The sequence below is a fragment of the Dendropsophus ebraccatus genome, chromosome 6 (genome assembly GCF_027789765.1).
Source record: "Dendropsophus ebraccatus isolate aDenEbr1 chromosome 6, aDenEbr1.pat, whole genome shotgun sequence".
Lineage (NCBI taxonomy): Eukaryota > Metazoa > Chordata > Amphibia > Anura > Hylidae > Dendropsophus > Dendropsophus ebraccatus.
The window spans coordinates 16053201-16104430 of record NC_091459.1 but is presented as its reverse complement, the minus strand read 5'-3'; the positions used below and the strand labels follow the sequence as shown (position 1 = coordinate 16104430).

Here is a 51230-nt window from a genome sequence, read left to right as displayed (position 1 = left end):
AGATATCAGGATTATTTTATAATATAGATTTAAAAAAAAAAAAAAAATAGAAAATTTGAAAAAATTTCACCAAAAATTCTTAAAATATATGTGTAACATAAAAACATTATTTACACAAGTCATTTTCTGATGACACATTCCCTTTAAATAAAGGACATTCTATATATTACACGCTCATACTGGGCAAGATGTAGTTTTATTTATATGACCTAAAACCTTTTTGTAGTTTCAGGAGAAGAGGGCAATAAAAACACATAAAAATATATAGTAAATCATTTGTTAATCAAAATGACCCAGTGATTATCCAGTGACCCAGTGTCAGAAAAAGTATGTGAACCGTGAGACAACAGGAGGCAGTGAGATACCATTATACCATTATGGTGTATGTTCCCACTATATGAGCGGAAATTTCAAAGAAAACAAACAAAACAAAGAAAAACACTAGTGTGAACAGTTCACTAATTGGAGACTAGTTGCTGTGGTGACACTGAAAGCTATCTATGCTTATTAGCAGTTGTTACGCAAGACTCCCCTCCTCCAGCTGTCCTGCTCTTTGGTGATTCTGTCTGTAAGATGGCCGATATGAAGGAGCATGTGACCATGCTCCGCCCCCCCAGTCTCCTCCATAGGCATATACAGGCTCAGTGGTGGACACAGAGGGCAGGGCATGGTAACATGCTCCTCCATGTCAGCCATCTTATGGACAGAATCACCACAGAGCAGGACAGCACAACCTGGAGGAGGGGAGTCTGAGTTTATCTCTATGGGGTACACAGGGAGCTGCTGTCAGCATATACAGTGCAGTTACTAATACTGTACACTGAGCAATTTTAACTATAAAGTGGCCCACCCCTTTAACTTTTTTAGGGGGCAATGTATCAATTGAGACTCTTGGCTGAGTACCCCATTGGATCTTTTTGCTGATCTCAGCGATTGTTGACTCTTGATTGAAGAAGCGAAATGTTGGGCGAAACAAAACAGAATTACAACCCACAAACCTCGACCAATCGTGAAACAAGGGATGGAGCTTTTTTTTTTTTTTTTTTTTATGCCAAGAGACCACTACATTTATGATGGGATTATGAATGCTTGACTAAACCAGGAGAATGTTTTTCCATCTGTCTATACAATGAAACACACAAAACAAAGAATAGTTGAAGCATAGTTGAAGACACAATGGATAGTACATAGCTAGTTCAACAAATATAACCTGCTGATAGCTCCCTAATGCGCAGCGAGGAGGACGGCATGTCTCTTACCTTCCTCCTCAGCGCCATTCCCCTGCAGTCAGTAGTTGAATCCACGGCCCGGAGAACCGTTAGGAGCACTGCACCGCCCCCAGAGTGACGAGCCGGCCTGCCCCTTCTAATCATAATCAATGGAACGAACAGGCTGGATTGGCACGATTGGGTGGGGCAGTGCTCCTAACGGTGCTCTGGGCTGTGGATTCAACAACTAACTGAATGGGAACGGCGCCGAGGAGGACGGTAAGAGATATACCTTCCTCCTCGGCTCCCCGTGCACATTAGGGAGCCATCATCAGGTTACTTTCATATCTCCCCTTTAAATAAATAAAGGCACACCACATGTACATGCTGCATAAATGTTGCCTCCAGGGCTCCCCCTATCTATGGTGTATTCCCACAAATCCTAGTTTCCAGTCATTCATATGAAATCTTTTCCGATCCTCCATCCAAGGAGCGACAAGTGGAACCATTCCGCCTACCTTGTGAAACATACGTGAATTTCTCGAAATCCTCTTCTTCATCATGGTACCAGTTTGGTTTTCCCAGTGAAACAAAGACACTAGATCTCAGTGGTGATCAGTTTATTTATTTATTCACCAAATACAAGTTGAAATGGTATTAATGTACAATGAGTCATTCTCAGAATGGCACAGCATTGCCTTATTCCAATCAAGAAAATGGTGTATAATAATTGAATCGTAAGTCCATTTAAAGTCCATGCACAGGATTTAGAAGCTTTTAATAAAAAATAAATAAACAAAAAAGAAGAAGAAAAAAAAAATGAAGAAAAAAGAAAAGTAGAAAATTAAAAACACAACTATTACGTCCCATAAAAGAGGCGGTTAACAGCTGTTACTTCACATTCAGAGACTGAGTGGATTCCTGAAACCACCCCTTGGTTGGAGATAGCAGTATAAAATTTCCAAGCCACGTCATTTCAGCCAGCCAGAAACCTTTGTTTCATAGGTCACCACCAGCAGTGATTGTAGACAGAGATGGTAGTGCCACCACCAGGATATGTGACGTATGCCTACCCTTACCATCAAGTGCTGCACACTGACAGGACTAACATGTCTCAGGTTCCCGATCCAAAATACAATATGGCTGATGCTCTAAAGAGAGAAAACTGTAGTGGAGTTTGTAAAAAATTTTAAAGCTTTATCCAGCGCTACAAAAACATGGCCGCTTTCTTCCAGAGACAGCCCTGCTCTTGTCTCCAGTTCAGGTGCGGTTCGCAATTAAGCTCCATTCACTTTAATGGAACTGAGTTACAAACTGGACCCAAACTGGAGACAAGAGTGGTGCTGTGGCCATGTTTTTGTAGCGCTGGATAACCCCTTTAAGTGTGGTACGTTAGGTTTTAAGGTGTCTCTAGAATTGTAGGCCCATTGCAAACACGTGTAATCTTATCTGATTACTCACATTATAGTTGTACAATAATACAACTATATTAGAGGTAGTGAGCCGAAGAGATTTAGGGGGAGATCTATCAAACATGGTGTAAAGTGAGACTGGCTCAGTTGCCCCCAGCAACCAATCAGATTCCTCCTTTCATTCCTCACAGACTATTTGGAAAATTAAAGGTGGAATCTGATTGGTTGCTAGGGGCAACTGAGCCAGTCTCACTTTACACCATGTTTGATAAATCTCCCCCTGTGTGTAATCTCTTTACCGCTCCTGGCTGGTCTGTATGAGCAAATACGTGCAATACCTGTGAAATAACAATTCTGGAACGTCTTGTCTTATAGGCCTGTGTTGTGTCATTACTCTATTATTCTTACTAGAAATGTATAAGTAAATAGCCAAATGGGTGTAACACCATTAGGGGGTGTGTCCCTACACCATCTGACATTATCCAATCAGAGCTGGGAGTACAGGTAACACCCAGTTAGTTATTGAGACACACGTTTCTAGTAAGAATAATAGTGCAATGGCTCATAACAGAACTATAAAATAAAAAAGTTCCAGAATTGTTAATTTATAGCCATTGCATACATGTGCTAAAATAGACAGACCAGAAGCGGTGACAGGCTATCTTTAAAGAGAGTCTGTCAGCAGGTTTAGGATCTTCTATCGCAAGGTAGCATAAACTAGTGACAGAGAAGCTGAACAGAATGATGTATCACTTATTTTGTTCTGTGCAGCTGATCCAGAGATCTCCTCCTGAATAACATGGACAATAAGTAGTCCTCTCCATTATGTGCATGAGCCCAGTAGTCCTGGATATTCATGAGAAGCAGAAAACTCCACCTACCAGCTGCTGATTGGCAGTTATCTATCTATGCTGTGTATAGGCAGCCAACTGTCAATCAGCAGCTGGGCTGGGGGGCGGGGTGTGACAAGAATCCTAGTCTCCTGCATATTAGGAGAACGGCTGAACAGAATGTTTTAGGTAATACAGCGATCTGTTTAGCATTTTTGTCACTAGTTTATGCTGCCCTCATTTAAGGCAGCATAAACCTAGTGATAGATTCGCTTTAATATAAAGTAGTTCAATCCTAAAAGGAAAACAGCTCATTTTCTAGTGCCACCTTAAGGGGGTACTCCCAATAAGTGACAGGAGAGAGCCAACTATTAAGATATTATGCATATCCTTTTTAACAAAATTCCTAGTGGAGCATGAATGTCTATAAGTCTCCACCTTATGGCGCTCTCTTCAAGTAGAAACATTACTCCTTGTGTATTGATGGGAAAGCCGTCAGTTTCTTACGCTGTAATGTTCTGTATTCAGGGCCAACAGAATTATACTGTGGCCAAAGTGGTGAAAATAGTCCTACTACTAAACCAGATTCTTCAGCTGCCCTTTCCTATAAACCAAAGCTATCTGGACATAGAGTGGCTTAAAGCGAATGTACCATCAGGTACATCTCTTTGTGTTTTTTACCTTAAAGGAGCAACAATGGCGCAGGGATGCCGGTGGCACAGTCTTTTCTTTTAACAGGAAAACCATCCTGGAGCACTGGGGGCAGGCCCGCTGGCCCCCAATGTGACAATCTCCCCTTTGTAACACGATATCAATGGAGCCGCGTAACAGAGGGGAGGGAGTTTCACCACACTGGGGACTGGCGGGCCTGCCTCCAGTACTACGGGGCGGGCCGATGCACCTGAAAAGACCGGGTGGTTCAAAAAAGGGACTGCGCCACCAGCATCCCCGCACTGGCGCCGCTCCATTAAGGTAAAAAAACCAAAGTGATGTACCTGATGGTACATTCCCTTCACCTAAGAATTGTTTATAATATATATATTTATAATATATATTTTTTTTTAGTAATGGCAATGTAGAAATATGTGCAAACATTTCAAATCTCCAAAAAACTCAAATAACACTGCATGTAAAATGACTACTTGCTACATATGCGATATGCAGGTATGTACAGAAGGAAAAACCGATCCAGTGTAAACATTTTTCATACATGAAATGTGCAGCATATTTCTACATATGCACTTCGGTAAAGCTGGCACGTATAGAATACATATCAAGTTTAGCGCCATATAAAGCATTATATACCTATCGAAACATATATTTGTATAATACATGTAGAAGGGACACATATCCGACATGGAACAACATGTCCTAGTAGCAAGCAGCATATTGATGTAAAAAGTTTTTATCAAACAATGGCAAAACATACCATCCGCAGGTTGGCTCAGTTTTTTTTTTACACATTCATGGTGGTGGCAGCAGTGCACATACTGTAAATGCCTGATAAAGATTCCCCCTCCTCACTTTACTGCCCTCCATTGCCATCCAGTTGGCCGCCAATCACTCTGCACCCAGAAGTTGGCTGCATCTCTGATGTGACATTGCACAGTCACCAGCAAGTATCAGATTTTTCATATTAATAACAAAGAGTAGTTTATAAAAATACAAATGTAAAGGGTTCCTGTTAAAAAGGAGCGTGCTGGGAAGGGGTGGGATCCAGGATGGATTTGGAAGCTCATGCAAGAGATGGAGCAAATTAAGTCTTATTCTTGCTTGGGTTTGGACAGCAAAAGGACGGCCTGTGCCTGCTCTGCGCCCTCCAGCTGCTCTGCTTCCGACCTGCTGGTTTCTCGAACATGAAGGGCAAAATGAAAGGGGAAATGGGGGCTTGTCCAGTCTCGTATTGTTCTGATGCTGGTTTACTGGTTGACTGGTGGGAAGGGGGGGGGGGGGGGGGGCATGGTATTAATAATCACGAATCATCCTATATTTATATATACCTATATATATACACATGACTAGGTATATTAATATATATATATAGATAGATATATAAACACAGCTGCGCAGATGGATTCCCTTTGGGTCCACAAATACGCACACAGCTAAAGATTATTACTTCACTAGAGACACATATTGTCAGAATAAAGTGCATTTTCTAATAACCTACAGCCCCCGGGATGTACATTGTGAGTCAGGAGGAGGAGGCAGCACCTGGCAAGATTTGGAGTCGATTGGCACAAACTCTAGGGTGCTCCAGTCTACAAGCCCCTTCTTGGCACACAGGCAGATGCTAAGGACAACAACACCCATTCTGCATTCTGAGGGGGGGGGGGGGGGGGGGTTGGCTTTTAACATGGTGGGTTTGAGAGACTCATCACTGCCCATAGAGCCCAGGGTGAGGGACAGTGACAAGGGGGGTTTATAGGAAGGTGCTGAAATGAACATCTCCACATTGGAGGTCATTGGCGTGGTCTGGAGTGGAGTGGGGAGCCAGATGGCACCATCAGGAGACCTGCAGAGGGTCTGGATCAAGGTGGAGGGTGGAGATTTGCCAGCAGCCTCAAAGCCTTTCCTTCTTCTCCATGTCCACAAACATGCACAGCCAAAAGTGCTTACAAATCAGGGTGGAGAGCAGCCACTTCCACACCTTATACTCCGGAGGGAGACTTGTCCGACACCCCCTTCAGCACCTCGTCTATTCTGTCATCTTCAATAACAACTGAAGAAAGGGAGAAACATGGGGTTGGGTATCAATAGGCTGGAGCAGAGTACCAAGAAAGGTGATGACATGGAGAGATGTGAAATGCAGAGAAATATGATGAAGAGGAGGAGGAGGAGGAGGTGGAGGTGGTGGTGAGGGCTCGAGAAGCAAGGAAAACAACATGTGCATTCACTCCTACTCTGCACTTGGCTGGAGTCTAGCAATGCACACACTTATGGACACAATGATGCATACATGTGTAAACAGAAACAATCGCATAGCTAGATACAAAAGATGCAAGTATGTACAGCCAGGAAATTGTGCACTCACCTCTTCAATACTAAGGCCTATACAGCGATATTAGTAGCCAAGACTAAAACTGCTTACATACCTGATCCGAGACGCTAAAAAAACAATAAAAGAGGCACGTCTCGGGTGCCTACATGAACATGATGGATTGCTAATGGATACATGTTCAACCGTTGCTGAGTGAAAGCTGCCATGATAATCTCCTCCAAATTGGATCATGCTTCACTACATACCATAGGACTTCAGTCCTCCATAACATTAGTCATAAGGCGCAGGTACTGAGTAAGGTGTCGTAGACATATGGCAGGGTTCAATAAGCAACTTCATCTTATAAGAGGTGGTCTAACATTGAACCATATAGAAGAAACATAGGGAGATTAGTGATCTCATCTGTGTTAGGTCGCTGATGGAGTTGTTCTTGTCTCTCTCATGAACGCCTGAAATGGGGCATTGTAGAAACGGGTTATATCTATTATAAAGGAGAGGAAGCATGCTGCACTAGCCCTATATAACATATGGAGGGCCAAGGGGGGGGGGGGGTATTTTTGTTGCTAAATCCTTACTGCAGGGGTAGGGAAACTTGGCTTTCTAGCTGTTGCAAAACTACAACTCCCATCACGCGTTGGCTGTCCAGGCATGATGGGAGTTGTAGTTTTGCATCCGCTAGAGAGCCAAGGTTCCCCTACTCCTGATTTACCAATATCAGGAAAAATAAATGGGAGAATACATAAAGGGGGGGGGGAGTCGGAATTAAAACAAGATCTATCTGGCTAATGCAGGTCCATGGTGCACAAACTAGTGGTCTGAATACATAATGCACCACCATGCTAAATGAGACTGTTTCTATAAGCTAATCCCATTCCCTTTTATTCACCACGCCGCTAGTGGCCCCAGAATTGCACCATTTGTTGTTGTTTTTTTTTCTCCATTTCAAGTAACCTGATAGAGTTGATGGTTATTCCGCCATATACTGGTAAAAAAAATAAGTAGCCCCCATCTACGCCAAGTTGCAGCATCTAAAATAGCACCATATCCCATAAGCCTATAGAACAATGCCAATCTGCATCTCGTAAGCTGCCCAGAAACCCCCTCCTAGGTGGCATAGACCAGAAGGAAGGGATCCCCCCCACCCACCCCCTGTATATGCACAGACAAGGACAGAGCAGAGGGTTAATGGTAAATGTTTGCATGGCGTTTGGTCACCCCCATCTAGAAGGTGAGGGCACAACTTCTTTACACTTCATCGGAAAAAACAAAAACAGCACCTCACAGACACTACTGGTAGCAGAAACCGACTGGTTCAAGAGCGCGACAACGTACACTGCGTATGTGTGCTTCTCTGTGTACAGATATACAGACCACACGTATGCACAGAGAATAGATATATATATATATATAGATATATAGGCACGCTCTGAGATCAGTACCTTGGACAGTGTCAGCTCCAAGAGAGAAGAATGCACAACAAAGAAGGCATTATAGGTATTAGCAGGTGTACTGGTACAATAGTAAGCTCAACATGTTCATCTACCTGTCTGCATCCAACACAGCTGTCTGTACTCAACATTGGGGATCGGCTGTTGCCAGATGTGCAAGTCCCCCCATTACGATAGGATGACAATTGTAAGAACATTTCATGCTCGGAATAAGAGGTTGTGTCTTCGACATGCTATAACAATACCCCCCAACCCCATTCATTTCATCCACATCCACATGCATTAGAGGCTATACCCATCCACCATGGAGTAGAGACATTGGATATAGGGTTGACTCCTTTTATCTCACATTATATAGATGGTCGGTAACAAAGAGAGGAGGGAGGCATGCACATTCCCAATGGAAAAATCACAGTAAACACATGGTATAACTAACGGTATACAGCTACAAGTGTCTGAGGGGGGTATATACACATATAGAGAGGGGCATTGTATACGTTACCTGTACATGTATGCCCAGCCCTACTCTGTAATCCGCATACACATAGGGGCTATATACTATACTGCAGCTGCTATCTATATACACATAGACATGATCTGATATTTATATGGTTGACAATAGACTAGGGATGTGAGCCAGGTCCCCAGTGTGTGACTATCCCTCCTCATCCTCCTCCTCATCATGGTGAGTGCAGCACTGGAGGCTGATGATGGATGCAGGCACCCTCCTCATCATCACTTACACCCCATGAGATGATGCACACAGCAGCACCTTCATCACATAGACCTATGGAGGGTCTGATGGGGACCAGACAGGGGTGGGGGGGATGACATACAGTATAGACATGGATGATATGGAGACAATGTCTGGGCTCTAATCCCCCTTCTATGTTGTTACATGATGGGTTCTAGGAGCCTTCTTACCTCTCTTGGCTCTTCCAATCTGCCCCAGTTTGGGGGGTCTCTTCTGCTGGTTGCCCCCATAGAAGGCGCTGGTGTCTTGGAGACGGCAGCTGAAGGAGATCTGCCCCACCTCGGGGTCAGAGCCATAGTGCCCCATCTTATCCTCGCTGTAGGGGAGAATCTCAGACATGGTGGCAGCACCAGAAGCCAAAGGATTGCGGAGGAACGGCTGGAGGAGGAGGAGGAGGGGGATGCAGCTGCACGGACGGACAATCCGCTACAAGAGGAGGAGATCCGGAGCGGAGGAGACTGCGGGATCCTGCGGCGGAGGGTGAAGGAGAAGAAGAGGGGAGGAAGAACGGGCGGGCTCAGCAGCAACGGAGGGGACCCGGGGGTGTGCAGAGCTCCTGAGGAAACGTCTGAGGAGAATCTCAGAGCTTCTACATCATAAAGGGGAGCAGTGTCCCGGTGACGTCATGTGAGGGGGTGTGTGACATCAGGAGGCGAGTGCGGAATAACAATGACACTGCAGCAAAACAAGGAATCAACTTCACAGAAACAAACCCGGGAGAAGAGGGGCGGGCGGGCGGAATCCTGGGGAGGAGGAGAAGAAGGAGGAGGAGGAAAGCTGCGAGCCGGGGGGATGCTGGACTATCCTGGGGGGAGAGAGGGGACCGGGGACACCCCGCCTGGGACATGAGACATGTGTGCGACATCTGTGTGCGGGACCTGACCGACGGCAAACACCGGACACCGAGCATAGATGGTGGATGGGAGACTGATCATATGGGAGACCGATCATAGATGGTGGATGGGAGACCGATCATAGATGGTGGATGGGAGACTGATCATTGATGGTGGATGGGAGACTGATCATATGGGACACTGATCATAGATGGTGGATGGGAGACTGATCATAGATGGTGGATAGGAGACTGATCATATGGGAGACCGATCATAGATGGTGGATGGGAGACTGATCATAGATGGTGGATGGGAGACCGATCATATGGGAGACCGATCATAGATGGTGGATTAGAGACTGATCATATGGGAGACCGATCATAGATGGTGGATGGGAGACTGATCATATGGGAGACCGATCATAGATGGCGGATGGGAGACTGATCATAGATGGTGGATGGGAGACCGATCATAGATGGTGGATGGGAGACTGATCATTGATGGTGGATGGGAGACCGATCATAGATGGTGGATGGGAGACCGATCATAGATGGTGGATGGGAGACTGATCATAGATGGTGGATGGGAGACTGATCATAGATGGTGGATGGGAGACTGATCATTGATGGTGGATGGGAGACCGATCATAGATGGTGGATGGGAGACCGATCATAGATGGTGGATGGGAGACTGATCAGAGATGGTGGATGGGAGACTGATCATAGATGGTGGATGGGAGACCGATCATAGATGGTGGATGGGAGACTGATCATATAGGAGACTAATCATACATGGTGGATGGGAGACTGATCATATGGGAGACCGAGCATACATGGTGGATGGGAGACCGATCATATGGGAGACTGATCATAGATGGTGGATGGGAAACTGATCATAGATGGTGGATAAGAGACGGATCATATGGGAGACCGATCATAGATGGTGGATGGGAGACTGATCATATGGGAGACTGATCATAGATGGTGGATAAGAGACCGAGCATAGATGGTGGATGGGAGATCGATCATATGGGAGACCGAGCATAGATGGTGGATGGGAGACTGATCATATGGGAGACTGAGCATACATGGTGGATGGGAGACCGATCGTATGGGAGACCGACCATATGGGAGACTGATCAAAGATGTTGGATGGGAAACTGATCATAGATGGTGGATAAGAGACGGATCATATGGGAGACCGATCATAGATGGTGGATGGGAGACTGATCATATGGGAGACTGATCATAGATGGTGGATAAGAGACCGAGCATAGATGGTGGATGGGAGATCGATCATATGGGAGACCGAGCATAGATGGTGGATGGGAGACTGATCATACATGGTGGATAGGAGACTGATCATATGGGAGACCGAGCATACATGGTGGATGGGAGACCGATTGTATGGGAGACCGACCATATGGGAGACTGATCATAGATGTTGGATGGGAAACTGATCATAGATGGTGGATAAGAGATGGATTATATGGGAGACCGATCATAGATGGTGGATGGGAGACTCATCATATGGGAGACTGATCATAGATGGTGGATAAGAGACCGAGCATAGATGGTGGATGGGAGACCGATCATATGGGAGACCGATTATAGATGGTGGATGGGAGACTCATCATATGGGAGACTGATCATAGATGGTGGATAAGAGACCGAGCATAGATGGTGGATGGGAGACCGATCATATGGGAGACCAAACATAGATGGTGGATGGGAGACTTATCATAGATCGATGGGAGACCGAGCATAGATGGTGGATGGGAGAGTGATCTTAGATGGTGGATGGGAGACTGGTCATAGATGGTGGATGGGAGACCAATCATAGATAGTGGATGAGAGACTGATCATAGATGGTAGATGGGAGACTGTTCATATGGGAGACTGTTCATAGATGGTGGATGGGAGACCAATCATAGATGGTGGATGGGAGACCGATCATAGATGGTGGATGGGAGACCGATCATAGATGGGACACTGATCATAGATGGTGGATGGGAGACCGATCATAGATGGGACACTGATCATAGATGGTGGATGGGAGACCGATCATAGATGGGAGACTGATCTGATCATAGATGGTGGATAGGAGACTGTTCATAGATAGTGGTTGGGAGACCAATCATAGATGGTGGATGGGAGACTGATCATAGATGGTGAATAGGAGACTAATCATAGATGGTGGATGGGAGACTGTTCATAGATGGTGGTTGGGAGACTGATCTTAGATGGTGGATGGGAGACTGATCATAGATGGTGGATGAGAGACTGATTATAGATGGTGGATGGGAGACTGATCATAGATGGTGGATGGGAGACTTATCATAGATGGTGGATTGGAGACCGATCATAGATAGTGGATGGGAGACTGATCATAGATTCTGGATGGGAGTATGATCATGATCAGGATCCAAAACTATACTGATGATCAGTAACAGTGCCCATGATCAGGATCTCATACCATAATGATGATCAGTAACAGTGTCAATCATCAGGATCTGATACTATAATGATGATCAGTAACAGTGCCAATGATTAGGATCTGATATTATAATGATGATCAGTAACAGTGCCCATGATCAGGATCTCATACCATAATGATCATCAGTAACATTGTGCCAACCATATTTCAGCACCCAAAGTGGCAAGAGCTGTATTAAAATTGAGCATCCTATATGTAGATAGCAGGTGCTGACTGACCCAGAGAACCCTTGAAGAAGCACAGTGAGTGTGGTAATATACTCCGTCTGGGACCCTATTGGGCCACTCTATGCAAGATGGTATACTGTGCTTATATATAGTCGACTATAGGTTTTATCTTGCACCCTTTCCCTGTTTTTTTCTCATTTTTATCCGCTCTGGATGTCTAAAATCCTTTACTCTGTGTCCACTCTGACCACACTCGGCTCCCTTTCCCTTTGTAGTTACAGGACATGTGATCTCCTCTCTAGGGGCCAGGTTAGCTGTCTATTGACTTGGTAACCCAACCCCCAGGAGACTTTCACAATCAGCAAGCGGTGATTTAAACCTACACTACACCCCCCAGTAAACAGATGCCCGTTAGGCAGCACATAGCTACACCATTAATGCGTCAGCTCTGCTACATCATCAGCTAGTATAGAATACATACTGGGGTGATGTGATGCAAGGTCAGTGAAAAAAAAACAGTCCTGTGTTTACTGTGCAAAAGTAATGACAACAGTGGACAGGAAAGAAAGCTAAGGGGGCGAGTATGCAAACCGACCAATCAGGGAAATGCATGATGGGAAATGTAGTTTCCTGGACGGCGCCATCTTGGATATAGATCGGCTTTTTTAGAAAAACTTGTAACTCAGGAATGGCAGCAGCTAGAAAGACAGGAGACGGCTCAAAATACTCAGGGGGATTTGGTGAGTAAGAACAGCTAGCATTCAATTTTTTCGCTCTTAGATGGATAACCCCTTTAAATAGACTGTGTTAGATGTTGGTTTAGAAGGAGAGTGGCACAAAGAGTTCTCACTGTACAGTCCACAATAGATGCAGGTAAATATAACTTTAGGCCGCATCAGTATTTTGTACCTTTAAGCCAAGAGTCGGCCCAAAGTATGGAAGAGATGCAAATCTTTCCATTCCCCCTTTTCTCTGGGGTTTTTTTTGTACAATTTTTTGTAATACACTGCTGTGTGGAAGTGGCTCAATGCCAGCCGTACTAATAAGCTCACAACCAGTACTAATAAGCTGACGTCTCAAGCGCTAAAGAACGGTGATAAATGTGAATTTATAACACCTGGTTGTGAGTCATTCCCTAAAGAACTATCCCTCTTCCCAAGATGGCCCACCGGCTGATGTTCTTCTCCGGTCTTTTGTGTTCTGTAGGCAGCTTCAAAAGGACAGAAATAACATCGCTCACTTATTCATCAGCGTTGGTTATGATCTGTAAGATGAGTCTGTTTAGTCTTCTATAGGCTTCTCGAATGTCTGCTGAGAAAACAGCTCCGTATAGAGGGCTGAACGCTGCATGGGATCCTCTTATTAACCCCTTATTTGCAGATAACAAGTTCTTCTTTCCAGGGACGTAGGATTCATTGGCCCTTATAAAAACTGTATGGGGCCCCCCTCCCCTATGCTCAACACAAAGCACTATATATATATATATATATATATATATATATAGTATATATATATATATATATATATATATATATATATACACTCAGTGTAAATAAATAAATAAAATCACTTGTGGCCAGAGGCAAAATCCTGCCGCAGCCACAAGAGTGACTGGCAGAACAAGAGTGACTGGCTGCTTGCTCTGTCAGTCCACTGTATTTAACTATAAGGGCACATTAGGAGCCCCTAAGGTAAATACATAGATGCAGGAGCAGACTACCTTCTGCTTAACCCCTTATGTAACGCAGTGTGTAAGTGACCCAAAGTTCACTTACATCCTGCAACACAAAAAAAGGGTTAAAAGCAAAAGACAAGGAGACTTCTGCTTCACTGCTGGTGCACTGATAACCCCTGACCTGCACGAAGGTCTGCACATTTTCCTACCTTATTGTGGCAGTGGAGAACAGAGGTCAGGGGTTATCAAACCAGTGAAGCAGAGATCTTCTTGTCCTCTGCTTATTAACCCGTTTTTGTGTTGCAGAATGTAAGTGAACTTTGGGTCACTCATACACTGCAGTACATGAGGGGTTAAGCAGACAGACACAGAAGGGCTCTTACCTTCCCTGTAGATTCCTGGGGCCCCCTCCCCCACAGGCCCCATAGCAGCTGCGTGGCCTGCCTCTTCCTGATGCTAAAATGAACAATTATATATTGGGATGAGGAAGAGTATGGTCCAAATGTGACAAAGACCCTTTGCATTCACATAGTTCACTGCCATCTCGCATCTAGTTGTGAGTTGCATGCTTGTCAACTATGTATGGAGCAGAAGGGAAGCTGCTTGGCGTCACTCTACATGTCATGTCCAGCTGTAAAAACAAACAAACAAAAATCTAGTAAACAATGTCTGATTGGTTGACCTTGGTTAGGTTTATATCATGTTTTTGCACCCTGTTGAAATGTCTTTTTTTGTGTTTTTTAAGTGGCACATGTAACAGTTAACCACATGCCCCCCTGTACAATAAATAAACAATAGACTGCATACTCCCCTGCTGCTCCCACTAAGAGATGTTCCGGTTACCTGGTAACGGAGACCAGGACAGAACACAGGGATTGAGAGCTGGGTCTAAGCTACTGCTTTGTATCTAGGCTGTGTGCATGCAAACTGTGAGACTGTATCCAATCTCCAGAGGATCTACAAGGGCCCTGAAAGGTACATCTAGGCTTCCCTCTCTAGCAGCAATTCAGTGCTTGCTATAACCCTTTCCTTGCAGTGCTGCTTCTCTTAGTCCTTGCAAAGCCGGTCCTATCTCTCCTATCTATAGCAGTGCTTCTCATTTCCAGCCCTCGTGACCCACTAACAGGTCATGTTTAGAGGATTTCCTAGTATTTCACAGGTGATATCATTATACTCAGTAGATCAGGTATTATCACAGGGGCTCTTTGTAGGGGATATCCTCAGAACATGACCTGCTGGTGTCTCATGAGGACTGGAATTGAGAAGCAGCGATCAGTAGTATTGCTCTGTAAATCATCTCAAAGCCCAGTGCCAGCCTGCTCAGTATACTGCATTCTAACCAGCTCTAGGTTGCATGGTACAGTATAGCACTAAGGAGTAGACACATAAGAAAAAGGAAGTACCTGTGTGTCCTTCTGGCAAAATGCTAATGTGCGTTAACACAGACAGATTTATCTGACAGATTATTAAAGCCAAAGCCAGGAATGGATTTGAAAAGAGGAGAAATCTCAGTCTTTCCTTTATGATCTGTTCTCTGTTTATAGTTTGTTTCTGGCTTTGGCTTCAATAATCTATAAAAAAAAAAATCTGTCTGTGTAAATGCACCTTAAGGCTATGTTCCCACACAGTATTTTGCTTAGTATTTTGCAGCCAAAACCAGGAGTGGATTGAAAACACAGAAAGGATCTATTCACACTGTTGAAATTGAGTGGATGGCCGTCATTTAGTGGCAAATAATTGCTGTTATTTTAAAACAATGGCAGTTGTTTCGCAATAACAGACGTTATTTGCCATTAAAGGGGTACTCCGGGCCGGGGAGTATTTTGGAGGATAGCCGGGGAGGGGTTAAAAATTGAAGCTGGAGGTCACTTACCTCCCCCGTTCCAGCGCCGGTGCCCGGATCGCACCACCCGGTACTCCCGTCCTACGGCCGCTTCGTGGTCAGAGCTGCCGCATGAGATGTGACGTCTCAAGGCAGCTTTGACAATCAGCGGCTGAAGCGGAGTCCCCCTCCCCGTGTTTCCCCCCCCTACCCATGGCAGACCCGGAAGTGTGGTGCGCTATACATACCTGATTCGTGTCGACCCCGTCCGCCATCTTGGGGCAATGATGTCATCTTCGGGCAGCCGGCCGAACCGCTCCATCCGCCCCTTGTGCCGGCCCCACTCTGCCGCATCATAACTGTGCTCAGCTGCGATTGGTTATGCTCAGCCAATCGCGGCTGAGCAGCTGATGACGCGGCAGAGGGGGGGCCGGCATGAGGGACGGATGGAGCGAATCAGGTGAGAAATAAGGATACTAAGGACATCAGGGGTTGTTCAGTGAAATTTTTTTTCTTTCAGATCAACTGGTGTCAGAAAGTTATATAGATTTGTAATTTACTTCTATTTAAAAATCTCAAGTCTTCCCATACTTATCAGCTGATGTTTGTCCTGCAGGAAGGGTTGTTTTATTTACATTGAGACACAGTGCTCTCTGCTGCCACCTCTGTCTATGTCAGGAACTGTCCAGAACAGGAGAGGTTTTCTATGGGGATTTGCTGCTGCTCAGGACAGTTCCTGACATAGACAGAGGTGGCAGCAGAGAGCACTGTGTCTGAATGTAAATAAAACAACACTTCCTGCAGGACATACAGCAGCTTTTAACTATTGGAAGACTTGAGAATTTTAAATAAAAGTAAATTACAAATCTATATAACTTTCTGACACCAGTTGGTTTGAAAGAATTTTTTTTCCCCCGCTGGATAACCCTAGGCGACCTAGGAGTACCGGTACGTCCTGGACAGGGGTGGATTAACCTTACCAGAGGCCCGGGCTGTTCACCAAGCCTGGGCCCCCCCACCCCACTGTAACTATGGCAGCACTAGCCTGGCGTTCATAGTACAGAAACGCCCCTATTATAATCCACTACTGGTCCTGGAAGTCTGTCCCCAGACGACCCTGGACGTACCACTCCGGAGCGGAACGCGCTTCATAGCAAGTGGGCGCCGGCTGCAATCAGCAGCCGGCACCTCACCGGTAATGACACGCTGCACTGATCGTGCTGCAACGTGACATTAACTCCTTAAACGCCGCGGCGTTTAAGTGTAAGTGACAGGGGGAGTACCCTGTCACTTACCAATCGGGACCCCCGCAGTGTGACTGTGGGGGTCCCGATCGTTAAAACGGACTGCTGGAGGTCTCTCACCTGCCTCCGTGCGTTCTGATCGGCGCTCTGTTCTCTGAGCCTGCACAGGCAGGCTCAATGAGCAGATCGCCGATAACACTGATCCTATGGCATAGCAGTGATCAGTGTGTAAAATAAAAGTATTGTATGTACAAGTCCCCCAAAGGGAAAAAAAAAAAGTTAAAAACACCAACACAAAACCCCAATAAAAGTCTAAATCACCCCCATTTCCCATTATATAAATAAAACATATAAAAATAAATAAATAAACATATAATATACCGTAGCGTGCGTAATTGTCCGATCTATTAAAATATAACAAGCGTCATTGCAAACGGTGAACGGCGTACACGAAAAGAGGGAAAAAAGTGCGCGGATTACCGATTTTATGTTACATTATAAATAAATAAAAAATTTCTAAAAAGTGATCAAAACGTCCGATCTTCACAAATATGGTATTAATAAAAACTAGAGATCATGGCGGAAAAAATGACACCCCATACAGCCCCGTAGGTGAAAAAATAAAACCATTATAAGTGTCACAATAGGCCCATTTTATTAATATTTAATTGCCAAAAAAAAGGATTTCATTAAAAAAAATATATATAACATTAGAGAATCTGTGTAACCTGCATATGGTTGTGTTCGGACTGACCTATAGAATAATTGTATCATGTCGCTGTTACCATATAGTGCATTACGTAGACACAGGAACCCCCCAAACGTTACCATATTGCTCTTTTTTACGATTTCACCTATTTATATCTTCATAAATAATATTTTTGGGGTTCCATCATACATGTTATGGTAGAATGAATGACGCCATTACACAGTACAACTATTCCTGTAACAAACAAGCACTTACATGGCTTGTAGATAGAAAACTGAAAGTGCTAGAGCTCTTAGAAGGGGAGGAGGGAAAAACGAAAGTGCAAAGATCAAAATTTGCACGGTCCACTGGGTCATTTTGGGCCTGGTCCTCAAAGGGTTAAGGCTGAGTTTCTCCTTATGGCTATGTTCACACACAGACGCTGTTAAACTGCCGTCCGCCAGGCTGCATTAAGGACATTCCTGCAGCTGATATCTCTGTATCGGCTGCAGGAACGTTCATTTTTTGCAACTGACTTGCGGGCACCGGGCGACTTTACATTGTATGAACAGCTATTATTTCCTAAAGAATGGGTGTTAAAATACCCATGTGTGCATACAGCAGACTGTATCGCATTGACTTCAATGCAATGCTGCCCCTGCAGTAAAGAATGGATACTGTTTCCATTGCAATCAGTGCCCGTTCTTTACTGAAATATGACGACGTGTGAACATAGCCATTGCCTGCAAGAAGAACAACTAACACATAGTAGTATACATCAACAGCATTGAACCACAGCACTAAAAATGTAGTCAGAGGGGGAGATGTATCAAACATGGTGTAAAGTGACACTGGCCCAGTTGCCCCTAGCAACCAATCAGATTCCACCTTTCATTTTCCAAAGAGTCTGTGAGGAATGAAAGGTGGAATCTGATTGGTTGCTAGGGGCAACTGAGCCAGTCTCACTTTACACCATGTTTGATCAATCTCCCCCAGAGTTTCTTTGTTGTGTTGCCCCACTGTTCCTTTCAGAGAATTCCTTCTATTGACTCGGCTATAAATAGCTGCAGACACTATATGGCGGTGTGATGCTCCTCTAAACGGATGAAGATGTGTTATCAGTATGGCAATTCCCATTCCCTACACCATGATCAGTTGGTGCATGTAGTTGGTGAAGGAAATGGCATTTGGAGACAATGGCCTTCATGCATGAACTGTAACTAGGAAAAGCCAGGGTTGTTCAAAAAATAATTGTTAGGGTGGGTTCACCGTTCACACGTAACGTTTCGCAGCAGATTTGATCTAAATAACTGAACACAGCATCAAATCTGCTGCGTATTCTGTACGTTTGAACGCACCCTAATAGATTTTATAAAGGTTTTATAAAATCTTTATTGCAGCCCTCCCCTCACTTCTAATTTGTTCATTATAAAGCAAAAGCATCTTCATTACAGAGGAGCAAAGCGAAGACAGGTTCTGCTGTGTCCATTATAACCTATGGAGGGGGAGGGGTCAAGGGGGATGAGTGAGCTGGAAGAGAAGACAAACAGCTCCTACAGTTTGGAGACTGTGTGTCTTAGCAAACGCTGGATTCACAAGTCAGACTGATCAGTGCTGGTATGGGAACTTGGTGAGATTGCAGGATGATGTGTTGTGCTCTCTGCTATACACAAGCTGTTTGTCCCCTCTCCATGCTCCCTCCCTCCCCTATCCATAGACTATAATGGACACAGATAAGTAAGGGGGGGAGGGGATTCTGCGTTTACACAACTCACTTTACAGTAAAACTGACATGATATCTTTATTCTATAGGTCAGTCTGAAGCGATTTGCATGTTTATATAGCTTTTTTAATGTTTTACTATTCTTTTAACAGTAAAACTTTTTTTTGCAAATAGGTGTGATTATAATGGTCTTATTGTGACTCCTATAACAATTTTATTTTATTTTTTCACCTACAGGGCTGTATGGGGTGTCGTTTTTTGCACCATGATCTCAAGTTTTTATTAGTACCCTATTTGTGTAAATCGGAGGTATTGATTACTTTTTTTAAATAAAAATTTTTAAATATAAAATGTAATAAAAAATCATTAATCCTGGTGTTTTTTTAACTGCTTTTTGTTTACGCCGTTCACAATGTATTTGCCAATTGTAGTAATCTCCAACCAGAGAATAAAACCACTTGATATGCTTTGGCACAGGACTCGCAAAGAATCACCTGGATACTAAACATCTAGTTCTGGACGTTAATTCACATGTATAAAACCAAGTGACGTGTTTCTGCACTGTACTAGCGCCTTCCTCAGGCTCCTATATAGAAGCCTAAGGAAGGTGTTAGTAAAGCGCTGAAAACCGCCACCCAATGTTTTTTTTTTAATGACAGGTACACTTTAAAGCGACTCTGTACCCACAATCTGACCCCCCCAAACCACTTGTATCTTCAGATAGCTGCTTTTAATACAAGATCTGTCCTGGGGTCCGTTCGGCAGGTGATGCAGTTATTGTACTAAAAACAACTTTTAAACTGGCAGCCCCGTGCCAAAAGGGAGTGGCCTGGATTGTGTATACATTAGGCTGGCACACCCTCTGTCCCTCCTCCCCGCCCTCCTCATCATTAGGAATGCTCCAGGCAGATTGTCTCCTATTCCTCACCTGTGTCAGCATGGCACATGGACTGGATCGTTAAGCACCTGTGTAATGTTCAGCATGCAGAAAATGTTCCAGTGGCATTTCTAATAATGAAGAGGGTGGGGAGGAGGGACAGAGCGGTGGTGCAAGGTTAGGCCACAAATATTCTAAGCCACGCCCATAGGGCACAGGGCTGCCAGTTTAAACGTTGTTTTTAAGGACAATAACTGCATCACCTGCCGAACGGACCCCAGGACAGATATTGGATTAAAAGCAGCTATCCGAAGGTACAAGTGGTTTGGGGGGGACAGATTGTGGGTACAGAGTCACTTTATTTCATGCTTTTAGCAGCTTTAAATAAATGTGGTATAGGCATAAAAAGAGCAAGGAAGATCAGTAGAACTTTGTAGTATTAAAAGAGGTTGTGCCGTGAAGCAAAGTTGGTCAAATCAGATGTGTGCCACATACATATATATATAGTCGCCCCGTGTAATAGGGAGAGAGATTTATCTGACAGATTTTTGAAGCCAAAGCCAGGAACAGACTATAAACAGGGAAAAGGTCATAAAGGAAAGACTGAGATTTCCCCTAATTTCAAATCCATTCCCCACTTTGGCTTCAAAAATCTGTCAGATAAATCTCTCTGTGTAAACACACCATAAAGGTATGTTCACACTACGGAATCAGCACAGAATTTTCAAGCGGATTTCCATGCTGATTCCATAGTGTGAACATATCCTTAAGCTCTCAAACAGTACAGTTTATAGAAATGTTTCTATATATTTTGTTTATAAATACTTTATAAACTTATATTATACTTATATTATTTTTATAAAAACGTGTGTGTGTATGTATATATATATATATATATATATTGTTTATAAATATGTGTATATTTTATGTATATTGTGATAATTTAGACCTAGTATTCTTAATGCAATAACCCATGTAATTTATTGGATTAGCAGAGTCCCCTCAGGTGATGTATACACCACACATGACCTGATACAGATTTATCAAGTGTGTGAAATAGAAACTGGTGTAAACTGCCCATAGCGGCCAAGCACAGCTTTACTTTTACCTGAGCTGAAATCTGAGCTGTGATTGGCTGCTGAGGGCAGATTTACACCAGTTTCTATTTTGCACATTTTCATAAATCTGGGCCATAATATTTTAGCTTTAACTGCCCAAAATTCTAGACATGTGTGCTCGGAATTTCTGGTAGGCATTATGGAACTAGATCATGCATCGTTCAGTCAGAATCTGCTTGGTGCCCAGTCGTAGGCATAACACGAGGCAATAGAACTCCCACTGACAGATGGTACTAGCTGCAGAAAGCTACCAACATGGGTTACTAGATTTAAAAATGAGTTCATTATATTTTCATCAACATAGGTTATTATAATAACAAGCTGCTTGTACAAGGTGACTGACTCATCCGGGTATGTTTTGCCGACACTGACATTAACGCATTCACGGAACACTTAAAGGGGAATTATCAGCCGGTTAGATTAATCTAACCTGCTGAAATTGAGTGGATGTCCGCCATTTAATGGGAAACAATTGCCGTTATTTTAAAACAACGGTCTTTGTTTCGAAATAATGGCCGTTATTTGCCATTAAATGATGGCCATCCACTCAATTTCAACAGTGTTTCTATAGCCTTTCTGTGTTTTTAATCCACTCCTGGTTTTGGTTGCAAAATACTGACCAAAAATACTGTGTGGGAACATAGACTTAAAAAATATACAATAATGGGGACAGAAAAAAATTTAAGACTTATATTCCATTTCCATCAGGGGATTTGAACCAAAGAATGAACTGCTGTTGGTCTCTAGACAGGTGAGTTACCCCTAGATCACAGCTCCAACACATTTGGGTTCAGAGATTCAACTATATCTGGAGTGTTTCTTTCAGACATAAACTGCCTACAGAGGACTGATCTGCAATCAGAGACACTGGCTGACAGTAGAGCGAGCAGGAGGCCGAGCAGCAGAGAGTATTCATAAAGAGGAGGAAAGAGTGGTAAAGTGTGCCAGAGTTCAGCACAAACTCTGACTCTTCATTACAGTAGGAGACCTAAGATTATGCATAATCCACTGCACGGACAAATTACCATAAGGCAACATGCTCACTAGGGGACTGCCAGCTACAGCACACTGCCAGCACCTTAGGTAGGGCCCAGGTACTGACAGATTCCCTTAAAGGGAACCAATAAACAACAGCTGTTGTTGCAGACTGCATCAGCGGCCGTTGTTGCAGACTGCAGCAGCGGCCGTTGTTTATTGACAGCGGCCAGCTGCCTTTGTTTCTATGGAACACCAGCCACACTGTATACACTCTGTATACAGTGTGGCCGTAGTTCTCTGCGGCCGCACAAAAAACTGACATGTCTGTGCACACAATGGATATCGTGTATCGGATCCACTGCGTCCGACCCTGTCCCTTTAACCCCCTAGCCTCCGGCCGCCCGCAGCCCTGGTCCCTTTGACCCCCCGCTGCCGGCCGGCTATCTGCAGCCCCGAGCATACATTACCTGCTCAGCGCCGCGGCTGTGTGTGACGCTCCCGCCTCCCCTCGCTCCTAATTAGCTAATCAGTGCTTCCATGATTGGTTGATGAGCGAGGGGAGCCGGGAGCGTCGCACACAGCCGCGGCGCTGAGCAGGTAATGTATGCTGGGGCTGCGGGCGGGGGGTTAAAGGGGCCGTGGCTGTGGGCGGGCAGCCAGCAGGGGGTTAAAGGGGCCAGGTCCCAAACCTGCAGCGAATCCGCTGCATGTATGAGACCCATTCAGCTTCACACTACAGGATCCGCAGCTTTAAATCCGCTGCGGATCCGGTACGTGTGAAGCTACCCTAAAGGAAGAAAAAAGACCCACTGAATTTAATGTGGTCATCCACAAATTTGTTTTCGACCACTGATCCATTCCACAAAAGTAGCACCCGCACTTGTATGGAACAGAGACTCTAACAGTCAATGGGTCACTTTTAAATGGACGACATACGGATGCACCATCCATGTGCGTTTGTTTTTACTGAAGCATTGCATGGCAACTTCGAGCCAGAGTCCTCCCAGTGGCTATTTATTACCCTCCCATCTCCTATCTATCTGCCACGATTCCATCATCTCATGTAAGGGCAGCACGAACAGCACAAGGCCCTGTGTAATAGCAAAGTGGCCATGTTTACTTGTGGCGGCATCACCATGACAACCACAGCAGCCATATACAGCAGTTACAGAGTCATTGTATGACACACAGCTTATTTATAACGATTAACGATAAACATGTATCGTTCACCTATAATCACTTACCATATTACACAGAACAATGGTCGTTAGTTACGATTGTTACTACCATCATTTACTTCATCTGATCCCAGCCAATGAAGGAACGTGGAATTACAGAGAACAATTAACGATTATTTTGATGTCAGCACCGAACGAACGATGAACGATTTCTCGTTGGTCGTTTGGTCGCTGCCTGTATTTACACTAAGCGATTATCATTTAAATTTGAATGATATAATGATAATTAGCACGATAATCGTCCTGTGTAATAGGGCCCTTAGTCTAGTGAGCCATACACAGTGGGGAACAAAGCTGACAGCTGCATTTAAAATGCTCCTTTGCCACTTCCCTGGTGTCTAGTGGGGGGATCCCCCCCCCCTCCCCACGCGATGTGGTTGAGGAGGAGCGATCTCCGCATATGGTCCCGGTCCTGTAATGGCTCTGATCCCGGCTCTGCACCCTAACCCCAGGGGGACTTCTAGTATGTGTGTAAAAAAGTAAATAAATGTTATTTTTTATTAATAAATAATCCCCTCCCCTAATAAAAGTTTGAATTACCCCCCCCCCCCCCCATTATCCCATCTTATAAATAAAAATAAATAAATAAACATACATATTTGGTATCGCCGCACGCGTAATTGCTTGAACTGATAAATTATCACATTCCCGATCTCGCACGGTAAATGGCTTAAGCGCAAATATGGTGAGTGGAACCGATATCAAAAGTTCTATTTTGGTCTCATGTGACCGTATGACCTTCTACCATGCCTCCTCTGAATCATTCAGACTGGAGAACGTCAAATAGGTCTGGACATGTGCTGGCATGAGCAGGGGGAGCTTGTGTGCCCTGCAGGGTTTTAAGTCATGACAGCGTAGTGTGTTACCAATGGTAATCTTTGTGACTGTGTTAACAACTCCTTCAGATCATTTACCAGGTCCTCCCGTGTAGTTCTAGGCTGATTTCCGATCTTTTCCAGAATCATCCTTAACCCACAAGGCAAGATCTTGCATGGAGCCCCAGACAGGAAATTTGACAGTCATCTTTTTCCCTCTTCTTCTGTTGGTGCAATTTAATAATTGCACCAACTGTTGCTGCCTTCTCACCAAGCTGCTTGTCTGTTGTCCTGTAGCCCATTCCAGCCTTGTGCAGTTCTACAATTTTGCCTATGTTGTCCTTAGACAGCTCTTTGGTCACACTTTCCAATACATTCTCTATGGGAGAGCATGACTTCCGGCCTTCAATCACAGGAGACAGAAGAGGGGTCACAGGAGCAGGTGACATGAGCGAGCGCCAGATTTGAACGGCGACGCAGGACCGAAACGAAGCCGTGCCACGGGACACCAATTACCTGTGGTGAGTATAATAAGCAAAGTAAACTTACCTATCTTTGTGCCTCTTAGCGCCGATCCCAGGTCCAGTTGACAGCCGGTGTTCTGCGGCTCTTCCAGCTGCAATCTAAGATACCTGGCTGAGTGACTGCCTGCTCAGTGACTGGGACACTGACTGACCAATCAGGATTGCATACTTGCAGCAGAATTTTCATCCTGCTATGATTATGTAAACACCGCCCCCCTTAACCCACGGTGGCCCGATGAATACTTTACCATTCCATGCTTTGTCTTGCTTCTGTGACTCCTGTCATCCTGACGCCCCGCTCAGCCAATCAGTGGCTGCGGCGGGACAGCGCACTGTTGGCTGAGCGGGACGTCAGTATGCCAGGAGTCACAGAAGCAGACGGGAAGGTGGCTCAGTAATGTATTCACCGGGCCGCCGCAGGTTAATGGGGATGGCGTTTACATAATCGCAATGGAATGAAAATTGCGCTGTGAGTAAGGGTACTAGTATGCCGAACGATAATCGGCCAAATCGGACCAATTTGGCCGATTATCGCTCCATGTAATAAATTCAATGATCAGCCGATGACAACGATCATCAGCTGATCGTTGATATAGGTTTGAACCTAGAATTGTCGGGCACCGGCCACGCATCGCTGCGTGTAATAGTGGTGCGCGGTCGGCAACTGACGATATACATTACCTATCCAGGCTGCAGGGCTCCTCTTGCGGCCTTCTTCTGCTCGGGTCCCGTGCGCTCCAGCTTAAGAGCGGCCTGTCTCAGCTGACAGGCCGCTCAGCCGATCACTGGCCAGGAACGCCGCGGCCAGTGATTGGCTGAGCAGCCTGTCAGCTGAGGCAGGCCGCTCTGAAGCTGGAGCGCGCGGGACCCAGGCAGAAGAAGACCGCAAGAGGAGCCCTGCAGCCTGGATAGGTAATGTATAAAGTAAAAGCAAGGGCTGCAAGGACATCGGTAATGATAAACGATAATTGGGCGGTGTAATAGGCCCAGTAAACGAGCGCCGATCTAGCAGATTGGGCCCCCATCGGCCCGTGTAATAACACCCTAAGTCATCCTATTCAAACTGACAGTACCGGGAATTGCAATACTCATTTCAGATATATGGGACTTGAACTTTTATTGTCTGAGAAGCCTAGAAAAAAAAGTAAGATAACCAGCATACCTCCTCTACCAGTTAGCTTCATATAAAAAGCTCTTTCAAATTGCTCTTCTCCTCCAAGCCACCGACATGTGAAAGAGTGAAATTTCTGTCTCATTACCACCTCTTTAATAGTTGATGCCAGAGAAGACCATACATTACCTCCAGCTACTACAGTGTTCTGCCAGTGCTTGCAAAACAGACTGAAAGTGGCACCCCCCACCCCGTGCCACCCATAACAGCGCACCTCACTACAGCAGCGTGGTAGCACTAGGACTGGCATTACTAGGCATAACCCCACACAACAGCCCGGAAGAGATGCGTCTTATGAGAGCGGGATGATGTAATCCACAGAACAAGGTGATGACACACGTTTCCAATGATCTCTTCCGTCCCCTGACAGATGAAAGGATTTGGCATGTAAACAGCCTGTTTATAGGGAACTTCCCCATTTTGTTTGCATTGTTGCTTTACTTCTATGTATATAACAGTGTATATATGCTACACCAAGCAATAGAAAGTCCGTATCCCAGCAATTAACAGTACAACACAAAGTAGGATATGCTTAAACCAAAGGGTATTTATTAAGTATACAACCTTCACCAATATATACAATTATGTACACATCTGGAAATACTCCAGAATTCTGGAGGATTTCCAGATGTGTACATAGTTGTATATATTGGTGAAGGTTGTATACGTAATAAATACCCTTAGGTTTAAGCATATCCTACTTTGTGTTGGATTGCTTCACTTCTAGCAGACACCCATCATATAGTATTCTATTATGTTCACGCCTAGGGGGGAGATTTATTAAAGCTTGTGCAGAGGAACAGTGGAGCAGTTGCCCATAGCAACCAATCAGATTACAGCTTTCATTTTTCAGAGGCCTTTTTAAAAATGAAAGCTGGAATCTGATATGTTTCTATGGGCAACTGCTCCTCTGCACAAGCTTTTATAAATGAAACAGATCACTGATCTCAGGGAGACCAGCCAAACGATAACACTGCCAGCTGCCGGTTAAAGCGCTCAATGCAGTGAAATCCTAGGTGCATTGCTCCCTGGGAAACATGAATATGCAAAAGAAGAACCTGTGAATCCTCATTTAAGAGTCTCGAAACACAGGACTAGCCAGATATCACTCCGGGGAGGACCCAGCCAAGGGGTGGCTCCTGTAGGGAAACCACCAAAACCACCATATTAAGTGGCCCTATAAGTCAATGTAATGACAAGAGAAAACCAAGGCCAGGTATCCATCCACAGACAGTTGTTTCAGGGTGATGCCCTTCATCAGTGTGGAGCAGGATTCTGGCTAGGTGGGAGCAATGCCTAGTAGAGCCATAAGAGAAACAGATCACTGATCTCAGGGAGACCAGCCAAAGATAACACTGCCAGCTGATAGTTAAAGCGCCCAATGCAGTGAAATCCTAGGTGCATTGCCCCCTGGGAAACATGAATATGCAAAAGAAGAGCCCGTGGAGCCTCATCGAAGAGTCTTGAAACACAGGACTAGCCAGATATCCCTCCAGGAAGGACCCAGCCAATGGGTGGCTCCTGTAAGGAAACCACCAAAACCACCTTTTTTTTTTTTTTTTTTTTTTCCCCCCGAGAGTCCGAGGAGCGTGCTCTCACCCAAGTGCACAAAAAGGTGCAGACGTGCCACATAAAAAAGTGCAACAAGGATGCGGTCTATCGCAAGCCCACTCTAAAAAGAGATGGGCCCCCAACCAACCACATTCCCTCCCCTTCGGGGCCAGAAGGCACCTGCAAAGGTTCAGGACAAATATCCTCTCACTGCCGAAGCAGAGAGAGGACCAATGCCGCTCACAGCAACCACCCGAGCGTTAGCTAAGGCGTTCGCCGTTGAGCAGCCGTACCAAACGGTTTGGCTATCTCCCGAAGGAGACCCAGGGGTGCAGGGAGGCAAGGAACCTGATGGCCACACATGCCTCCCCTAGACCTCTAGGGGGACACCCAAAAGGGCGACCGCAACCTAGAAAATCCTTGTGACAAAACACACGTGAAAAGTGAACACACAGTGACAAAAATTAAATTAAATAATTAAATAAATAAAGATGTGTGCTGTGTGATACAGCCCGGACATCCGGCTGGATCTATAAAAATTACCCATAGCTCTCAACAGCCGGAGACCGGAAAGCTAAAGGTGAGTGTGCTCAAGGGGTGATAGTGAAGTACCGTGCTAAGTGCTTTCACTCAGTGGGATCCCATCTCCAGTGAGTTACGGCACCCTGGGGTCACCACTCCCAGGGCACTTCTGGCACCTCGGCTCTCAGCCCCCTCGAGCCCCTGGCACAGATCCGGAGGGTCATGGCATCTTGCACCGGCTGACTTGCCGCGCCAGCCACCTGCTCAACCCTTATTCCCTCCGTGTGGTTCCCTGCTCTCTCACGAGCGGTACTACACTTGATCTTAGCCAAAAGGCCGAGAAGCGATTTAAAATTTAAATATGCAAAACAAGAGTCCGTGGAGCCTCAGTTACGAGTCTCAAAACTCCCCATCATGGAGGCACCCCGTTGGCAACAGGCTAGAGATATCTGGCTATCCCGTGTTTTGAGACTCGTAACTGAGGCTCCACGGACTCTTGTTTTGCTTATTTAAATTTTTGGGGGCATCAGTGGAGACTCTTGATTGAGTACTTCATTGGAATTTTTTTCGCTGTTCTCCTTGAGTTCAGTGATTACTGTGTTTTGTTGGTTGATTTTTCATTGCCCCAACTAGCCAGAATCCTACCCCACACTGACGAGGGGCAAAACCCCTGAAACGGCTGTCTGTGGGTGGAGGCCTGCCTTTGCAAGCCCTTGTCATGATTGCAATACTCGCACCTTGAGTTAGACATTGACAAAAGGGGCCACCCTGTTGTTTCCCTGTCTATGTTCCAATACTCGCAACCGAGTGGGACTTAAGGGGTTATTTATCAGGGTGGTGTGGTGCTCTCTCCCCATCATGGAGGCACCCCATTGGCAACAGGCTAGAGATATCTGGCTATCCCGTGTTTTGAGACTCGTAACTGAGGCTCCACGGACTTTTGTTTTGCATATTTAAATTTTTGGGGGCATCAGTGGAGACTCTTGATTGAGTACTTCATTGGAATTTTTTTTGCTGTTCTCCTTGAGTTCAGTGATTACTGTGTTTTGTAGATAGATAGATAGATAGATAGATAGATAGATAGATAGATAATATATAGGCGATAGATAGATAGATAGATAGATAGATAGATAGATAAAGGAAACGTTGTATTTCCTTACATGGGCAAATAAACCACTTTTTTCAATTGCAATTGAGGTGTGCTGCGGTATATTTTTTGATTTATATTGCATACACCCTGGACCCGGGTGTTTACCGCTGGCACCCCTATACTATATACCTTGAGTGCCGCTTTTTTCTTTTTTTCATTAGATAGATAGATAGATAGATAATATATAGGCGATAGATAGATAATATATAGGCGATAGACAGACAGGCAGACAGATAGATAGATAGATAGATAGATAGATAGATAGATACACACTACTCACAAAAAGTTTGGGATATTTAGTTTAATTTAATGAAATTTATCGAAAATGCAGCAATGGTGATTTCCTCATCTCAAACAATTTATTGAAACAAGAGCCAACTAGAGTGGTGGGTATACCCCAACATATAACGTCAATCTATCAAGTGCCCTTGTGCATCAATTACAGCTTGACAATAGTGTCTCATGCTATTCACAAATCACCTTACGAGTTACGAGCCTCTACATGGTGATCCGTTGGATCCCCCTATACTTACGTGATCCCGCCGGGTCCCGCTTCCTGAGCCGGCCGGGTCCCGGAGATATCAGCTCACAAAGCCCGGCGCGCGCGCTGAGAGATGAGTCCGATGCCCATAGAGAATGACGGAGCATCGGACTCCCCATTCATTCTCTATGGGCGTCTGACTCTGCTGTCAGCGCGCGGCCGGGCTTCGGGAGCTGATATCTCCGGGACCCGGCCGGCTCAGGAAGCGGGACCCGGCGGGATCACGTAAGTATAGGGGGATCCAACGGGGGGTCTGGAGCCTGTCACCCCGGCACGGGGGGTGACAGGTGTCCTTTAAGAAGTTTGATGCAGCCCTATGGAGTAATGGAAAACATGGATTAGGCCATAGGCTGTATCCATGTTTTCCTTGCAGCCTCCCTAGTAGAGTTAAAGAAGAAGTCTAGGGGGGGGGGGGGGGTACTTAAAAAAGACAAAATGCTCACCTGCCCCCCTGCCCACACTACACCACATCACTGGGCTCCTGTACCCCGCCGGGTGTCCTCTTCTCCCGGTTTTGGGGTAAGTCACAACCTGGGTTGAACGTCACAAGTGGGTGGGATTTAGCCCACTCAGACAACCAGTGACTGCAGCAGTGTCCCGCCCCAGTCACTGACTGGCTGAGTGGGGCATCCTTCCACTGAGTCTTGATGTAGCCTGAGGGGAGCTAAGAAGACAGCCGGCTGGGGTCCAGGAGCAGGACACAGTGCTGCACAGGCACCGGAACAGATGAATATTAGAGATGAGCGAACCAGGTTCAGGTTCGAGTCCACCTGAACCCGAACGTTCGGCATTTGATTAGTGGCGGCTGCTGAACTTGGATAAAGCTCTAAGGTTGTCTGGAAAACATGGATACAGCCAATGACTATATCCATGATTTCCACATAGCCTTAGGGCTTTATCCAACTTCAGCAGCCACAGCTAATCAAATACCGAAAGTTCGGGTTCAGATGGACTCCAGCATGCTCCAGGTTCGCTCATCTCTAGTGAATATGCCTTCTTTTTTATGTTCCCCCACCTGCGGCCCAGAATAATTTTTTGGCCCGGCACCGGACATCCCCTTTAAGCAGACTTGCTAAACTGTTCAGGTTCGACAACGTTCTCAGAACGTGAATGCTCGCCATTTGACTCCCTGCGGCTGGAGAAGTTGGATGAAGCTGGGGTCCTGGAGAACATGGATCCAGCCATAGACTATGTTCTTTTTTTTTAGGTTATGTTCACACTACGTATGAGACCAGCCGGGTCACGGAATGGCTGGTCTCTGAAAAGATCATCCCAGCCGGATGATCTTTAGGGCCGCAGAGCCCTGATGCAGGCGCAGCCGCTCGCTCCATAGTGTGAATAGTGTGAACCTAGCCTCATGGTGAGTGCCGCCCTCTCTTTTCTTATTCCTTAAGAACATTAATATACCTGCAATGGTATTTGTCGCCCATTCTACCCTAAACGACTCTTCCCATCTAACCACATACAGAGGAATTAACCATCGCTCTTTCATACAATCCAATCCTAAATTGTATTTATTCATATCCACATTATACGAAATCCATGTCATGCGTGTCCACAGTTCAGGATAACTCAACTAAGAGGCAATATATTCTTTATTATAACTGTAATATGTGTTATTAGTCTATAATTTGGTGTCCATATGAACATTCATCTTTCTTTCTGCGTGCGTGCGTCACCATGTGTCACCGGTGTACTGACTGTAAGTACGTACACACAAAACAATGCACTACACATGTCCACATTGTCTGTCATGGAGATCGGTCATAGACTAATTAGGATATCAGCGAGCGGCACCTCTGCGTTCCCTCCTTCCTATCTAGTCTTTGCTTCAGCCTTCTTTTCCCTCCACCCTCACTGCATACTGCAGAGGCTGCTTATAATGCAGGAAACCGCATGTACCGAGACAGTAAAATGTCTACAATTTCACCCATTCAATCCATGTATGTAAAAAAAAAAACAACAAAAAAAACATGTTGCACTGCATATCCTGTAGCATTTTTTTTTTACCGTTGTAATGTTTTCCCGAATGTTTTAATGCAAGGATTCACAGGCTAACAATTTACCGTCGGAAAGACATAGGATAGGGGCTGGGGAGTATAAAAATTTAATAATAATAGGAGAAAACATATCGTAGAAGATGCAGAAAGGTATGGGGAAATAAGATGGAGGGCAGAGAAAACTATTGGAATGGAAAAGCGTGGGCGTTCTGAGAAGGGGGAAGATGGAAAGAAGAGTGAGATGACAGAAGGTGAGTCGTAAGGAGGAGGGATTGGAAATGGAATACAAAATGGGAATGTGTGAAGGGAACAAAGAGAGGAAGAATACGGTTATCTTCATTATCAGCCCCTTCCTTACATATTACAGAGCCCAATTACAATGCAATGCCCCAGCATATAGGGTGACTGACTAGTCATACAAAATGACTGCTATATCCATGCAGCAGTGAGTGGATTTACGGGAATATACCACCCCCCCCCCTCTTTGGCTCGCTGGCAATGATATGGTTAATACTTGCAGAAGCACGAATAAAGACATTTAAAGACCATCTTTTGGATGATTTGGCTGGCACTGATACTGTGACAGCTCTCCGACTGCAGGTGTCTGCCTGGATGTAGAAGGGACTGTGGGAAAACGGGGAGGGGGGGAATGGGAAGCATTGTAATGTGCGCTCTGTAAAGTGTCGGTGCGTGTGTGATAACAGACTGCAGGAGGAGGGGGACAGTGTGACTCCGTGTGTGGGTGGACTGGAGGCGTGTCAATAGCACTATCAGTGGAGGTGGCGGTGTTAATGTGTAAAGGTGGCACTGGCGGTGGCACACACTGGGGCAGTGGGGGTCACAGGACTGCAGACAGGCAGCAGTGACATCATCGTGGAATGGCGAAAGAAGGATCCGAAGTGCGATGTGTGGAGTATGAGAGTTAGCAGTGTAACACAGTTTGGGAAGGGGGGGGAAGGGTGCTCGGAATGAATCTCTGCCTAGTTTCCATAGCAACTTCGAGTTCGCTCGCTCTCTTTCTCTCTCTCACACATCAGCCCTAGATTACCATGGAAACAGAAAAACTTTTCCCAGATTTATATTTGTCTGCATAAAATTCTAAAAAAAAAAAAAAGTCTGAAAAAGTGGGGGAGTTAAGAGAAGAGTTAGGTGACGGCACGGAAAAAAGGCTCCTCAGGATTTCTGTCAATAAGAAGATTTCTGTGATGACCTGCAATCCTGACACTGCCACCAAAAGCAATTCACAGACACAGCAACACCATTATTCCCCAAAGTATAAACTCATCTCCTAGACGCTCGGAACAAATATCCGACGAGAGCTGAGAGGTTGTCGAGAAAGGAAGCACCCCCCCCCCCTCCTCCATCTTACCACAGACTATCTAAAGGTATATGTGCCCATAGATTGACAGAAACAACCAGATTCTTAGGCCGCCTTTACGCAGAGACAGATTTTTGAAGCCAAAGCCAGGAATGGATTTGAGAAGAGGAGAAATCTCAGTCATTCCTTTATGACCTGTTCTCTGTCTATAGTGTGTTCCTGGCTTTGGCTTTAAAAATCTGTCAGATAAATCTCTCTGTGTAAAGGCACCACTAGGTTCTAGCTGTCCGACTTCTGCTCCATTCAACACCACTGTTCTTCAGCGCCCTAGTTTCCCGAAATGTTTCCCGAAAAATCTTTGCCGAGCTGGGCAGCCACAATTCTTGTTTTGGGCTTTTAAAGTGTAAGGACCATCAGGTATATTGCAGGTTTTGGGCTTTTTTACCTTAATCGATCGTCAGGGATTGCCAATGGTTTGGTCATTTTTTTTTTAATCACCTCTCGATTCCCGCACTTGGTTCCGGTCTTTTCCACGGACCGCTGCCCCTTCCCCAGTGTGACCATATCCCCTCTATGACATGGCTTCACTGATTCTAACAGAGCTGTGTTACAAAGGGGAGGGGGCTTCGTTACAATGGGGGCCAGCAGGCCTGCTCCCAGTATTTATCAGCTGCTGTATGTCCTGCAGGAAATGGTGTATTCTTTCCAGTTAGAGGTCTTCTATAGGAATTTGCTCCTGCTCTGGACAGTTCCTGACATGGACAGAGGTGGCAGCAGAGAGCACTGGGTCAGACTGGACAGAAAACACCACATCCTGCAAGACATATGGCAGATGATAAGTATTGGAAGACAAGATTTTTTTTTTTTATAGAAGTAAATTCCAAGTCTATATATCCCTCTTGAACCAGTTGAGGGAGGGTTGCTGTCAACCACAGCTTCTCTGTCCCATAGTTGCCAATATGTACAAGTACAAAGTGTAATAAATGGACTGTGTAATGCATGGATAGGCTGGGTGACAAGAGATTTGTTGAAGCAACGGTCCTAAATGTACAATCCATTTATACCTCAGAATTCCTTAACAGGGAAGGGGTTTTCTAAAGCAGAGGGCTCCTTTAAGAATGATTGGTTGCAATCAATGACTCACAAACAAGTGCAGAAGCCTCAGCATCCACCAGAGGAATAAGGTAGGATGGTACTGACTTCACACTATAGATAAAAATACATCCTATACTGGAGAACAGACTGCTGCTTAGAGCCGGGGGCTTATTTCTGCCCCTAGATGGTGAGTAGTTCGGCTGCGGCGGGGGGGGGGGGGGGGGGGGGGGATTTTTAAATAATCCCTCAAGGTTAGGCTCTATTCACACAGACATTATAGCTAAGATTCTTTATAGGAGTTCTGATAGAAATGATGGATCATAAATGCAATACATCCATCCATAGACCTTATTGAATTATAATTAGATCTAACATGGATTCGTTTTTTTAATTTTATCTAGTTGAAAAGTAGAGCTGGTCAGGGGCTACAGAAGCCTTATGGAACCAATATGCACAGAACTAACTTAGGTTAAAGTGGTATTCCAAGAATAATGAACTTGTCCTCTATTCACAGGATACCCCCCGTATCGCCCCCCGGCTTCTGTGTTATGAACAGAGCCGCAGGTATGGCATGTGACCCGTGTCTCTATTCCCGATATGGAGATCGGCGGTGGGTTTGGAGGTCAGCCCCCCTAAGAGTGGTATTACACGGATGATTATTGTTCAAAAAATCGTAAGATTGTGCAGATTTGAACGATAATCGTTTAGTATAATAGCAGACGTTTAAACGAGAAATCGGGCCTATTTTTATTGTTGATCGTTTGCACGTAAAAGGATGTCGCAATAGCAACAAACGCAGAAGCGACGGTTGGACAACCGCAAGAACGATCATAAATAACGATCATCGTTCTGTGTAATTAGGTGAACGATTCCAGGTCGTTCGCCATAGCGGTCGTTTGAGATCATTTATCGTCGAAAAATGCTTGGCGGAATAGTACCCTAAATCTCTTACTTGTCCTCTATCCTGTTAATCCTGTAAGTTAATTTTTCTTGGAATACCCCCAAAACCCTAAAATAACCTGAAGGGTAAAGTCACATTGTGTGCTGGATGTACCCTGCCAATATATGTCAAGATTATTGTATATATTGTCAAAGAGGTATTTTGTCTTATTCCATGGAGTGCCTAAATTGTAGCCATAGCGTTCAACAAACCAAACAAAAACCACTTATAAATAGGTTTGGTTTGTTTCACACCAAATAGGTATGTTTTGTTGGCCCGCCCCGTGAATCATCTCGATTAGAATCAATGGAGCCGCATCACAGAGGGGAAGGGTTTGGTCACACTAAGGGTCGGCGGGCCCGCTTCCAGTACTTCATGTTCAGCCGGTGCTCGGAAATGGACCGGCACCTGCACGGAAACTGGGCAGCGGTTCAAAAAGAGGGACCACAATGGTCTATTAATTTAAAAAACCCATAGCAATGTACCTAGAGGTACATTTGCTTTAACAGTGTATTCCCTAACCTGATGAAGTTCCCTCTCCAAGCGTATAAGGGGAAAACACTGATGCACGGCCTGTCCTGTATACCCATGCCGGGGCAAATAGACAGATGCAGATCTCCACTCCTTGAGAAAGACAGGTTCAACAGGCGCGGCAAACTTCAGATGGATACGTGGGTATATAGCTAATAAAAATGTATTAAAACACTAAACAAGGATACAGCCAAACGCATTTCCAGGCCTGCACATGATGCCAGTTTTCTTCACTTCCTGGATCGATGGGGCAGAACCACGCAGACACGATAATTCATTATAGAGAGACATCTATATAACTTTTAATAGAAAACAATTTTCCCTATCCAGAGTTCCCCTTTAAGATGTTTGTCCAACAGATTATGTGAATATGAGGGACCAGAGAATTTGTCATGGTGGTCTGGTCCGAATGGAGAAGGAAAGGAAAGAGAACAGTCAGAGAAGATGCCCCCTGCGAGTCACTGGATGTAATCACTTATTCAGTTTGCAGAGCATGTGTCTCTACCACTATTTGGTCACTGAATAGGGTAATATTGGTCTGTGTGTAGGGTGTTTTGTTCAGTAACAGTATGGAAATTATGAATACTCAGGCACTCTATTGCTATGCCACCTGGTTATGGTCGAGCGGTGCTATGTGTTCCCCGTAAACTGGTATTATTGGTGAAATTGTTATTATTGGTTTTTGTTTGATAACAGTATGGTGTTATTCAGTCACTGTGTGGCAGGATTATGTGCCCCTTGGATACTGGTATTATTGGTAATCGCAGTTCTGGTATACTGGATTTGGTAAGTAACAGTATGAGGATAACACGTAAGGTGATAATATTTGTCCCTCGTATACTGGAGTTATTTATTGGCTATATGACTATTATTTAGAATTATACGTTATTACACATAAGAAGCTTTCTTTATCTGCTGTGCTGCCATGGGTATTTGTGTGTTTTGGGAGTGAGGCACCATTAGCCTTATCAAAATGCCTATGCCCGTCCCTATGCATTGATGAACCACTGTGGGAGGGCACCACCACTTACAGCTCTTCCAACACTTACTCTTACTACTGTTCTGTCACTACATGGCTCGGTATGGCTCCTCTAACAACTGGGAACTTGCAGGATTGCACATAAAGGAATTGTACACACAGCAGTTTTTTTAAAGAAGCAGTTCACAAAAAATTATTATTGGCCCCCCTGGTAGGTGCTGGCACGTATACTCACCGCAGCTGATCGGTGTCCCACGGCGCCGTTCAAATCCGGCGCGCGCTCACATCAGCCTCTGCTGTGACTCCTCTGATTGTACGCCAGAACTCATGCACTATAAAGCATTCTCTATGGAAGCGCATGACTTCCGGCGTTCAATCACAGGACACAGAAGAGGATTTGAGCGGCACCGCGGGACTGGAACGAAGCCACACCACGGGACACAGATCAGCTGCGGTGAGTATACGTGCCATCGCCTACCGGGGGGGGCCAATAATAATTTTTTGTGAACTGCTTCTTTAACTTATACTAATTAGCAGAACTATTAGGCACAGTTCTCATAATCCATATGTTAAAGAAGAACTATCAGCAAGTTAGACAAATCTAACCTGGTGATATGTTACTACTGCACAGGAGATGCCGAGGAGGAAGGTATGTCTCTTACCTTCCTCCTCTGCGCCGTTCTGGTACAGATTTGCTCCTGCACCTGTGCAGGAGAGAGGTAATGTATATACAGACAGTGGAGCGGGAGCCGAGGCGAGCAAAAGGGGTTAAGGGGGCGGCTGCATTACATACTCGCAGAGGTCTTTCAGACCGCTGCGAGTATGTAGTACTGGGACCTTGACTCGTAGCTGATCTTGCTGCAAAACTCGCAGAGAGATTTCAGCTGTGAGTCTGTATGTGTGAACAGACCCTTAATGAAAATCAGTGGCTGTTATAGTACAGTATATCCTATATTACTAAACACTATAAAATCTTGTATAGTACAGTACTAATAGGAAGAGATTAGCAACTAAATTATATTGCCAGCCAGACATCTCACCATTCTCCTATTTTCATGTGAAAAGGATCCATCACCAGGAAGGATCAGGTACACAAAGCATTTTATTGTATTTATAATTATCGACATAAAATAATTTATTTTGACCTGGGTACCCTACAGTGTCTCATTTCCAGAAACAAGCCCACGGCATCCCAATCGATAATGTAAATGAGCGCCAATCTGCTCGATCGGCACTTGTTTACTGAGTATAGTACACAGCTCGATGATCGTTTAGCAAGAGGTGTGTGTGTGTGTGTATATATCTTGTTAGTAGAGATGAGCGAACCTCACGCATGCTCGAGTCTATCCGAACCCGATCGTTCGGCATTTGATCGTGGCTGCTGAAGTTTGATAACGCTCTAAGGTTGTCTGGAAAACATGGATACAGCCAATGACTATATCCATGTTTTCCACATAGCCTTAGGGCTTTATCCAACTTCAGCAGCCGCCGCTAATCGAATGCTGAACGATCGGGTTCAGATGGACTTGAGCATGCTCCAGGTTCGCTCATCTCTAATTGTTAGCAATGTCTGTGCAGCCCTTGTCCTAAACTCTCCACACTCCTGGTCTTCTCCCGTCCTCTGGGACCACCATGGCCAGTGATTGGCTGAGTGGCCCTATTACAGCTCAGACAGGCCGTTCTGAAGCTGCAGCCTCGGCGCAGGAAGTGAAAGCAGAGGGCAGGAGAAGACCGGGAGCGTGGAGAGGTAATGTATAACAACTTATTGTTAGCCGTCAGCCACTTCGCTATTACATGTAGCAATATGCGATCGTCAGCCAATGATTTTGGGTCAGGACCTAAAGACACGATCAGCTGATGCTCATTGTCATCGGCTGATCACTCTCTCCATGACTCGAAGCGATGATTGGTCAAATGGGCCCGATTCAGACGATTATCGCTCCATGTAATAGGGCCCTTAGATTCTGCCACAAATACATAGTACATTGTATTCTAGTACAGAGGAACAACTCTTTGTATATGGCATCTACAAATGGGACACAGGTGACTTGGTAGAGACTGATAGCACAGAAAACAGCAGCATACATGTCCACAAGGAAGAATCACACAATCCCGACGCCTTGAAATGCAGATTACACATAGCCTTTCAGAAGACGTCTCATCATCAGGGAAGTGATGGTCCATTTGCACTTCATCAACATGTCCCTCCTGTCTTCTGTTTTTTTCTTTGTGGCTTCGATAGGTCCGATACAATGCAATGCAGAGTATGAGAGCCCCCAGAGCTCCACAGAACCATGCACCTACTTTCCAAAGAGATGCTATAGATTCCTGTCCATTTAATATATCCTCATACCCTGCAAGAGATAAGAAATACTTGCATCCATTTTGGGGAGGTTGCAAAGTAATTACACCATCCTTGTTCAATACGAGTTTTCCTAGTCCAGTCAGTACTGCTCCCACGGGGAGAATTTCCTCAGTTTCTAGCACGCCAGTGGGCTTCTCTCCACTCAGGTAATGTCCCAAGAGATCACCTAGGCTCAGAGAGGCAGACTGAAATCGCTCATAAACAGTTTCCAAAGTCAGACCAGTTGCATTTAGTGGATTGCATACGAGCACAGATTCACCACCATCCTCCAAAGGATGCAAATGGAAGGGGACTGACTTCACACTCTTGAAAAGTGCTCGCTCATACTCAGTCCTGAGGAAACATATTGCATATTACCCAATCATAATATTAACATCATATCCCAGTCTATTTATCTATATATACACAATTCAAATTTATATATATATATATATATATATATATATATATATATATATATATATATACGCAATGCTGTGACAAAGTACTTTAATATCTCTGCCACACTAAGATGTTTTCCAGTCTACGTAGGGGACATATTATTTGACAGACCTCAATGCAGCCTGAACTGCTATGTACAGGTCCTCTACACTCATGTCATACTCCTTTCCTGTACATAAATATGGGGAGTAGGCACAAGCATAATATTAACAAGTGCCAGTCTGCAAAAATATACAGAAATCCTTTTTTTTGCGCTACTGAAATTTTCCTTCCCATAGTGATCTGTATCCAAGTCACTATCCACATCAATGTCCACATACCATCTACCTTGTGAAATATGTTAAAGGGACTGTACCATCAGGCCTGGGCTGAAGCACTGGAGGCGGGCTGACCCACCCCCAATGGGAGGAAACCCACGTTTCTCTATGATACAGCTTCATTGATTCTAATGGAGCAGTGTCATAGAGGGGCAGAGGTTTCCTCCCATTGAGGGTGTGTCAGCCCGCCTCCAGTGCTTCAGCCCAGGCCTGATGGTACAGTCCCTTTAAGCCAGGCATGTCCAAAGTCCGGCCGGAGGGCCATTTGCGGCCCGCGTTCCGAACTTTTACGGCCCCCCAGGTATCCAGCTTGCTATTATCTGCCTGTGTTATAAAGCATATAGCATGTAGCATGTAAAATGGTTGGCCCTCGCACATGTTCACTTCATCAAATTTGGCACTCTTCGAAAAAAGTTTGGACATGCCTGCTTTAAGCAGACATTAAAACCAGACAGTCCCTTTAAGAAGGCATCAAAACCTAAATCAACAAAGAGGTGATATAAAGTTTGCAATTTAAATTCATTATTTTACTTTATCATGCTTTATAACAAAGCTATACTTACCAGAAATCCAGGTCCAGTCTCCTGAAGGTAGCTATATAACAGCTATACTTACTGTATCCAGGTCCAGTCTCCTGAAGGCTGCTATACTTACTTGTATCCAGGTCCAGTCTCCTATAGGTTGCTATACAACAGCTATACTTACTGTATCCGGGTCAGTCTCCTGAAGGCTGCTATATAACAGCTATACTTACTGTATCCAGGTCCAGTCTCCTGAAGGCTGCTATATAACAGCTATACTTACTGTATCCAGGTCCAGTCTCCTGAAGGCTGCTATATAACAGCTATACTTACTGTATCCAGGTCAGTCTCGTGAAGGCAGCTATATAACAGCTATACTTACTGTATCCAGGTCCAGTCTCATGAAGGCAGCTATATAACAGCTATACTTACTGTATCCAGGTCCAGTCTCCTGAAGGCTGCTATATAACAGCTATACTTACTGTATCCAGGTCCAGTCTCCTGAAGGCAGCTATATAACAGCTATACTTACTGTATTCAGGTCCAGTCTCCTGAAGGCAGCTATATAACAGCTATACTTACTGTATCCAGGTCCAGTCTCCTGAAGGCAGCTGTGTAACAGCTATACTTACTGTATTCAGGAGAGAGACTAAACACCTGAAATCCCAGATAGTACAGAGAGTTACAGCTCAATGTGTCCATCAATCACATGAATACCTTCTCTGTAAGCACACAGATGACAGGGACTTCCTGTGTTTAGTCTCTATTTTCTTTTCAAACAGTCTAAACACAGGAAGTGCCATGTTTCCTATGATAACTAAAAATAGTAATGAATGTAAAGTGCAACCTTGCTTTATATCACATGTGCTCTTGATTTAGATTTTGAAAGTTATAACGACAGGCACACTTAAAGGGTAGCTTCACACGTACCGGAACTGCAGCAGATTTCACGCTGCGAGTTTGCAGTGATCCTGTTGTGTGAAGCTGAATGGGTCCCATACACGCTGCCTGTATAGGACCCGGCCCCTTTAACCCCCCGTGTATGCGTGTATGGGACTCATTCAGCTTCACACTACAGGATCCGCAGCGGATTTCGCTGCAAACTCGCAGCGTGAAATCCGTTGCGGTTCCGGTACTTGTGAAGCTACCCTAAGGCCAATGACTTGGATTCTAATGCAAGCTCTATGACAAGACAGACCTCCAAGGAAAAGGAAATACACATGTGCAGATATTGGAGCAGTAAACCCCTCCAGGCTTTGTGTCTGTAAGGCCCTTCCACACCACTTTAATTGGTTACATTGGAATACATTCTACTAGCAGGAATAAATATCCAAACATATACAGTGATCTACTCATCTACCAGGCATATGACAAAAAGAAGGGGTCATCAAGTCTTTCAACCCCCAAAAAATAAATACAGTGGTACCTTGGTTTAAGAGTAACTTGGTTTAACCCTTAGGGGACACAGCCAGTTTTCATTTTTGCGTTTTCGTTTTTCCCTCCTCGTGTATATAAGGCCATAGCGCCTGCATTTTTCCACCTAGAGACCCAAATGAGCCCTTATTTTTTGCGCAACTAATTGTACTTTGCTATGGCAGATGTAATTTTTGCCTAAAATGTGCCGGGAAAGCAGAAAAAAATTATATGTGTGGTGAAATTGAAAAAAAAAAAGTTTTTTTTTTTATTTGGGGGGGGGGGTTGTTTTTACTATGTTCGCCCTGGGGTAAAACTGACTTGTTATATATGTTCCTTAAGTTGTTACGATTACAACGATATGTAACATGTTTAACTTTTATTTGATTTGATGGCTTGTAAAAAATTAAAACCTTTTAAAGAAAATATATGTTCCTTAAAATCGCTCCATTCCCAGGCTTATAGCGCTTTTATCCTTTAGTCTATGGGGCTGTGTGAGGTGTCATTTTTTGCGCCATGATGTAATCTTTCTATCGGTACCTTGATTGCGCATATATGACTTTTTGATCGCTTTTTATTACAATTATTCTGGATTTGATGCGACCAAAAATGCGCAATTTTGCACTTTGGGATTTTTTTGTGCTGACGCCGTTTACCGTGTGAGATCAGGAATGTGATTAATTAATAGTTCGGGCGATTACGCACGCGGCGATAGCAAACATGTTTGTTTATTAATTAATTTATTTATTTTTATTTATAAAATGGGGAAAGGGGGGTGATTCAGACTTTTATTAGGGGAGGGGATTTTGTGTTATTAAAAATACATTTTTCTTTTACTTTACACATATACTAGAAGCCCCCCTGGGGTTAGGGTTATTCCCCCCTGGGGTTAGGGTTATTCCCCCTAGGGGACTTCTAGTATATGCACTCTGATCTCTCATAGAGATCCATGCAGTATAGTTATACTGCATGAATCCATGAGATCGGTGTTCTATTACTTTTGGCTGTGCGGGCTGTGGCTGCTGGAGAGGATGATGGGACACAGGGCACTGGAGGGACACTTAGCATCCCTCTGCCATCATCCTCTCCAGCAGCCACAGGCCGCACAGCTCTGGGAGTCGGGTCGTGACATCACCATGTTATCCAGGAAGTGACATCACCATGTTATCCAGGAAGTGACATCACCATGTTATCCAGGAAGTGACATCACCATGTTATCCAGGAAGTGACATCACCATGTTATCCAGGAAGTGAAGCCTTGATGCAGTAGTAAGTGCAGGGAAAAAAACACTTTATAAGCATTTTCTATAATAAGTGTATATTAGTTAATTGTATAACTTTTGGAGGGCAATACAATACTTAAATAAAAAAATATCGCCAGACTTCTCCTTTAAAGGGAATGTATCTCCTAAATTTTATTTTACAGATTAGTCAGATACTAAAACTTGGTCTTTTATTTTAATCTGTTATCTAATTTAAATTTTGTTTTGATTTCACGTTTTGTACTTTGTTATGGGGGCTGCCATCTTGCCTGAGCTGTTTTTAACAGCATTTAGTGACATGCTTTACAGGAAGACTCATAGACATAGATGACAATAGACAGACTCTATCCCCTTGAGAGGAATGTGAAACATTACTGAGCGCGCTCAGCGTGACCTGTGAAGAGGTCATTCCACAAGGAGCTGCTATTGTCTCCTCTATCTACTGATGTCACATGTCACTGTAATGTTAGAAAGATCACTTTAGAGAACAGGAATAATACTAAATAATTTTAGGATGGGAACGCGACTTCGGTGTCCCTTGGGACGGTCAGTCTCTCCAGAAAACCTGTGAACTTTCCCATGGTATCTCCATGGCCGTAAAAGCAAAGGAGAAAAATTACAAAATCCTTTCGCGGTGGTATTACTGCCCAGTCTCCTTACATAAAATGTTTCCTGAGGTCTCTGACCTGTGTTGTCGATGCCTTACTGAGGCTGGTGACATGATGCATATCTGGTGGGCCTGCCCGGGCATCCGAAAATTTTGGTACAAGATCATAACCATTTATAATGCGTATTCTGGAAAGACTGTCGTCAACTCCCCACAACTGACCCTGCTCTCGCAGATCCCAGGTTCCCTTGCTACGGCTAAAAAGGGGATTTTGCGACATTTTCTGACCGCAGCTAGAATGGTTATCCCCCGGCAATGGAAAACACCCGTTATACCCTCAATAGCAGAGTGGCTTAGTGAACTTAGGGAACTGGGTAGAATGGAAGTTAATAGCAGAGGCTCACGAGCAATCTGCCAAATTTGACAAAGTGTGGTCTCCATGGCGTTTGTTCATGGACACAGAGGACTTCCTTGCTGTCACTCGTTAGTAGTGGGAATTCCATGATTCTATAGAAGTGTACTAGCCGCTACATATGGTCTTGGTGGCTGTCCCCCGTCTGTCTCCTCGCCTCTTTCCTGGTCTTCTTCTTTTTCTTACTTTTCTTTCCTTTCTTTTTCCTTCCTGAATCTTACATCACTCTTATTGTGATTGGCATTTGGTTTGTGCGGCACTACTGCGTTGGAGGTACATGTGTTTAGAATTGTTAGCATTATGCTGCTCTTTCTCTTGTTCTTTTTTATATTTATAAAATAAGTGACACCATGTGACTTACAGGTCGCCCTGTACTATTATTTGTTGGTTTTGAATTTGCTGTATGTTGTGTGGTTGTCAATAAAATCAGATTACACAAATAATTTTAGGATTATTTTATAATATAGATAGAAAAATAGAACATTAGAAAAAATGTTACCAATTTTTTTTTAAAAAAATAAGTCTAATATAAAACATGATTTAAACAATAAGTCATTTGGTGATGACACATTCCCTTTAACACTCAGGATGCAGGATACTCAGTGTGGGTTCAGGTGTAGAAGTGACAGCAGTATATATATATATATATATATATATATATATATACACATATATATATAATTTGTTAGAATTCTTAACTTAAATGGTGCTTGGATTCTCTTGCAAGCAGATCTGTTAGTAGGACTATGCAGCCATATGTAAGAGCATAAGATAGAGGGGATGTAACTAAGAATAGCAACATGTACGATATGTTAATATACTATTTGCAGGATTTGAGGAAAAACAGTTTAAAGTCTCCACGTCACTATTAAAAAAAAAACTCTCTGTAAAAAATCTGATCGGTTATGGTTAGCGTCCAACCTTGCCACTGGCGACTTTATATTCTGTTTTTCAGCTACATGTTTTTTGTTTTTTTTTGTCAGTCAGATTATTCTGGGGTGATTTCCTTGTAAATCAAAATCCTTCTACGCCACAAATTACATATTTTTATGTGAGTCAATTGTTTTGATCATACATCACTGAAATCCTTTATGTCTACTACCTGTATTTAAAAAAGACTTGCTGAAAGTCTGTGACGCAAGTTATATATTTTTTTTTAACTATAAAGCTGTCCACCTCTTTTGGAGAGGTGGGCCCATCTGGTGCTTCACTTAGATGGAGGAGGCTTGATGAATGCTCATGACTTTGCAAAGGCCCGGTTTATTTTGTAACCTAGACGTAGACAATACAGAGAGCAGTGCACAAGTACAGCCAGCTGTTCTCACAGTCAGAGGTTAGATGGTGGAAAGATCAGAAGCAACATGAGAAAATATTACTTTACTGAAAGAGTAGTAGATGCTTAGAACAACCAACCAGCAGATGTGGTTGGTAACTCTACAATAACAGAATGTAAATCTGCCTGGTATATACACCTGTCCTACATGTAGGGGATTTTTTGTGTTAACCAGAGAATGTTTAGTAACTGTATTGACTTTAGAAAGCCTACTGTTCATAAATTGCAAAAAGTATTACAGACATAGAAAGTGCAATAGCAAGTGACGGTCCGAGTAGACAGAACAAAATAAAGAGAACGAGACCATGTAATATTTTCTCTGAACACTGACACTCCAGGAAAAATTTCCAGTTGTTAGACTTCCATTGATCTGTAAATGATGGTATATGCCCACCTTTATCTTTACATAGGGCCCTATTCCACCGGACGATTATCGTTCGCATAATCGTTAACGATTAACAATCTCAAACGACCGCTATTGCGAAAGACCTGAAACCTTCATTCATTTCCATGGAACGATAATCGTTACTTATGATCGTATTTGCATTCGTTTTTTCTTCGCTATTGCGTTCGTATCTACTGCAAAAGACCGAATGACGTCTTATTCAATGCGAACGTTTTGCGAACGAGCAACGATAAAAATAGGTCCAGGTCTTATAAAGCGATCAACGATTTCTCGTTCGGTCGTTGATCGTTAACTGCAATTCAACCGAACGATTATCGTTTAGATTCGAACGATTTAATGATAATCTGAACGATAATCGTCCGGTGGAATAGGGCCCATACTTAAAGGGAATCTGTTAGATCTACATCATGCTCAAGTGCCAAGGAAGCAGTGCTGGGTTGCAGCATACACACCTCCTCCTCCACCCCTCCCCGATTTAAAGCAAATGTATCATCAAGTACATTCGCTTTAAGTGTAGTATATCAATAGAACAGTGCCAGTGCTGCAGTCCTTTTTTTGACGCACCCGCCGGCCCACCCCCAGTGGAAGGAAACCCCTGCCCTTCTATGATGCGGCTCCATTAGTTCTAATGGAGCTAGGTCACAGAGTGGGTTCTGTCATACTGGGGATGGGCCGGCCCGCCTCCAGTGCTTCAGCCTGGGCCAGTGCCGGTAACAGACCAGCGCCGTGTGCAGGAACTGGGCCATGGTTCAAATAAAAAACGCGGCACTAGCTTCCCCGCACCGTTCTATTGATATGCAACACTTAAAGCGAATGTACCAGCCGTGACGAAGTGCGCCTGTGCACGAAACGGCCGTCGCTGTATGCACCATTGTACGTCCTCCTTCACCTGTCCTGTGTCCCAGTGACTTTTATGTCCAGTGAACTACAATAAAGCTTGAAGATACAACCGGGTGAGTGCCGCAATTTCATTTTTTATATGCCGGTACATTTACTTTATCTAATTGACATATAAGGCTCCGTGCTAAAAGCTGAGCATGAAGAGGTGTGGAGGAGAGGAGGTGTGCATGCTGCTGTCTGGCACCGCCTCCTTGACACTTGAGCTCTGAGCACGGTGAAGAGCAAAAGGATAAGTTTATTGGAAAGGACTGTACAATGGAAAGGAGAATCTAGTACCTTGTTATGAAACCACATGTCTGGATACAAGATGAGCTATGGTTACGTACAGGTTGGAATCCTGCAGCACTTCAGGCTGGAGAAGCTGTTCCCCGTGGTGGAAAGACATAGCCGTGGCCGGGAGAAGAAACTGCCAGCCTCGGCAACTTACAAGTGTGCAGGAACTTGGTGGTATTTTAACCTGCTGAAAAAACATTGGCCGCCGACTGCGCATGGCTACGTGTTATAGTGATGCCTAGCTGACAGCTGATGACCATGTAATAAAAAAATTTTAAAACACTTTACACATACCTGTCCACGCTCCCCGATATTCTTCTAACTTCTGCAGGAGTTTTTACTGTTAGGTCCTTATGAAAATTGCTATGTTTATGACCCCTTAAAAACCAAACGACACACTTCATACAACTTTCACCTGATGATCATGAATGTAGTATTTTTATCTCACCAGCTTTTTGTCAGGCTGTTCCAGAAAACCCCATGTTCCACCATCTTGTTCTGCTGAATTACAGCTAGGAGATTTGGATGGTTCCGGCTGCACAGGGGAGCACCGTCAGCTTCAACCCTTCCTGTGATAGAGACAGAGTCATCAGACAAGTGCATGCAGAGGTCATGTAGGTGTACTGCTAACACAGGGCTATTTGCAAATATCACAATGCCCTGGTACTAGATTTTCAGGAGGATTCCGGAAGATATCCAGCCATTTAAAAAAAATATTTGATCAAGCAGGGGCGAACATAAACTATGACAACTCACCTCTCCCCATGCCTCCCCAGCGATGGATTGCCTCTCCAGGACCCCTGCGGGGCTCCAGTATCTCCAGCACTGGTGACGTCACAACTAGAGATGAGCGAACCAGGTTCGGGTTTAAGTCCATCCCAACGTTTGGTATTTGATTAGCAGTGGCTGCAGAACTTGGATAAAGCTCTAAGGTTGTCTGGAAAACATGGATACAGCCAATGACTATATCCATGTTTTCCACATAGCCTTAGGGCTTTATGCAACTTCAGCAGCCACCGCTAATCAAATACCGAACGTTCGGGTTCGGATGGACTCGAGCATGCTCCAGGTTCGCTCATCTCTAGTCGCAACCTAGGTGATGGACTGCCCGCTCAGCCAGTCAGTTACTGAGGAGGGATGCTGCAACAGTCACTGATTGGCTAAGCGTGCCGTCCATAAGCCAGAACAGGCATTTCCCCACCCCCATGACGTCATCAGAATTTGGGGGAAAATGCCTTCTGGTGGGGTTCTGGGGTTGTCACGTGAAACATTGCGGGCACGGGGTGAGGTAAGCAATGATTGTTTGTTATGTTCCCCCCGCCGGCTGCGGAATGAAATGGCTGGACTTCACACTTTTCCCTAGTGTTGAGCTGACTTACCAAACTGTTCAATTCAGCAAGTTCTCTGAACCTGGCTGCTCGGCATTTGACTCCTTGTGGCTGAAGAAGTTGGATGCCGCCTTAGGGAGTCAAGGAAAACGTGGATACAGCCACAAGATCTTTTTTTTTGTGGGATTACATATATTTTTCAATTGTATCATTCTGGGGTAAATATAATGGCATGCCTTGCTTTATTTTTGCTTTAGACAGATAGTAACCAGACACGAGCAAATCTCGAGCATGCTCAGGTCTGTCCAAGCCCAAGCGTGCAGCATTTCATTATTATTGGCTGAAGAAGTTAAATACAGTCCTACGGCTGCCTGGAAGCTCCCTACAGCTGCATCCAACTTCTTCAGCCAATGGTAATCAAATGCAGAGCGTTGCGGTTCGGACAAACCCAAGCGCTCATCTCTAACTGTAATGTAATAAACCTATCAGTACTACACTGAGGCAGGCTATTAAGGCAGGGCCTTGTGGGCTTCCGTATACGGCAAACCTAAAGGAAAATTTTATTAAAGTATTGTATTGTCCCCCAAAAGTTATGCAAATCACCAATATGCACTTATTACGGGAAATGCTTATAGTGTTTTTTTTCCCCTGCACTTACTACTGCATCAAGGCTTCACTTCCTGGATAACATGGTGATGTCACTTCCTGGATAACATGGTGATGTCACTTCCTGGATAACATGGTGATGTCACTTCCTGGATAACATGGTGATGTCACTTCCTGGATAACATGGTGATGTCACGACCCGACTCCCAGAGCTGTGCGGGCTGTGGCTGCTGGAGAGGATGATGGCAGAAGGACACTGAAGGACACAGGACACTGGGGGGACACTGAGCATCCCTCTGCCATCATCCTCTCCAGCAGCCACAGCCACACAGCTCTGGGAGTCAGGTCGTGACATCACCATGTTATCCAGGAAGTGACATCACCATGTTATCCAGGAAGTGACATCACCATGTTTATCCAGGAAGTGACATCACCATGTTTATCCAGGAAGTGACATCACCATGTTATCCAGGAAGTGACATCACCATGTTTATCCAGGAAGTGACATCACCATGTTATCCAGGAAGTGACATCACCATGTTTATCCAGGAAGTATTGGAAGTGACATCACCATGTTATCCAGGAAGTGACATCACCATGTTATCCAGGAAGTGACATCACCATGTTATCCAGGAAGTGAAGCCTTGATGCCGTAGTAAGTGCAGGGAAAAAAGCACTTTATAAGCATTTCCTGTAATAAGTATATTGGTGATTTGTATAACTTTTGGGGGACAATACAATACTTTAATAAAATGTTCACTGGACTTCTCCTTTAAGGGGTTGTCTTTGTACAGAATACACTAGGCCCATAGGGGTGACAGGCAGCTGTATGTAATGTGCACTCACCCTGCAGCACCACATAGCTCAGCTCCCCGGAGGAGTCCAGCAGGGTCCTCAGCTCTGACCCCACCTGCAGCTTACGGGCTGTCTGTGGAAGAGAGAAGAGCTCAGTGACAGGCAGAGCAGGGCAGGGCTGCTGACAGGCAGACACAGCGCACACAATGGTCACCTGTATCCTCCTCACAGCCGCCTGCTGCTGCCGGTGCAGGTAATAGAAGAGCCCGGCCAGAGCAATGCTGGAGCCCGCACACACCGTATCCACCGCCCACAGCTCCATGCCGCCCTGCACGGGAGACCCCGGGGCACGCCACCCGCTCACCTCCAGCTGTCACTTTTACTTTCACAGCAACTTGTCACTCACTGGGGACTATGTTACCCGGCAACCATCGGGGCTCCGCACTACATTTCCCGGCAGTCTGCAGGCCGCCTCCCATCATGCCTCACGGTGCTCAGGGGAGAGGTATGACGTCACGAGCTTCCGCTGCTAATATTTACCACATGGTTTATGTAACATACGGGGAGCGGCTGCAGTGCGGGGCTTGTTATATGTACTACATGTCCCAGCATGCCCTGCAAGCAGTGTACGGAGCACAGGCAGCGCTCATAACCGTTATAACCACTTCCCTAGTTTTCAAGTCTAATTTCACTTTCAGAGGGCGGCATCTGTGCGGCTTTTTACACTCGTATAAATGGCGGCCATGGCCTAGAACTGTAGGGGGCGCACCTGAGGGGGCAGAGGGTCTCTTCTCCTTATATAAAGACACCAGTGATATAAATGAAGCATTAGAGTTGATGGGTCCTGTGACATATTATGCACTGAGGCCCAATAGCTTCCCCTTACGCCTCAGGCTTTCATAGCCTCGTTAGGGTGGGTTCACACTATGGAATCCGCGCCCAGAGTTTTCGGTGAATTCCGTTGCTCACACCCGCTTTCAGCATGGCGTAGACACCATTTTATGGCTGGGTCCGACAAAAGAATTGACGGCGTGGCTATAGGATGGTGTCTATGGCGCGGGCGGAGATGTGCGCCGCCACAAGCCAGTACGAGCAACAGAATCCACCAAAACTTTTCCACACAGATTCCATAGTGTGAACTGGCCCTTATAGGGGAACTATCAGCAGGTTAAACAAATCTAACCTGCTAATGTGTCCTTACTGTACAGGAGACGCTGAGGAGGAAGCTATGTCTCTTACCTTCCTCCTCGGCGCTGTTCCTGTGCTGTTCGTTGTTTGCTCCACAGTCCAGTGAGACCATTAGGAGCACTGACTTCCCCTATAGGGACGATCCACTTCCGGCCAGCCCACCCCTCTCTAATAATTATCAATGGAGCGGGCCGACCGGATCGGCGCAATGGGGATGGGCAGTGCTCCCAATGGTCTTACTGGGAACGGCTCAGAGGAAGAAAGTAAGAGACATAGGGCCCTTTTACACAGAAAGATTATCTGCCAAAGATTTGAAGCCAAAACCAGGAACAGACTATAAACAGATCAGGTCATAGAGGAAAGACTGAGATTTCTCCTCTTTTCAAAACCATTCCTGGCTTTGGCTTCAAATCT

The 51230-nt window shown here is 44.8% G+C and overlaps 2 protein-coding genes across 2 annotated transcripts; both read right to left on the bottom strand.

Annotated features, from left to right (window-relative positions):
• Positions 1 to 5556: 5556 nt before the first annotated feature.
• Positions 5557 to 9239, bottom strand: CAMK2N2 (calcium/calmodulin dependent protein kinase II inhibitor 2). Its single transcript, XM_069973465.1, has 2 exons — positions 8824 to 9239; positions 5557 to 6172 (listed from the first exon to the last, which is right to left on the bottom strand). The coding sequence occupies exons 1-2, from the start codon at positions 8990 to 8992 to the stop codon at positions 6102 to 6104; spliced, it is 240 nt and encodes a 79-aa protein (XP_069829566.1). The 5' UTR covers positions 8993 to 9239; the 3' UTR covers positions 5557 to 6101.
• A 28908-nt stretch (positions 9240 to 38147) lies between these two features.
• LOC138795461 (mitochondrial ubiquitin ligase activator of nfkb 1-A-like) lies at positions 38148 to 50119 on the bottom strand. The gene is made up of 4 exons (XM_069974549.1): positions 49843 to 50119; positions 49680 to 49761; positions 47348 to 47468; positions 38148 to 39347 (listed from the first exon to the last, which is right to left on the bottom strand). The coding sequence occupies exons 1-4, from the start codon at positions 49948 to 49950 to the stop codon at positions 38642 to 38644; spliced, it is 1017 nt and encodes a 338-aa protein (XP_069830650.1). The 5' UTR covers positions 49951 to 50119; the 3' UTR covers positions 38148 to 38641.
• Between the last annotated feature and the right edge of the window lie 1111 nt (positions 50120 to 51230).

Bases quoted from the DNA above. Each gene is read 5' to 3' on its own strand.
- CAMK2N2 (XM_069973465.1), bottom strand. From the start codon at position 8,992: ATGTCTGAGATTCTCCCCTACAGCGAGGATAAGATGGGGCACTATGGC. The intron at 6,173-8,823 runs GTAAGAAGGCTC...CCCTTTCTTCAG, and splicing joins GATTGGAAGAGCCAAGAGAG to TTGTTATTGAAGATGACAGA.
- LOC138795461 (XM_069974549.1), bottom strand. From the start codon at position 49,950: ATGGAGCTGTGGGCGGTGGATACGGTGTGTGCGGGCTCCAGCATTGCT. The intron at 47,469-49,679 runs GTGAGTGCACAT...TCTCTATCACAG, and splicing joins GAGCTATGTGGTGCTGCAGG to GAAGGGTTGAAGCTGACGGT. The intron at 39,348-47,347 runs GTGAGATAAAAA...ATGTTTCCTCAG, and splicing joins AACAGCCTGACAAAAAGCTG to GACTGAGTATGAGCGAGCAC.